Source organism: Capsicum annuum, chromosome 10, assembly GCF_002878395.1.
Source record: "Capsicum annuum cultivar UCD-10X-F1 chromosome 10, UCD10Xv1.1, whole genome shotgun sequence".
Lineage (NCBI taxonomy): Eukaryota > Viridiplantae > Streptophyta > Magnoliopsida > Solanales > Solanaceae > Capsicum > Capsicum annuum.
Genome location: NC_061120.1, coordinates 139,325,934 through 139,398,022, shown reverse-complemented (window position 1 = coordinate 139,398,022; position 72,089 = coordinate 139,325,934). Strand labels below are relative to the sequence as shown.

Below are 72,089 nucleotides of genomic sequence, written 5' to 3'. Positions count from 1 at the left end.
ATGGGTCGATCCCAGTTGATATGTACTGGAGGCAGCCTAATGGTCACAGTACAGTACAGTAATGATTACAAAGACGATAAGAACGAAGGTAAAGTGATTGAATAAATACAATGTACAGGTTGTCACAAGTTCTAGTAAGTGTGGTCCACTCCTATTATGACTTATTCACTTGTTTCTGATTTCTATTGAGCTCCTATATCATATGTGATTATTTACAGCTTTACATACTCAGTACATATTTCGTACTGACGTCCCTCACGGGGGACCTGCATTTCATGCTGCAGGCACAGGTACCTCAACTCATACACCGCACAAGTAGGAGCCAGGTCATACAGCTATTGTTGGTGAGCTCCAGTTTGCTTCGAAGCTTTCCGAGTCGGTTCCTTATGTTTTGTTATTGTACATGAGTCACGTGTGGGCGGGGGTTTGTCCCGACCCTAGTTATGTCATGTATATCCTAGAGGCTTTGTAGACATAAGGAAGGGTAAAGTCATGGAAGTTTATATAGTAACGTTATATTTGTATATGTGGTGGCCCCGACGGCCAAGTATTATATATATATATTTGTGTGTGTTGTGCTGATACAGGTAATTAGACCTTTCTATATGCAACGACGTGCTGTCCAATTTTTTTTTTGGTGACATGTAAGTGAAAGTACAGGTATTTGAACGGGTTCTCCCGGGCCTTCTCGGCTTCGGGTGCCAGTCCGGCCCGATGGGATTTTGGGGCGTGACAATCACCTACTATGGAAGAATCATCAGTGGCTTATTTTATGGCCTAATCAAACAAAATAGAGGGGTCATGTAGGTCCTTCATCCTAGCTCTATTGGTCTCTATAGCTGGGACTGCCTTCTCCTCCTCTACGAATAAATCAAATTATCTAGGGCCACATGGAGGTAACAGCTAAGAAGATGAAGGTATAATTGGAGGAATGGCTAGAATCTGGCTTTAAGTAAGAGAGCGTACCTTGGTTCATAATGTTGACACCTTCTGCAAAATCCTATCTAGGTCAGGAGCCTCTAAATCACTCAACAGACCTAATACCCATCTCACAAAAAAATAAATATGGGCATGCAACTTAGTAGGAAACTCTAACATATCATCCCACAGTATAGCTCGTAACTTAGTCTCAGCAGTCTCCAATGTTATTCAAGACTAAGACCGGATCTGCCCATACAGCGATGCAAGCTCAGACTCAACATTCTCAAGCTAGGTGGTAGTCATATCCTGGCGCTCCGCTAAGCATTGTAAAATCTCTCATGGCACTGCTATCAAACCTTTGGCAGGAGTTGTAGTAGAGAGGTAAGAGGGCATAGGAGATGCCCTAACTGGCTCAGAAGTGGAAGTCGGGCTAAAGTAGAAGTGTTTAGGGCCCCCTCTCCTTGAGTACTCATCTCGGGCATATCTCTATGATTGCCCATATTAAATTTGACATCAACTCCCGTATTATCAACATCCATATCAGGCATATCAACATGCTCTATCAGAATTGTTGACCCGTAAAACTTGGTTAGAATTACTGTCGAAGGTATATGAACTCTCTAGGCAAGGACCGAGTTTTTTGGATCCTTGATCATACTAGTTTGTGCAACGCTCATCACCTCTAATCTTCTATCAATATCCGAGATCTCAAGAGCTCCTGCCTTATCACACAACTGCTAGATAAGGCAGGGAAAGGTATGTATTTTAATGCTAAAGTAATTCCTTAGTGGAAGTGCAAAAATAAAAATGTTAAGATATGTATACATAACATGTAAAAGTCATTCAATTTTGATTTACATGTGTTAGTCAAGATAAACTGTCCCAATAGCTTTTGTGTTTACTATTTTTGTACACACATGTTGTGTAGTGTTATTTTCTACTACATCTACATTTTCAATTTAATTGAGCATTTACTTTGAGAATTTAGAAATGTAAGAAAAAATAGAGCATTATTGGGGTACACTGACTTAAAAATATTCAGTACATAATAAAATGTAATACCCCAAAAATCCAAACCAATGTTAGAGCCAGGTTCCAAACTCATGCATAATCCCTTATAGTTCTTTGGTAATTTTACGAGTGAGTTTGATGTATTAAGGCCTCAAATAACTCCCAGCTATTAGACGAATCAAAATAATCCTTACTGATTGAATTTTTTATAAGAATGTTGCTATAGTCAACTTTAAATGAGCATATCTTTTATTCTACTCAGAATTTTCCAGATCAATACCCACCAAATTGTAGTAAATTGAATTAGATTTCCAACGATACCAATTTTTCCTAAATCTAATACTCGGGTGAGAAGTTATGGCACTTTTAATAAAAAAATAGTAGCCCAATATGATAAGGTCACGTCGCGGTGCTGACCAAAATCATGTTAGTCCTTTTCTAGTGTGTCACCATGATAAGGACAGTATCATGCTAAGGGGAATTTTTACGCTCGTCACTTTCCAGTGGAGCACCGCGATTGGCACCGCATCGCGCCAAGGTGCCATTTTAAAATTGTTCGTTTACAGTGGCTCAGTGCAATTTCACCGCGTCACGCCACTGGGTAAATTCGGGATTGTCCCTTTTCCAGTGGCCCAACGTGATTACACCATATTGCATCGGAATCCAAAAAATCGGGATTTCCAGTCCAGTTTTGAGTTTTAATTTGCCAAGGGCATTAAAGTCTTTTTTCTTCACCTCATTCAGTCAAAACACGAGATTTAACTCCCAAGAGAGCATTATTTGCTAAATTTTTCATACTTCTCTCAAATTAAAGTAGCCCTCTTTCAAGAATAAAACCCTAGCCTTCAATATTCAAGATCAAATCTCAAGAATTCACCATCAATTCTCACAAATTCATAAATCAAGGTATATTTGGTGTTCATCCTTGGGTTCCTTCCATCCTTGGAGTTTAAGAATCCTTTTTGAGAATTTAAATTATGAATTATATTCTTGAATTGAATTATGTTCATGTATGTGTTGATTTTATGGGTTTTAAACTAAGAAGATTATGAATTTCAAGTAAATAAACTAGCATGTGTGTTGACTTATGTACTCCTCATGTCATAACCCATGAATTATGAGTTGAATGTTGTAGTCATGAAATCCCCATGTTATTCTTTCTTATGTACAAGAACCATGCTCCCCAAGTGTTTGACAAAATGTCTACGTTCACAAATTGTACATGATATCGTAATTGTAATGCTTTTAAACTTGTGATATGGTTCCATTAATTATACCATTGAGTCCTGGTGTATTGTATACCCTAAATTAGGTGCTTACTTAGTTTCCAGTAATAATAGAATAATTCTATAGTATCCCAAATAGTAGTATTCGGTCAGTTAACAGAATTAGCATGAGTTGTGTCAATCTTAGTACAGTCTAGTGATTAGTATCAGTTTAGTTGGAGTAGGATTAAGCACCGATCGAACTCAGGGATGGGGGCATTCCTGCCAGTATAGGGTTTGACCCTTAGTAGCAGTCCTTAAGTTACAGAACTATTATCCAGCATAGGGTAAATCATCTTCCTACCAGACTAGGGTTGACGTAACCATATATATCTCATGAGTCTTCCAGCCAGTTTAGGGTTGACACAACCAGTGTTAGTATCCTATGGAATGGTACTAACACCCTTCCAACTGGGTTATAGGTTGGACCCTAAATCAGTCCCTAGATGGGGTATGTCGGTTAGATGATAACTCCCACAGTTTTAATTCCAGTATTCAGTATTTAGTATAGAACTCAGTTCAGTTCTATATGATTATAAATATCAGTTATCAGAAACTCAGTACTTCTATTTTAGTCTAATTCAGACAGACGATATATTATTGATATTACATGTTCATTATCTTCAGTAGTCCCAGTTTTGCATATACTCTCATCTAGTCACTTCATGATATTTAGTTGTTATTATTACTCATACACATGAACCCATGCATATTATCCTAACCTCACCTAGCATACCAGTACATTTAAAGTACTGATGCATACTCTCTCTTGCACTATGATATTCATATCATAGGTTCGAATGCTTGGGTTCCTGACCATACTTAGCCAGATTAGTCGATCACCGCAGTCACAGTAGTGAGTCCTCATCCTTCATGGACACGATACTTATTTAGTCATTGTATTACTTTACTATTTCAGTTAATTTAGATAGTAGTTATGAGTTATTTGGGGCCTATCTCATCAACTATTTTATTTCAAATGTGTTAGAGGATTTCAGACATTATCAGTTAGCAGTTATTCTACAGATGTACTTAGTATTGATTCAATTTTATGAACCTTATGGCATTTTCAATTTTACTTTTACATATGTTTTCATTATTATTACTAAGTATTCACAGCAGGTACCAGTCATGGTTAGCTTGTGGTCCTTTGGGGTCGTAGGTATTATGTGACACCCAGGGTGTAATCTCGGGGCATTACAAACTTGATATCAGAGCCTAAGGTTCTAAAGTGTCCTACGAAGTCAGAAATTTACGTTAAGTAGAGTCTTGTTTATTGGTATGAAGTGCACCATACTTATGGGCAAGGGGCTATGAGGTATTTTAGGAAAAGTTCCCTTCTTTCAGTGTTTATATCATGCGAGTAATCATGAGCTCAAGTTAAAATCTCTGTCTAATCCAACTTCCCTTTTGTTTACAGAATATGCCTCCCAAAAAGACTAACAGAAGAAGAACTGGGAACTATCCAGCACCTCCGCCCGTTCAGAAAGATCCCCTAAATAAGCATGTTTCTCACACAGAATATAGAGTAGCATTCACCACCCTAGCCTCTTCTGTGGCAGCTTAAAATATTTGACCAGTTGTTGCTTAGGTCAACCCATTGGATAATACTACTGCAGCTAGAATTCGGGAATTTACCCAAATGAACCTTCCTTCATTTTCAAAGTCTAAATTTGAGGAGAACCCACAAGAATTTCTTGACATGGTGCAGAAGATAATAGACATTATGGGGGTAACTGCTAGTAAGAGTACTGAGGTAGCTGCCTATCAGTTTCAAAATGTATCTCATACATGGTTTAAGTAGTAGAAGGTAGATAGAGGTGTAGATTCAGGGCCTATAGAATGGGAAAAGTTTGCTACTGCTTTCTTAGATAGGTTCTTTTCATTGGAGTTGAAAGAGGCTAAGGTGTTAGAGTTCATAAACCTGAAGCAGGGCAAAATAAGTGTGAAAAATTACTCCCTCAAGTTTACTCAGTTGTACAAGTATGCTCCTCACGTGGTAGCTGATAGCAGGTTTAAGATGAGCAAGCTCATGTCTAGAGTATCTGACAGTATGGTCAAGGAGTGTAGGACCGCAATGATGATTAAGGAGATGGACTTGTCTAGGTTGATGGTCAATGATCAACAGATTAAGGAACAGAATACTAAGAATAAAGAGAGGGAGAGCAAGAGGGCTAGAACTGGTAGTTTTAGTTTTGCTCAACCAAAGTCAGAAGGTGGAAACCGTCCTCAGTTTTGCCTAAAATCTTCATTCCCAGATCCATCTTCAGCTAGTGCGCTGATGTCCAAATTCAGGAATGATAATAAGGATAGGGCATCAGGCTCTAAATCGCAGGGTAGTGTAAACAGTGCTCGAACAGATCCTCTTTGTTAGAACTATGGCAGAAACCATTAAGGTGTCTGTAGGGCTGGCAGTGGCGTGTGTTTTGGGTGTGGTAAACTAGGCCATAGGATTATAGAGTGTCCTCAGATGGGTTCACAAAGTTAGCATAATCATCCCCCAGTTCAGTCCGGTCTCACATCTCAACAGGTTGTCACTTCCAGTGCCACCAGTGGGCAGCCCCCAAATAGGCTCTATGCACTTCAGTCCTAATAGGATTAGAAGAGTTCTTCTGATGTGGTTACTGGTACATTACAAATCTTTTATTTACATATTTATGCTTTGTTAGATCTTGGAGCTTCTCAGTCTTTTGTAACTCTTTACATAGCCATCAACTTCAGAGTTAGCCTTGAAATCCTAACAATGCCTTTCTCAGTCTCTACCCAAGTGGGTAAGTCTATCATAGCCCAGTAGGTATACAGGAATTTTTTGATTATAGTTTCTCAAAAAGTTACTTCAGTAGACCTTGTAAAGTTAGATATGATGGATTTTGACGTTATTCTCGGCATGGATTAGCTCCACTCATGTTATGCCTCAGTCGATTGTAGAAAAAGAGTAGTTCATTTTTAGTTTCCAAATGAACCAGTCCTTGAATAGAGGGGTAGTACTGTGCTCTTAGGGGTCAACTTATTTTGTACCTTAGAGCTAGAAAGAAGATATCCAAGGGGTGTATTTACCATCTTGTCTATTCAAAGACTTTAATTCTGAGACCCCAAATCTTGAATCAGTTTCAATAGTGAGGGAATTTCCAGATGTGTTCCCTGAAAATCTTCCCAAAGTTCCTCCCAAAAGGGAAATTGACTTTGGAATAGACCTTCTTCCAAATACACAGCCTATCTCTATTCTACCATACAAAATGGCTCCAGCCAAACTCAATGAGTTAAAAGAATAGTTTAAAGAACTCTTAGATAAGGGATTCATTAGGCCTAGTGTCTCCTCATGCGGCGCACCAGTCCTATTAATGCGTAAGAAAGATGGTTCTCTCAGAATGTGTATTGATTATCATCAGTTGAAAAATGTCACAATCAAACACAAATACCCTTCCTAGAATCGATGACTTAGTCGACCGACTTCAGGGTAACATTTATTATTCTAAGATAGAACTCAGATTCGGCACTTCGAGTTTCTAGTCATATCCTTTGGTCTCACAAATACACCAGCAGCTTTTATGCACTTAATTAACTGAGTGTTCAAGTAGTACTTGGACATGTTCATCACAGTCTTCATAGATGACATCCTTGTCTACTCCCATAATGAAAATGATCATGCAAACCACCTTAAAATAGTATTGCAGACTGTCAGAGCCCATTAGTTATTCGCCAAATTCAATAAATGCAAATTTTGGCTAAGGTCGATAGCTTTCCTTGGTAACATAGTTTCCAATGATGGTATTAGAGTTGATCTTCAAAAGACCAAACTAGTGAGAAACTGGCCCAGACCCATCTCTCTATCAAATATTAGGAGTTTATTAGGTTTGGCTGGCTATTATCGGTGGTTTTTTGAAGGGTTACCATCTATTGTGTCCCTCATGTCCAGATTAACTCAGAAGAAAGTTAAGTTTTAATGGTCAGATTCTAGTGAGAAGATTTTTTAGGAGTTGGAGACTCGACTCACCACAGCCCCAATTTTGACGTTACCAGATGGTTTAGATGGGTTTGTTGTGTACTGTGATGCTTCCAGAGTTGGTTTGGGATGTGTTTTGATGCATAAGGGTAAGGTTGTGGCCTATGACTCTAGACAACTTAAGCCCCATGAAAGGAATTACCCTACCCATGTTCTTGAGTTAGCAGTTGTTGTGTTTGCCTTAAAGATTTGGAGAAACTATTTGTATGGGATGCATTTTGACGTGTTCATAGATCATAAAAGCTTGCAGTATGTGTTCTCATAGAAGGATTTGAATTTGCATCAGAAAAGATGGTTAGAATTGTTAAAAAACTATAACATAAGTGTTCTATATCACCCGAGTAAGGTCGATGTAGTTATAGACACCCTCAGTAGGTTGTCCATGGGTAGTGTTGCTCACGTTGAGGATGGTAAGAAGAAGTTAGTTAAGAAAGTTCACCAACTTGCTAGATTAGGTGTTCACTTGTGTAACCCCCCCAGTATGTACCCCGAACGCTACACAGTGCTCATAATCCCGAAAGACCACAAGCTAACCCATGACTGGTACCTACTGCAATAACTGGATAGTAATACTTTAAATATACAAAAATTAGGCAGAAAATATTCCATAAGTTTTAATACTGTAGTAAAATTGAATACAGTATAACAATAACAAAAATGAAACATCTGTTTGAAAATACTCTAGTTTGGAAAGCCTCTAAACTGTCTAAAATAGGAATTTGATGGGATAAGTCCCCAACTAACTATACTGAAATAACTGAAATGATGAAGTAATAATTATGTCCTAAAACTTGAGGACTCACCACTAACTCTGACTGCTAAAAATTTGTAAGTGCTAGGGATGATCGGGAGCCCGTGCGTCTGAACCTATGATATAAAATATCATAGCACAAAAGAAAGGTATGCTCCAGCTCTTTGAATGTACTGGCATACAAAGTGAGGTAGGCTAAAATATATGGGTTCATATACATGAACAATACTGACTGAATAACATGAAATGTAATAGAATGAGAGTACATACATGAATATGTACACTATAATTAAGATCGTAATAACACTGGATACTGAGTCTAAATACTGATTAACTGATATCTGAGTCTACTAATACTAAATTACTGATAACTGAGTGACTGTATCTGACAGTCCTAAATATGGAACTGTGCTAAGTTCCACACTGAGTTGAGTGACTGTACCTGATAGTATTGAATATGTAGAACTAAATTGAGTTCTATAATGATATTGGATTTGAGGCTGAGACTATGGGAGGTAATCATCTAACTGACATGCCCTTTTCTAAAATAATTGGGGTCCAACCTATAACCCCAGTTAGAAGGGTGTCCATACCGTGCCACAGGCAAAGATAAACTGAGTCTCCCTCATCTGGCAGGTGCTCTGAATGAGAACAGTGGTACCCTTAACTAGTAGGTAGATAACCTCATCAACCCTTAACTGGCAGGTTGATGTCTCAACCTACACTGGCTACGTAGTTCTAAAACACAAGGATTGCATCTAAAGACCACACCCTCTACTGACAGGTGAGTCCCCATCCTTGGGTTCACTCGGTGTTGTATCCTACTCCCAACTGAATAGACCTTGGACTGAATTGTTACTGACCATACTGTTTAACTAAACTAAACTGAGTTCATTGAGTTGCGTGAACTGATGAAATACTATTGAATTATGTTAACTGACTGAGTACTACTGAGTTTCCCTGAGTTCTATAACTGACTGAATTCTATTGATTGTGACATGGTTGAATACTATTTTGTAATTGATACTGGCTATAGGCATACAGCTAACTTGTTGGGTATTAAATACCCCTAGGACTCAGTAGCATGAAAAGCAAATCACTGCATGACTTTAGTGGCAGAATAGTACTAGCTTACTAATAATACATTCACTTAGGCATTTCTATCAAACACTTGATACACATTCGGCATGTCCAAGATTAAATTCACATAATAGCATGTTATGCTTGGGCTAGTCAATTCACGTAGGCATTTTGACAAACACTTGAGAAGCATGGGTATTTCACATATAAATACATATGTAGTACTATCATGAATTCTACATTCAACTTGCAACTTAAGAGTTTAACATGAAGTTCTCAAAGTTAACTCACAATTAACTATTTTGCATATAACTTGGGACAAATCATGGAGTTAGATCACCATTAACATCATAATCATGAATACATTCACTATCCAACAAGAAATCTATGAAATCAATTAACTTAAATTTTAAAAGAGCTTCTTAGACTCCAAGGGTGGAAGGATTCCTTTGGATGAACACTTCACATACCTTAGTGCCTGAATTCTGAAAGAATAGTGGTGGTTTCTTGAGTTCTTGATTTGAAATTGATCCCCCTAGGGTTTCTGTTGTTGAGAAATTTGAGAATAATGAATGAATTAAGCATCTAAAGGGGCTTAATCTCGTGTTTTGGGGGCTAATAAACATGAGGAAAAGACCCTATTACCCCTAAAGATGTGGCTTTTTAATGACTAAAAACTAAACTATTGGCACGCGGACCGATGCATCATGTCATTGGCATCAATGTGATAGCCAACGCGCCGCATCGAGTCCATGTTGATTCACTAGAAATTGCCACTGGGAGCCAAGGAAAATATTGATCATCGCGATGGCCGACGTGCAGCACTGAGATCGCGTCGATACACTATTTTAGATTTCCAAATATGGTTCAAATGAGTTCCAAAAAATACAAAACTCGTTTGAGAATACCTACTACATTCCTGATCATGAATTAACCTAAAGATTGACACTTTAAGGTCATAGAGGTCATGAACTAGAGTTTCCAACTTACGAAGGCCAAAAGGACACTAAGTTTGAATACTTACCTAAAAATTTTCTAAGTCTGGGACCTCTTAGCAAGCTTAAAAGACTGAGTTGGGTTTAGGATTTTGCAGGGTCTTACAATATCTACCCCTTGGGAATATTCATCATAGAATGAGACTGATTAAACTAAGAATACTATAGACTTGATTTAGACACTGGACATGCACAACTGAAGCATGATTCTATGACTGAAATTACTAATATACTGAATTATCATACTGAACATACATATCTGATGCATGAGTACATAGCTGAACATAATTCATGAATGCATAATTGGGATTACTGATAAGCTGAGTTTATATACTGAACATGCATGCCTGATGCATGAGTACATGACTGAACTAATTTGTGAATGAATGACTAGGTATGCAACATTAATTGATACCAAGTTGGTAGCCATATCTGAACATGAGACTAAGTAAATTCAAAGGAAAACTATTACCTTGGGCTGAGTCTGGGTTTGCGGAGAAAAGGTGAGGATATTTGGTCGGCATATCTACTTTTTCCTCCCAAGTATCTCCCTCAACGGACAGATTCCGCCAAAGAATTTTGACTAGAGGGACTTCTTTGTTCCTCAGTGTATGAATCTAATAATTAAGAATTTTAACTGGGGTCTCTTCATAAGAGAGGATATTCTAAATATCTATGCCCTCTATAGGGACTACGACTGTTGGGTCACCTATGCATTTCTTAAGCAAGGAGAGATGGAACAGATGCACTGAAGATAAGTCTGAAGGAAACTAAAGCTCATAAGCTACCTTTCCAAAATGGCTGAGAATTTGGTAAGGACCGATATATCAGGGACTAAGTTTCCCCTTCTTCCCAAACCTCTTCACTCCTTTCATAAGAGAGATTTTCAAATACACAAAATCACTAATCTCAAACTCAAAATCCTTTCTGCGCACATCTGCGTACAATTTTTATTCGCTCTGAGCTGTCTTAAGCCTTTCCCTGATCAACTAAACTTTTTCTAAGGTATAAAATACCAAGTTAGGCCCTACCACGGCAGCCTCACCCACTTCAAATCAACCAATAGGAGATTTACACCTCCTCCCATAAAGTACCTCAAACGGAGCCATCTGAATTTTGGAATAATAGTTGTTATTATATGCGAATTCAATAAAAGGCTAGTGTTCATCCCAACTAACTTTAAAGTCTATCGCACACGCTCGCAGCATATCTTCTAAAGTTTGAATAGTCCTTTCTGTTTGACCATCTATCTGAGGATGAAAAGTTGTACTAAGGTGAACTAGGGTACCAAGACCCTTTTGGAATGCCTTCTAAAAATAAGAGGTAAACTGAGAACCTCTATCTGATATAATGGATAATAGACCACCATGCAATCTGACCAACTCCCTGATATAGAGCTTGGCGTAATCCTCGACTGAATATGAAGTATAGACTGGTAGGAAATGAGCTAATTTGGTCATCCTATCTACAATGACCCAAACTGAATCATGTTGATGACGGGTACGAGGCAAACCCGTCATAAAGTCCATGTTCACTTCTTCCCATTTCCAGGTGGGAATGTTGAACTCCTGCATGGACACACTAGGCTTTTGATGCTCAATCTTAACATGCTGACATGTTGAGCACCTGGCCATAAACTATGCAATGTCTCTCTTCATCCCACTCCACCAATAAATCTCTCATAAATCATGGTACATTTTAGTGGCCCCTGGATGAATAGAGTAGCGCGCACCATTTACTTCTGCAAGAATTCGTTGCCTCAATTCATCTACACCTGGAACACATACCCGACCCTAGCAACACAAAACACCATCTCCCCCTTGGGAGAAAACCTCTACCTTCTAATATTTGACTGATTTCTTTAACTTACCTAGACTGGGATCCCTATCCTGCTTTTTCTTTACCTCAGAAACTAAGGATGATTCTTAACTACTCTGAACCTATACACTGCCTTTTACTGAATCAACTAAGTAAACACCTAGTCAGGCAAGCTGATGAACTTCCTGAACTAACTTCTTCTTACCATCCTCCACATAAGCAACACTACCCATGGACATCCTACTGAGAGCATCAACCACTATATTGGCTTTACCCGGATGATACAGGACACTCATGCCATAGTTTTTAAATAACTCCAACTACCTTCTCTGATGGAGGTTTAGGTCTTTCTAAGAAAACACATACTGCAGGCTCTTAGGGTCTATGAACACATCAACGTGCACACCATACAAATAGTGATTCCGAATATTTAAGGCAAATACTACTGCTGCTAACTGAAGATCATGAGTAGGATAGTTCTTTTCATAGGGCTTAAGTTATCTAGAGGCGTAGGTTATGACCTTATCTCTCTGCATCAAAACACACCCCAAACTGAATCTGAATGTATCACAATATACCTCAAACCCATCTCCATCTAGTAGGGTCAAAACTAGAGTTGTAGTAAGTCAAGTCTTCAACTTCTGAAAACTCTTTTCACAAGAATCTAACCACTGGAATTTAACTTTCTTCTAAGTCAATCTAGACATAGGGGATACAATAGATGAAAATCCCTCAACAAACCATCGGTAATAGCCAGCCAAGCCCAAGAAACTCCTGATGTCTGATGGAGAGATGGGTCTAGGATAGTTCTCACTGCTTCAGTCTTTTGGGGATCAACTCTAATGTCATCACCGAAAATGATATAGCCAAGGAAGGGTACTGACCTTAGCCAAAATTTGCACTTACTTAATTTGGTGAATAGCTGATAGTTTCTAAGAGTTTGTAGTACTATTCTGAGATGGTCTACATGATCATGCTCACTGCGGGAGTAGACAAGAATGTCATCTATGAAGACTATGACAAACATGTCCAGGTACTGCTTGAACACACGATTCATCAAGTTCATAAAAGCTGCTGGGGCATTGGTAAGACCAAAGAACATAACTAAGAATTTAAAGTGACCATACCAAGTTCTGAAGGCTATCTTCGGGATGTCACATTCTATGACTCTGAGCTGATGATAGCCTAATCTGAGATCTATCTTAGAAAAGTAACTGGCACCCTAAAGTTGGTTAAACAAGTCATCGATTTTAGGAAGTAGATACTTGTTCTTGGTTGTGACTTTATTTAGCTGATGGTGATTAATACATATTTTGAGAGAACCCTTTTTCTTACGCATAAATAAAACTGGTACACCCCATGGGGACACACTGGGTTTGATGAATCCCTTATCTAGGAGATCCTTTAACTATTTTTTTGATTCTTTGAGTTCTGTAGGTGCTATTCTGTATGGCAGAATAGATATGGGCTGAGTATCTGGAAGGAGGTCTATTCTGAAGTCGATTTCCCTTTTGAGAGGAACTTCGGGGAGATCTTTGGGAAACACATCTGGGAATTCACATGCTATAGACATTGATTTAAGAGTAGGGGTTTCTAAACTAGAGTCCTAGACTCAAATGAGATGATAGACACATCCCTTAGATATTATTTTTTTGCCCAAAGGTAAGAAACAAGCTGACCCCTAAGTGCTGAAGTACTACCCTTCCACTCTAGGATGGGTTCATTCGAAAATTAAAACTGGACAATTCTATTTCTACAGTCGACTGAGGCATATCAGGAATGAAGCCAATCCATGCCGAGAATGACATCAAAATTAGTCATCTCTAATTTGATTAAGTTTACTAAAGTTAATTTCTGAGATATTATAACCGGATAGTTCCTAAATACCCATCGGGATATGATAGATTTACCTACTAGGATAGATACTGAGAAAGGCTCTACTAGGATTTTGGGACTAACTCCGAAGTCAACAGCTATATAAGGAGTAACAAAGGGCAATAAAGCTCCTAGATCTAGCAAAGTATAAACATGTAAATGGTAAACTTGTAATTTACCAGTGACAATACCGAGAGAACTCTCCTGATCTTTTCGGGTCTGAAGAGTATAGAGTCTATTTGTGCACTGCCTACTGGTGGCACAGGATATGGCACCCTGCTGATTCGGGCGATCAGACTTAGTTGGGGGATGGTTCTACTGACCCTGAGAACCTGACTGGGGATAATTTCTAACTCTGTGTCCTAGATTTCCATACCTGAAACACAGATCACTGCTCACTCTATAGATACCCTAGTGGTTTTTGCTATATTTTTGACAAAAAGGATTGGTTCGGGCACTGCTGACACTACCCTGGGGTTTAGGGCCTGGTAGCCTATCCCTATTGCCATCTATGAATATTGTCATAGGATCACTGGCTACTGACGGAGTTGGTATATGCTATTTGTAGATAATGTAGTGCTGATTGATGAGACACGGAGGGGCGTGAATGACAAATTAGAGGTTTGGAGAAAAATCCTTGAGTCGAAGAGGTTCAGGTTGAGTAGATCCAAGACAGAGTATTTGGAATGTAAGTTTAGTGACTTGAGAAAGGAGAATGATGTTTGGTGAGGTTAGACTCCCAAGATATTTGTAAGAGGGATAGTTTTAAGTATCTTAGGTCTTTGATCCAGGGGAATGGTGAGATTAATGAGGATGTCACCAATCGTATTGGAGCAAGTTAGATGAAGTGGAGGCTCGCCTCAGGGGTGTTGTGTGATATGAAATTTCCCCTTAACCTTAAAGGCAAATTCTATAAAATGGAAGTTCGGCCGGCCATGTTGTATGGCATGGAGTGTTGGCCAGTCAAACACTCCCACATCCAAAAAGTGAGGGTGGCAGAAATAAGGATGTTGTATTGGATATGTAGGCTTACTAGAGGGGACAGAATTAGGAATGAGATTATCCGAGAAAAGATGAGAGTGGAATCGAAGGAGGACGAGATACGGGAAGAAAGGTTGAGATGGTTTAGACATGTGATTAGGAGAGATGTGGATGCCTCAGTGCGTAGGTGTGAGAGACTAGCATTTGATGGCTTCAGGAGGAGTAGAGGTAGGCTGAAAAAATACTGAAGGGAGGTGATCAGACATGACATAGAGCAGTTGTAGCTTACTAAGGACATGACCCTAGATAGGAAGGTGTGGAGATCATGGATAAGGTTAGAAGGCTAGCGGAAGGGTATGGCTTGTAGCAAGCCACCAGGAGAGATCTTATGTAGACGGGTTAGTAACCTTAGGTCTGTGTCTATAGGTGTCTATGGCGGTGAGTATGTGTTACTTATACGTGGGTGTCCCTTTCATACTTTCTCAGTTTCTATCTGCTTATTTTGTGTTGTCGTATCTCTCGTATTTTTATATTGCTCTGATTTACTTTTTATTATTCCTTACGTCTTTTCTGTTATGTAATCCATCTCATTGTCACCTATTCTTTATCTTGAGCCGAGGGTCTATCGAAAATAGTCTCTCTACTTCTTCGGAGGTAGCGGTATGGACTACGTACATCTTACCCTCCCTAGATCCCACTTTGTGGGAACACACTGGGTTTGTTGTTGTTGTTGTCTTTCTTTGTTCTTTTCTTCAATTTTCTTTTCTCGTGTTACTCTACTAAATAAATTAAAGTTTTTATTCTTTTGCTTCATTTTTATTTCCTCCTAGTTTTTATTTGTTGATATTTGTAAGCAAATTAATTTTTTTGTCACTCAATAATGGTGATAATTTATATTTTTTAATTATTTAATTTTCTTTTAGTGTAAGAAAATTTGGATAGGAGAATTTGAAATAAAATCTCATAAGTAATAAATTTATCTTTCTTAAGTCTATATGATATTATTTATTATGATTTACTAATATTAAAGGCAACTCTAATATTTAGAAATTAAAGAGTCATCATATATTTTTTATTATTAAGGACAAAGTTGGTAGGGTCAAGAAATGGAGTGGGTCCTAAATAAATGTAAATATTGATTTAATTTTCTTAATATTCTTTTCCAAAAATTTTAGAGTTGCCCTATCATTAAATAGGCATAAAAATTAAATTAAAATATCTTTTAGAGTCTGTTTGGATAAGATTAAAATCTAGTCAAATCTATTTTTAATCTTTTTGTAGCTTTTTCTTATATGTGTAGTACAATAAAAAGTGAGACGTCGAGTACCCCCAACTTTTTACATTTTAGATTAAAATTCTTTTTAGTTTGATCAAGACATTTACATTTTTATTCCTTTTATTGTTGTCTAATTCCAACAATACCCCAAATTTGTAGCCCTTAAATATATAAAGAAAAAAAAAATTAATCCCAAAATAAAAGAGCAAAAGAATGAGTTTATTTAGACATTGTAGTTAGCCGTTTTTATTTAAACAACTCATTTTTTTGCTCTTTTATTTTGGGGTTAACTATTTTAAAAAAAAATATTTTATTTTTCTTTATATATTTAAGGGCTACAAATTTGGGGTATTGTTGGAATTAGAGGAAAATATAAGAGATAAAAATATAAATTTTTTGATCAAACTAAACAGAATTTTATTTTAAAATGTAAAAAGTTGGGGATATCCGATGTCTCACTTTTTGCTTTTTTAAAATAAATTTTAACTTTTTAAGTACTTTTTTATTTTACTACACATCTAAAAAAGCTATAAAAGAGATTAAAAATTGATTTGACCAAATTTTAGTCTTATCCAAATGGGCTCTAAAGATATTTTAATTTAATTTTTATGTCTATTTATTATTTAATGATAGGGAAACTCTAAAATTTTAGGAAAAGAATATTAAGAAAATTAAATCAATATTTACATTTATTTAGGTACCACTCCATTTCTTAACCCTACTAACTTTAAATTTTATTATAAAAGAGATGCCCTTAATAATAAAAATATATGATGATTCTTTAATTTCTAAATATTAGAGATGCCTTTAATAATAGTAAACCATAATATATAATATCATATAGACTTAATAAAGATAAATTTAATACTTATGAGATTTAATTTCAAATTTTCAAAATCCAAATTTTCTTACACTAAAAGAAAATTAAATGATTAAATAATATAAATTATCACCATGATTGAGTGACAAAAAGATTAATTTGTTTTAAAATATCAACAAATAAAAACTAGGAGGAAATAAAAACGAAGCAAAAGAATAAACACTTCAATTTATTTAGTATAGTAACACGAGAAAAAAAGTTGAAGAAAAGAACAAAGAAAGAAAAATAAAAAAATAATAAATAAAAATTAACCCCATAAAGAAAAAGAAAAAAGTAATTTGTTGAAAAAATAAAAAGTTAGATAATTGAGAACACAAATAAATAAAAATAAGAATTATTTTAAGTGGTGGGACTCAAAAGGTTCATGTGTCAAAATACTAGGTGTCTTATGTAACTATGACTTGGTGCATGAGGTCCATAGTAAAAATTTTTGTTCAATGTGCATACTTTTTATATTTAAAACCAATTTCACAATATGGGGTTGGCCATAACCACTTCAAAAGCCATAAGTTTGGGAAAATCGTAATCCCTTAATTTATTCACCATTCCATGCATGAATTTGATTATAAGACCACCATTAAAACATAAGTCATGTAGGGACAAACATGAAACATCACATAAACAACAGTTATTCAAAAACCCTCAATCCATGTTTACAAAACTATCATCAATATCATATGAACAATACTTTAAAATATATGATTTTAACAAATTAGCAATTAGGAAAGAGTAACATGCCTGAAATTTCAAGTTTCATGAAGGGAATTCAACCTTGAGTCCTTAGATGACCTGCTTCTTGAAAACCCTAAGTATGGCTTCTTGAAAGAGCTTTGGAAGTGTTTGAGTACGTTATGAATAAGAAATAACCCCTCTTAAGTGCCCTATGAACCTGGGGTTTTAATTGGGTGAGAAGGGAATTGTCCAAAATGCCCTCAATTTAAACTGAAATTTAGTCATCGGTGACTACAGGTCACTCTATGACTCGTAGGGACTCATTACGACTCGTCACCATGGGTCGTAGCCAAGATAATCTCCAAGGCACTAACAATCTTTTGATCTTACGACTCAACTAATATGACTCGTAATGGGACCTTACGACTTGTAGGGTCCATTCGCAGTCAAAACAGAACCCATTTAGGGAAAATACTGGACATCCTGCGATTTGCACGCTATGACTCGTAATGAGTCCTTACGGCACTTAGTGAGCCACTCATACTCAGAGCAGAATTTAGTCACACACTTACTGATTTGGTTAGGACTGGGTCTCTAGGACCTATCAAGACTCTTTACGACTCGTAGGGGAAGTCGTAGTTAGGACAATGAGGATAAAATTTCAGAAATTTTCAAGGACCAAAAACTCAGGCATTACATACCCCCCTCCCCTAGGATCATTCGTCCTCGAATAATAGTACAAGGCATTTATTAGCATGATTTGACTCTAAACACAATCACACTTACCTTGAACAAAGATAGAACATAAAGATATTTAAGGAATACACGTACGCCAAGCATAATATTTTAGAATAGGGAACAAGAACGGATACTTGGACTTCAAGTCCTCCTTGACTTTTCACGTAGCTTCTTCAACCTTTTAGTTCCTCCAAAGAACCTTTATCGAAGCCACATCCTTGGTCCACAACCAACGGACTTGCCAATTCAAAATTTTATTAGGGACTTCCTTATAGGACAAGGAATTCAAAACACCACCTCCTTTAAGGGAATAACTATCGAAGGATCACCCATGCACTTTCTCAATATTAAAACATGAAACACCGAATGAATGGATCTCAAACTAGAAGGCAACTCTAATTCATATGTAATATTACCAACCCTCTTCAAAACCAAGTACGAACCAAAATAATGGGGATGGTACGAACAAAAATAATAGGGATGAAGCTTTCTCTTCTTACCAAACCACATCTCTCTTCATGGGAGACACCTTCTTAAGCTTTTCCTTCTTACCAAACTGCATCACTCTCTTTATGGGAGACACCTTCAAGAACAACTAATCACCAACACTAAACTCCAACTCCCTTCGCCTCACATCCGCATAGGACTTTTGGCGATTTTGGGCGGCCTTAAGTATATCCCAAATCGCCTTCACCTTCTTCATGGATTAGTAAACCAAATCAGGGCCAAAATTCTTTCTCACAACCCATCAACATCGGGAACACATAATATGCCTTGGAATATCAAGAGACCATCACCACCAATCTCAAAAATCATCACCCTTTGTCTACCCACATCATTCTTGATTTGCATCAAGATAGAGTCCAACACTTACTTCTCCTTTACTTTCACTCCAAGAAATGACTTTGCCACCTCTTGAACAATTACACCACCATCCTCAGAATCTAAGAGGTGAACTCAAAGATTAGCCAAACAATAAATATCCTTCAACAAATCCCGCTTCTCCTCTTCCACATGAAATAAGCTCCCCATAGATAACCTACTAAGAGCATCAACAACCACGTTAGCTTTTCCTGGGTGATAGTAAAGACTCATGTTATAGTCCTTGAGAAACTCAAGCTATATCTTTTGCCTGAGATTTATCTCCTTTGAGTGACACGTATTGCTGGCTCTTATTATTAGAATAAATATCAATGTGGCCCCACATAAATAATGCCACTAAATCTTTAATACAAACACCATAGCTAATAATTCCAAATCGTGAGTCGGGTAATTCTTCTTATGGACTTTCAATTGTCTAGAGGCATAAGCAACCACCTTTCTATGTTGCATCAACACACAACCTAGTCCCACCCAGGATGTATCACAATAGATAATAAAACCATCAGCTTCTTCAGACAGAGTCAAAATCGAAGTCGAAGTTAACTTGTCCTTCAACTACTTAAAACTACCCTCACAAGCATCAGACCAAAAGAATTTCACCTTCTTCTAAGTTAACTTAGTCAATGAGGCATTAATAGAAGAAAAAATTTCCACAAACCTTCTATAATAACCGGCTAAACCCAAGAAGCTCTGAAAGTCGATTGGAATCATGGGTCTAGGCCACTTCTTAACCACAACAACCTTTTGTTGATCTACCATGATCCCTTCACTAGAAACAACATATCCTAACTAAGTCACAACATTTAATCAGAACTCACACTTTGAAAACTTTGCATATAACCGTTGATCTTTCAAAGTTTACAACACAAGGTGGAGGTGATCAGCATGGTCTATCTCACTCTTGGAATACACCAAAATATCATCAATAAAGACAATCACAAACAAATTCAAGAACTGACGGAAAAGTCAATTTATAAAATCCATAAATATCGTTGGGGGATTAGTCAATCCAAAGGACATCACCAAAAACTCAAAATGACCGTGCCGGGTTCGAAAAGCAGTTTTAGGAATATCTACCTCCTTATTCTTCAAATAATTATAACCTGACTGAAGGTCAATCTTAGAAAAGAACTTAGCACCCTAAAGATGATCGAACATATTATCAATCCTCAAAATAGGGTACTTATTCTTCACGGCCACCTTATTCGGTTGTGGTAATCAATAGACATCCAAAGGGACCCATCCTTCTTATGCATAAAAAGAATATGAATGCCCTATAGAGACCCGCCAGGGTAGATAAAACCCTTATCCAGAAGGTCTTTCAACTACTCCTTGAGTTTTTTCAACTCAACCGGAACTATTCTGTAAAAAGGAATAGAAACAGGACGAGTATCCGATAGAAGATCAATCCCAAAATCAATTTCCCTATCGAGAGGAATAGTAGGAGGATTATCAGGAAACACCTCAGGAAATTCACAAACTACTGGACAGTCTGCACGAAATACCTTCGGATCTAGAATCCTTAACATGCACTAAATAATAGAGGCACCTTTTAGAAACCAATTTTCGAGCTCTAAGATACGAAATAAACCTTTCATGGGTACTACGGAGCTACCTTCCCATTCAATCATTGGCTCATTAGGGAAGTGGAAACTGACCCTTCGAGTCCGACAATCAAAAGACGCATAGCATGAATACAACCAATCCATCCCAAAAATCACATCAAAGTCTAACATGTTCAACTCTATCAGGTCTACCAAGGACTCCATACCATAGAACGACATCACACAAACCCTATAAACCCCTCTAGCCATAATGGAATCGTTCACAAGGGTGGCACAAAAAAGGGGTTCGAAATATATTCAAGATCAAAACCAAAATAGATAGCCATAAAAGGGGACACATAAGAAAGGGTAAACCCAGGATCAAGTAGACAATATACATCACGAGAGAAGAGTTTGAGCATACCAACAACAACATCAAGGGATGCTTTAGAATCCTAATGGGTGGAAAGAGCATATAGACATTCCGACTAGTATTGGAGCCAAAAACAAAAGTAAAACCCTCTGGCTCAGGAGCTGATAAAGTAGCAACAGGAATTTTATTTGCCCTAGAAGCAGCCTTAGAAGGACAACCCCTCTGCCTATGACCAACTTGACCATATTTAAAATATTTGTTCCTTCTTTCTTCACAAACATCACGATGCACCTGACCACGAAATCTACAAGGGGGTTATGATAGAGCTGACTAAGCCCCACTAGCCTGAGGCTGAGTTCCTAGTGCTCTAAACCCACTATCATACTAAGAACGACGATCACCTAATGGCTTTGGATAAGGAGCACTAGTCGTAAGTAAGAACCGAAATTGCCCCACTTTTTCTTAAACCTCGTTCCACCATCTCTACCACTCTACTGCTAACCTCCACCCTAATTCGAGTATCAAAACCTCTTACTCAGTCTTTCACTCATCTCTGCTTGCTTCTTTTTTTCCTCTTCCACTTTTAGACCACAAGTCTAGAGATGTCCAAAACTTTATTCAACAAGGCAACCTTGCTCTCCAAGATCAACTCACAGGACAACCTAGAGGCAAACGTTCTCAATCTAGCCCTCACGCTAGACACTAACTCATGAGCATAACGCGATAGCTGATAAAACTTTAAGGCATACTCATTTACTGTCATCCTACCTTGCTTCAAATTCATGAATTACTCAGCCCTCACCTTCCTCAACTCCTGAGCAAAGAAGCGATCTAGAAAAATACTAGAGAACTCATCCCATAAAGTGAACTCGGCATTATCATCCCTAAGCTACTTCTACTCTTCATAACATTAGTATACCATATCCTTTAACTGATAAGCTACGAACTTTACACATCTACATCAGTAGCATACATCACATAAAAGATTTTTTCCATCTAATCAATAAAATTTTGAGGATTTTCCTCTACTTTAGAGCCAATGAAAATAGGAGGAGTCAACCTCATAAATTGGCCAATTCTAGTAGCCTCAGAGTATAAAGCAATAGAAGCAACACGTTCAGTCTGGGAGGCCACCAACTGGGTAATACAATAAATCAACTAGCAAAACTCAACATTAGTCACGCTAGCTTGAGATATCTAATGAGGGATAGGAGAACCTGTGGAGCTCCATTAGGACAATCAGAAGTAGCGACCCTAGACCAGGTTTAAACTTTTAGAGTAGCACGAGTTTCATCCACGTTGTCCTCGGATGGGATAGAAGAGTTTCCACGAACATTAGATCTTTTGGGAGGCATGATCTGAAAAGCAAAAATATAGGAATTAGAGGATATTCAAGACACTAGACTCCATAGCTCGAAATAGAATAACAAGAAAGAAAAATATTTCTAAATGCCTCATAGTTTCTCTCTCTTATAAGTGTGGTGAGCTACATACCCATAAAAGAGACCCTACTTGACATGATTTTGTTGGACATACAATGACACCAATCCTAGCTTTAATACCATCTTTGTCACGACCCAAACTAGGGCCTGACCGTGACAGGCATCTCAAGTCCCACATAGATAGAAGACCACTCCCCACACCTAACCAAGTGAACATAACATCCCCAATATTGGAGGAATTCCAAACATATAACAAAATAGCACAAGGTAAGATTAAAGAAAAAAAGATAAGTCTATGACCGATAACCAGTAACCAGCCTAAATGACAAACATCGCCCAAGTCCATAGTAATCTACCAAAGCCTTCTAACAAAAGAATCAAAACCCAGTCTTGGTCGAGACATGTCCCCGAGTCTAACAAATGACAATGAAAATGATAAAGTTAATGATAATGAAAACACTTAATTTTAATCTAGGATAATGATAGATGAAATGTCCAAGTCTTTCAGAGAATAGAAGTTGACCACTTCACCACAACGAACTGAGTCAATCCACTTAACTTTGTGCAGGAAAAGTAGAGTTATCTTCGATACCTGCATTGCGTGGGTATACAACATCAGTGAGGTGAACACTGGGATCTAACTCAAACATAAGGATAACATAATATCGTTATCAATAATTCAAAACCAAAATATATGATCAAATGCATATATATATATATCACATGTAGAGATAGGGAAACAAGGCTTAACATGCACTTTAAAACTTTAACGGTTATTATGTAGCTCAACCGTCATCATATAAGAAGGTACCCATAAGCTATATGGCCCCAACTCTCCCCCAAATAGTAGGGCCCTAATGCATGTGATTGCACGAACCAAAGGGTTATATATGCACTATGGAGGACTCAAAGCTCCCGGCATATCAAGGTGACACATACCAAATCATGTAATATAATATGGAAAACTCGAACCATCCAATTATATGATAACAATAAGGAGGACTCTAACCACCCGGTCACATAGACCCCTGCATCGGCAACTACGATTTCTAGTATTGGTCTCTCGGGACCTCAACTTTCCTTATTAAATCCTAATTAAATTATTTATCATACATTGCCATTCATTAACCACATTACACATTGAGGAATATAATATTGGTATCGTCACACCAACCACACTTGCAAGGTAACATCAATATGCCACACAAATTACCATCACTTGAGGGAAATCATAATCCCCTTTGGTTCAATTATACATTAGCTTGGGGAATTACTTAACCCCATAAGGTTCAATTTAAAATTATTATGCTTCATTAACCTTTCACATTATGCAATATTTCAAGAGTAGTTCAATGTGCATACTTTTCATATTCAAAACTAATTTCACAATATGGGGTTGAGGTCAGGTCATAACCACTTTAAAAGTCACAAGTTTGGGGAAATCACAATCCTTTAATTTATTCACCATTCTCATGCATCAATTAGATTTTATGACCACCATTAAAACATAAGACATGTAGGGGCAAACATAAAACATCACATAAACTATATTTATTCAAAAACCCTTGACCCATGTTTTCTAAACCATTATTAATACCATATGATCAAATCTATAAAATAAATGATTTTAATAAATTAGAAATTAGGGAAGAGTCGTATACCTGAAATACCAAGTTTCATGAAGAGATTTTAACCTTTGAGTCCTTGGATAACCTACTTCTCTGAAACCGTAAGTATGGCTGTTTGAGAGACTTAAAAGAGCTTTGGAAGTGTTTGAGTATGTTATAAAAGAGAAATAACCCCTCTTAAGCGCCTTATAACGTAGGGTTTTGATTGGGTGAGAAGAGAATTATCCAAAGTAACCTTAATTTAAAACTAAAATTTAGCGTTAGTGACTATGGGTCACTCTACGACTCGTCAGCACAAGTCGTAACCAAGACAGTCTTCAGAGCACTCACAATCTATTGACCCTATGAATCAACTAATACGACTTATAATGGGACCTTACGACTTGTAGGGTCCATTCGTAGTCAGCACAGAACCCATTTGGCGTAAACACTGGCCATCCTATAATTTGCATCCAATGACTCATAACGAGTCCTTATGGCTCTTAGTGCGCTACTCGTACTCAGAGTAGAACTTAGCCACACACTTACTAATTTGGTTATGATTGGTTCCCTAGGATCTGTCAAGACTCCCTGCGAATCGTAGGGGAAGTCGTAGACAAGACAATGAGGATAAAAATTCAAAAATTTTCAAGGACCAAAAACCCACATTATAGTTAAAAAGCTCACTTTTAAATCCCCGAAATACATTCTAAGTCAAATTCTACCCATACGAGGCTAAGGTATCTAAATCCACTCCTAGATGTATAACAAGCCACAATTATCCCTAAGGTAGAGATTCTAAGAACTTTAACTAAGTCCAATAGAAACTAGGCAACCTTCAATAGTGTAAGCAACTAAGGCCAAACTTTACCTAAGCATGAGTGTCTAAAGTATTTTTACCTAACTCGATTAATCTAAGGCATCCTCATGCTAAACATGAGTAATGAACTCCAATTTCACCTAAGGTATAAGAAAACAAGTCAAGTGTTTAACTCTACGATTTCAAATTAGTGTAAACAATCCAATTAACCTAGGTCTCGCATTTCATCAATCCAACACCTAAAACCCATCCCCAATCTAACATAATATCATAAATATACTATGAATTAGCTCAATCTAACAAGTGATAAACCTAGCCTATCTTAATGCCGAAGAAAGCTCAATGATCCACTAAACCATCATTTTTTCCTTCCGAGAAGCCTTCTCAAGATGTCAAGCTATCATAAACACATTATACTCATTAATATAAGAATAACGATACCCATATGCACCATTATGCTTCGGGTCAAAAAATCACACAAAACCCCCATGTGGGTCTTACTTACGAAAATTACATTTTTGAAACCAATCCAACATTCTTACATGTTCAAGGAATCATTAACCTCAAAAATGGGTGGAGAAGGATAAATTGGAGCTAAAATCAAGTCCCTAAGATTTTGGAGTTTTGGGCAAGAAATCAATAAAATCCACTAAGAAAAAAGTAAATTCTTACCTCAAATCGGAAGATCATCGTGAAAATAAATGTTAATCAAGCTCTCAAGTCACCCACAAGTCTTAATTTAATGATATCTCACTCTTTAGGGTTTTTTATCTCAAGAAAATGGGTGTGAAGTGGATAAATTCGCGACATAAAGGTCTATTAATCCTAGTCCAGGCATTCGGGTGTCGGTATCACGATCGCACCATATTGGGCCTGCATATATGAACCGCAATCGTGAACAGAGCCTTGCAATCGCAATAGGTTGGGCTTATATGACTTGTCGTGATCGCGACATAGATACCGCGATCGTGGTGGCACCAAATTTTCTAATGCAGATTTTCCAAGTTCAAAATGGGCTCGATCGGGTGCTCGAAATTCATTCAAAATCCCATATACATAAATAAACTATGTAGCGATATCAAATTTGATATTTTAAAATCAATAGTGTAATTGGATTTTCCATCCGAGGTTGTTTCAGTCAAATGTGGGTCCTATATGTGTCCCGCACCCATATTTTATTTTCTTAACTTTTTAACCAATAGGTCAAAATAGGCTAGAGTATCTTGGAACCCGAACCAAAGGTCCACCTAGGCTAAATAGATTTTACAAAGATGTTGGTCCAGTCAAAATTTACATACGAGGTCATTTTACTGAAGATTTTGCCCGGTGGCCATTTGGAACCAGCAAAGACTTTAAAATAGAGAATTAGCTCTAAAAAACAAATAAATTGCCCGATAACCGAACTGTCAATTCCAGCAAGTCATAAATGACTTGGAAAAGCTACAGAAAAGATTTAGCTATGAAAATAAGCAGAAATATAGAAAATGACCTAAAGGGTCATTACAGTTCGATAACCATTGAAGGTGACCTCTTTATTATTCAGACTGAACTTAAGCTCCCCCTTCTCCATATCCACTAACGCTCTTTCAATGGCCAAAAATGGTCTCCCCAAGATTATGGACATCTCAAAGTCAAATCTATAGAAAAGATTTAGCTATGAAAATAAGCAGAAATATAGAAAATGACCTAAAGGGTCATTACATTTCTATGAACAATGAAGGTAACCTCTTCATCATTCAGCCTGAACTTAAGGTCCCCCTTCTCTATATCCACTAATGCTCTTCCCATGGCCAAAAATGGTCTCCCCAAGATTATGGACATCTCAAAGTCAAATTCATAATTCAAGACAATAAAGTTAACCGAAAATATGAAGTTGTCCACTTTTTCCATTACATCGAATAATATGCCCACAAGTTTCTTCACTGTACGGACTGCCATCAACAACTGCATCATCGTCGATTTGGGAGGTCTTAAGCCCAACTATTTAAACACTACCAGCGGCATCAAGTTAATATTGGCACCCAAGTCACACAGAGCTCTGGCAAACCTAGATGACCCAATGGTTCATGGGACTGTAAATGCTCCAAGATCACTCTTTTTTGTGCTAAAGATCGCAAAGTGATCATAACATAATGATTCCACCCACCAGCATCCTCATAACTAACAACTCTCTTCTTTGTTACTAAATCTTTCATAAATTTTGCTTACCCAAGAATCTTCTCGAGAGCTTTAAGAAAAAGAATATTCAGACTCAATTCTTTCAGCATAACAATGAACTTTTTAAAACTTTTATTCTTTTTTCTTATACTTCAACCTTTGAGAAAAAGATTGGGGGAGGGGGGGAGGGGGTCGTGGGATCATCTCGACTACCTGTTTATCGATCTTTTCCTTACCTTTATCCTTCTCAGCACTATGATCAACACCTGTCGACTTTTTTTACTCCACTTCAGGTGTATCATTACCCTCAACACTATCATTCCTTGACTCATTAACCACAAGCATGGAGGGATCAACAGTTTCCTTACTACTATGAGTGGTGATAGTTAGGTAGTGACTGTCATTCTTAGGATTATACATTATACTACTTGGAAGGGTGCCCGACTGCTGTTGATTCAAAATTGCAAATATTTGTCCAAACTGTTGCTCTAGTTGCTTTATCGCAGTAATATGTGATTCTACCTTCTGGGTTAACCTTAAAATGTCTGTCTTAATCTTTCTTAATGGAATTTTCCTGACTTTTCTGACCCTTTACTAGCTTGGACAATATAGCCTCCATCTTTAATTCACTATCATGGTTACCTGGTGGAATATATAATCCACTCTTCTCTTTGTAATCATCCTTGTGTCTCTAGTCACCATATTTTCTTGGCTCTGATCTTTGTACCTATCCCCATAGTAGTTCCGATCTTGGTTCCCTTTTCCCTTGGCTTGGAAACCCACCAACTCTATATTTAAATATTTTTCCTTTTCTTTTAAATCAGAATTATATAAACTAGAGGCCTTACGTTGGGAACCCACTGTATTTACCTTCTTAAAATTCATTATTACGAACTGATTTGTCAATAACTCAACCTCCATCCTTAGCTAAGCAACATCTTGCCCCACTATATCATCAACAACTCTGTTCTTGCTAGAAGCCCCAATAGCATAAGTATCAATGCCTCTCTCTACCTCATGAGTATGCCACTCTCGATTGGTGAGTGAGATCTAATCTAATATCTCTGATACTGCCTCACAACGTAGGCGCATGAATGCTCCACCAGTAATAATATCTGCCAAAGCTTTCAAACTGGTGTTTAGGGATCGATAGAAGATTTCAACCAAGTTATTTTCTGGAATTCTATGATTCGGCACCATCGTCAATTTTTTTTTAAATCAAAACCATACCTCATACATTGATTCTGAATGTAGCTGCCTGAAATTATATATCTCGTCCTTCAACTGTAGTATCTGGATGGGGGAAACAAACGATCTAAAAATTGCCTCTATAACTCATTCCAAGTAGTAATTGATCCTTGGGGAAGTTTTCCTACCCATAGTATAGCTTCACCAGTTAGAGAGAAAGAAAACAACCTGAGTTTGAGAGCTTTCTAATCTACCCCCGGTATAGTGTATGATGTAAAATCCCAAAATAATTAATAAGGTATATGTTTGCATCATCAGTGGGAAAGCCCGCAAACAGACTCTTCAGGTTCAACAGTTGGATCATAACACTGGTGATATCAAACTTCATATTCGGAGGCAATGTAGGAGGAATGATAGCTTATTTCGGCAGGATTAACATATCCCAAATCCTCTTTTGGATCATCGTATGCTGGCCAGTACTGATAGGTTGGGAGTACTTGAGCTCTAACCCTACTACCTCTGTTGAGTTCTGCTCGACGATCAACTGTCGGTCTTTGCCTGGCTAGCTCTACCTCTTGAGTTGTATGACGGGCAGCCTCATTATTCTTTGTCGTATTTGATTCAGCCAATAATCTCTCAGTAGTTTGATCTATAGTCTCTGAATCACACTGGGCAAAGGGGGAGGCAAATTATTTGGGTTATTCCAAACCCTTTGAAGCTCACCTTCTCGTCTATGTTCTGATATCTTACGATTCATCTGTAGGATTCTCTCTGGTTCAGGATGAAGTAGGAGTAAGGGATTGCCTTGACTCCTAGTGCTAGGCATACACCAGTGTATTCCTCAAGAAGAATAGAAAAATAAACTCGAAAACTTCAACAACTCCGTAACTATATTCTTTGGCAACGAAGCCAAAATTTTGATGTTGCCCAAAACTACACCTCCAAATATATAAAGCGGTCGATGTCAAAATATAGTAACCCTACTAGGTTGGAGTCAAAGCCACAGGGAATAGGGCAAAACTATCTCTCAAACTTTTTGAAACGGTCAAAAAATGCTGAAAAGTAAATGGGGGGATTTGTTTTGAACAATGGATAGTAACAATACTCGAATGCTTTTGGTTGTAAACAATCTGAAACAAACACTAGGCTTGTGTTCCCCCTGGTTTCTAACTCTGTAGGATTATCATGCTCAGTCCAACTATCCCACTGCTATACTTGTAAAATCTAACAAGTTATGTCTCACCAATAACCTCTCGACACTCTTTAGTAAATCTCACTCATCTCTTCTTGGTCTTAGAGTGTCACGTTAATTACCCTTGTCTTAGATCCCATGATAACTATCTCCTTTTGGCCTCAGGTTATTAGATGAGGGTTGATATCCCAGAATCACTATTGTAATCTTTTTTTCTCAATCTCTACCCTCTCTCGAGTTTATAGTGAATAGAGGCGGGTTCCTAATTTTTGCAACTCTTAAGAAATCAATTAAAACAAAGAAAACCATAATACATGCATCAATAAATATTTAAAAGGATTGCACACTTCTCCTACTTCGTTAAGGAAATTAGTCACTCATAGTTGTGAAACAATTCATGGAATTCATAAGTGAAAGCATAGAAACAACTTCACGATAATATACGAAAAAAAACCCAAAGTTTCAGATCAATAAATCAACCAAAAACTAAGAACACAATAATCCCAAGATCAAAATTCAATCTTGGGATAAAAATATATGTTTTTGAATATTATGAGTGCATAAACTAACTCAAAAAGGTCAAAAAAGTATTTATAGATTACATAAAAATCCTAAGAAACTTTTTCAAAATAAAAGAGGAAAACTAGAGTCGGTGGCCACCTACAGTGCCACTTATGGGTTGTAGGTGGCCCTACGTAGGTGACAGGGACTTCAAAACTTCTGTAGAATCTCTAAGCTCTGAACTCCTAGCACTTATTTGAAAACTACGAGCCACATCGTAGGTAGCAGGCCAAAAATTCAGCTTCTGAATCTCTGGAACTCAACTCTCTGATACTTGTTATGGCACCTACTAGGTAGTACTTACCAGCCATAGGTGCTCACGTAGGTGGTCCAAATCTTCTGTTTTCACTTCTTTTCTCTTGTTTAGCTCCCAAAATCTATTTTCCTGCAAAACACAACCCAAAACACCATATCTAACAAAACGACCTAAGTAAATGCATATTTTCGTATTTTTAAGCGTCAAAAGTGCTATGAAATCATAGCACATCATTAAGACCGTTCAACAACTTTTGGTGACTTAATCTTTTCAATGTCATGTTTATGACTTTGTTTGTTATTTTGTTTCTTTTATTATATGTATGTTAATGTTTCATTTTGTCGTCTTAATTAAAGTAAAATTCAATATGTACTTATGTCCCTTTTATTGGGCGTGTTACATCTTTAAATGATGTAGACTCAGGTACTAAAGCATATAATCGAGCAACACACTAAAATCTTCATATCTTACTTTAGTGAGCTTCCACTTTATTCTCCGGAGCTTAGTTTTTATTTTTAGTCATTAGCATGTTCAACTTAAGGTATGTGGGGTGGCTTGTCTCGGTAGATGGTATTCAATATGTAGAGGCTTCATAGACAGTCGGTATAATGTCATGTCGTGTTTTCTAACTTTAACCTTCGGATTATTTTATGAGATTAAACATTTGACTCATGCAAGTATTTTATTTTACAAGACTCACTTCTTAAATATTTTATATTACGTTTTCACTCATGTCAAGATGTATGCTCCAAGTCATGCGTACGCTCGGCCCAAAAATGACATCAAGTGTCGGTTCTACTCAAGGTGTAGGCTTGGAGTGTGATACTAACAAATACACTTGAAAAGGAAATATTTTTCGCTCTTTTAACATTTTTTCTTTTTATTTCTCACTTGGCGTCCAATATCGTCATTGCAGCCCCATTAATCCAAATTCACGTAAGTAGGACACATTTGAAAGTAGCTCTCCATATTCAAAACTCGAATCAAAACCTCTAATTAAAATAAAAGTAGTTTCATCCACTGCCTCATATGATATGATTCCTTAATACATTGTGCTAACTTCAAAATTCGAATCAAAACCTCTAATTAAAATATGATATGATTCCTTAATACATTGTACATAATTCTTGCTATATTATATTTGTTTTATAACATCAAGTAAAAGTAGTTGCAAAAAATGAAATGGGATTAGTTATAAATCTGTTCTCATCACATTATATAAAGTTGGGGACTATATTGATAAATCCAAAAGCTAACCAAAATAGTTTGTGACCATCAGATCTTTACGTTTTGTTTATTCGTCTTTACTTATTTTTTTGGTATCAGATCGATCTCTACATCTCGGCTGCACCCACCGGGCCTCTGCCGGACAAACAGCCTGCCGGACACATACATTGTCCTCGTATCGTGTAGATTTGGGACAAACGCGAGAAAAATTGCAAAGGTGGAGAAGGCAAAGAAGAGGAGGAAAGGATGAAGGGTGGGATACTACCGGCTAAGAGACGATGGAAAGGATTGGTAATTGCAGTTTTGGGTCTCGTTTTGCTTTCATTGCTCGTGCCTTTGGTCTTTCTCCTTGGCCAACATAACAGTTTCCACTCTCCCGGTAATTGCAATTGAAATGCCAATAACTTTTGTTCATTTGTAAATTGGATCCATTATTGTTGTTTTTAACCTTTTCTATTCTAATGCAAATTGGCCAAATTTCAAGTTTACATCCTTTTTCCCTTTATTCAAGTTTATCAAATGTCAACCTAGATAATAGCATTTTGTTGTAACTTTAATTGGCTTCCCAGATCGAAGAATGGTACCTGACCTCTCTCGGCCATACTGAAAAGAGAATGCGAATATAGATATATTGATATAAAGATAAAAGAATAATAAGAGATATAATAAGAGAGCAACAGACGTGCTTTTGTCATGACATTCTGGATAAAAACTTTGCCCTTCTTAACATAAAGATGAGAGTAAAAAAAAAAAAAACACCTAAAGTTTTCCACTTTCTTGAGTTTCATACCTGAACTATCAACGGTTTGAGTTTCCTACCTGAACAATCACGAACTATTTATCAAAATACACCTCAGCTATTAATTGTTTGAGTTTTGTAGGAAAAGTAAACAATTAATAGCTTAGGTGTGTTTTAATAAATAGTTGGTGATTGTTCAGGTAGGAAACTCGGAAACTCAAACACCTAATAGTTCAAGTATGAAACTCAAAGATATGGTATACTTAATGTGTGTTTTTGACCATTAACTCTAAAGATGAAGAAAGATTCATGCAGTTTTTTTTTTTAGTTCTAGCCATTGTTAGAAGGATTTGCTCTAACATGATCTGGCATTTACTTTTTGTAGGATATGCAACATCAGAACAAAATTCAGCCTCAGTAAGTAACTTACCTGCAGCATTTTAATGCTATTGCTTTTTAATAACTACTCATTGATCTTCTAAAATGGGAAACTCCTGATGGAATCAGGGTGGACTTAAAATCTACGGTCGGCATAGCACTGCTAAGATTGGGAATCAGTCGGAGGTAATTTTTCTTCTCTATAAGCAACCTCACTAGTTGCCTTTATCGTTGGTTTTTTTGAAATTTTTAGTCAGTTGAAGAAGTGGACTATCTTAATTCCCAATGATAGGTCTCAACTAGGCGCAACATATTTTTGTTCAGTGTTGCGTTTTGTGTGCACGCACAGAGAAAAAGGCGATCATGATATATCTAACAGGTTTCCTTTATCTTGTTGCAGGATGATGAATCAACACATGTGGATAACCTAATACAAAGACTAGAATCAACTTTTCCCAAGGTTTTTCATAAATCTTTTTTTGATGATGTTTGTTAAGAATTTAAGTTTTGCAATTTGAATGGACTGTTACTGACTAGGTTAATTTTGCTATAATGGATGCTTTACCTTGAAAATGGACATACATAAAGCTTACTACTCGTGCTTTGCTGGAAAGTTTTCCTTAAAATTGGTTTTGGCTGTGAATAGATTAGCATAATTTATGATTTGTGTTTTTACAACCTTTTTCATTGTTGATGGTTTACCCTTGCCTTCCTTTTCAAATTAAATTAATCCTCATATTTGTTAGCATTGTTGGCTGCTATTATTTTTATGAACAAAATTTGGTGTTGCAAGATAGAGTATTTCGGCTTGGAAAACTCTCGGTCATGAATAGCTGAAGATCAAACTGAGAAAGATAGGATATGATAGCCTATAGACTATCAAACACACGAAAATGACATTAAGATGCAAAAATCAGCAAGTAAACAAAGGGAAAATCAACACACTAGGAGGAGATGAAGAAGAAGAATTGCATAAACATAAAGATAGTATAGAGACCCTTACTTCCACTATGTGATTAACAAAAGAAGATGTATCAAATCTTCAATCACACCTCACTAATGGAAGCTCAAACCACTCTCTTAGGTGACCCAAAGGACTCACACTTCCTCAAGCACACCTTTCTTGCCAAATAACCCAATACAAGTGAAAAACCAACTCCAAATGTATTAAGGTCCAAATTTCGGATTCAAGCTACCAACTAGAGACTAAAAAACTACAAGTTAAGTGTAGAGGCTAAAATGTCTATTTATACTATTACATAATAAAAGACTGTAATGCCCTTAATGAAGCCTCAAAAGAGGCGCCTCTTGAGTGTAACTTAAGAGTGCCAATAGTCCACAATACCCCTCCTTTTAGGCACCCATGAGATGTAAGAAAGTAGTTCTTTCAAAGTTCTTCTTCACAAACCATCAAGTACCCTCCCTTAGTCGGATGCATCACACTCTCACACGCCTTCAAGTGCATAAACAATGATTGAAATTGTTGAAGTTCCTTAGCTTGACTTCGGGTGAAAGGCCTTGACTTGGCACTTGTATCATCCTCTCCATCTTGAAGAGAGTTTGTCCTCAAACTTGCGGCTTCATCAACATCAAGAATGTCCACAGGTGAAAGATCACAAATATTGAAAGTGGAATGTACTTGATAATCCGAGGGTAGATCAATTTGGTAGGCATTGTCGTTGATCCTTTTAAGCACTTGGAAGGGTCCGTCTCCCCGAGGCATAAGCTTGGCCTTCCTTTGATTCGGAAACGCCTCCTTCCTCAAGTGTACCCATACCCAATCTCCGGGTTCAAGCACAATCCTTCTTCTACCCTTGTTCACCTTTCTTGCAACCTCTTGGTTCTTCTTTTCAAGCTTTAGCCGCACCTTCTCATGCATTTTCTTCATTGCCTTGGCTCTTTTGTTGCCATCTAAGCTATTCACAGGTTCACTAGGCAAAGGAGTTAAATCTAAAGGGGTAAGGGGGTTCATGCCATAGACACACTCAAAAGGAGTCATTCCAGTACTTGAGTGAACCACCCTATTGTATGCAAATTCCACCAAAGGTAGGTGGTCCTCCCATGAAGTCATTTTACCTTGAACCATAGTCCGTAGCATAGAACCCAAGGTCCTATTTACTACTTCGGTTTGGCCATCGGTTTGTGGGTGGCAAGAGGTTGAGAAAGGCAATTTCGTACCAAGCCTACCCAACATGGACTCCAAAAAAGACTTAGGAACTTTGAGTCCCTATCACTCACTATAGTTTTTGGGATCCCATGAAGCTTTACAACATGCTCAACAAATAAAGAAGCTACACTAGGGGCATCCTCGGTTTTGGCACAAGGAATGAAGTGAGCCATTTTGGAGAATCTATCAACGACAACAAAAATGCTATCTCGACCCTTTCTAGGCCTTGGCAGCCCCAAAACAAAGTCCATGGAGATATCTAACCAAACGCTAAGGGGAGTGGGAAGTGGGGTGTACAATCCTTGAGGTAGGAGGCGAGATTTCGCACTCCAGCAATCCATACATTGGCCACAAATCTTAGTAACATCTTTGCGCATTTTTGGCCAATAGAATTGCTCCTCTAAGATACCGAAGGTTTTATCAACCCCAAAATGGCCCTTGAGGCCTCCATCATGTGCCTCTCTCACAAACAATTCCCTCCATGAACTAGAAGGATCGCACAATCTCCTCCCTTTAAACAAATAACCATCACATCGAGAGTAGGAGGAATACCATTCTCTTTGAGCCATTGATCCCTTCCCCACTCTTCACATTCTCTATAAATAGGAGCAAAGATAGGATCCTCGGGATACAACGTCCTCAAGCTCTCAAACCCCCTCAAATTCGAAGACAAAGTAGCAACAAGCACATGCTTTCTAGACAACGCATCAGCTACCACATTTTCCTTCCCCCTTTTGTAATAAATTACATAAGAGAAAGTCTCGATGAATTCAATCCGCTTAGCATGACGCCTATTCAACTTGTCTTGGCTTTTAAGGTGTTTCAACATTTCATGATCCGTTCGTATCACAAACTCCTTAGGCCATAAATAATGTTGCCAATTGGCCAAAGCTCTAACAAGGGCATACAACTCCAAATCATAAGTCGAATAATTAAGAGTTGCCCCTTTGAGCTTTTCACTAAACTAAGCAACGGGCTTGCCTTCTTGCATCAAAACAGCCCCAATACCAACCTTACTTGCATCATATTCCACCTCAAATGTTTTATCAAAATTGGGCAATTGCAACAAGAAAGCCGAAATGAACAAAGCTTTCAAGGCCTCAAAAGCCTTAGCTTGCTCTTCACCCCACTTGAAGGATTGGTCCTTTCTAATAACTTCGGTTAAAGGGGCTGCTATGGAGCTAAAACCCTTGACAAACTTCCTATAAAAGCTTGTCAACCCATGAAACTTCGGATTTCTCCAATAGTCTTAGGGGTCGGCCAACTTCGTAAAGAGTCTATTTTAGATTCGTCCACTTCAACACCCCTTGAACTCACAACAAAGCCCAAGAAGACCACTTTATCAACTCCAAAAGAACACTTCTCCATGTTGGCATACAACTTCTCCCTTTGGAGCACATCAAACACACATCTCAAATGATTCACATGTTCATCAATAGACTTACTATATACCAACACATCATCAAAGTAGACAACCACAAACTTTCCTATATAACGCTTCATCACATGATTCATTAGCCTCATAAAGGTGCTAAGAGCATTGGTAAGGCCAAAGGGCATGACCAACCACTCATATAGACCAAATTTGGTCTTGAATGCGTTTTTTCACTCATCACTGGGTTGCATATGAATCTAGTGGTAGCCACTCCTAAGATCGACTTTAGAAAAAGACACAAGCACCATGGAGCTCATCTAACATATCATCTAGCCTAGGGATAAGATGACGATACCTTATAGTGATTTTGTTGATGGCTCTACAATCAACGCACATGCACCAAGTTTCGTCCTTCTTTGGTACCAAAAGCACCGGGACAGCATGCGGACTTAAGCTTTCTTTGATGTAGCCTTTGTTGAAAAGCTCCTCAACCTGTCTTTTAAGCTCCTTAGTGTCCGTGGGATTGCTCCTATATGTTGGTTTGTTTCGAAGTTGTGAACCCGACACCAAATCAATTTGGTGCTCAATTCCCCGTATTGGGGGCAACCGTTGCGGCAATTCTTAAGGAAATACATCATCAAACTCCGGCAAAACAAGTGAAATAGAATGGGGAAAAGAAGAAGAAAAAGAAGAAGAAGAAAAGTTAGTATTAAGAGCATGTGCTAGGAGGATCATAGGAGTGTCCATGTCTTGATCTTTGAACAAATCCTTCCTCCTAGCCAACATAACCATGGGTCCTTGACCTTTTTGTCCCTTAGAATCAGCAAGTTCTCCTTTAGAAGAAGTAGAACCCAAGACCTCCCCCTTTTGCCTCTTTTCGGGTTCTAGCCTTTTGCTTCCCTTTTCTTTCAACTCTCTTAACCTTTGATGCAATTCATCCACTTGAGAGGGTGAAAGTGGGTGTAATGTGAACTTCTTCCCACCATGCACAAGTGAATAAGTGTTCAACCTTCCATCTTGCTTGGTAGATTTGTCATATTGCCATGGTCTACCAAGTAACAAATGGCATGCTTGCATTGGAATGACATCACAACAAATCTCATCTTGATAGTTTCCTACCTTGAACTTGATCATGCATTGTCGTGTCACTTTTAACTCACCACATTCATTGAGCCATTGTAGTTTGTAGGGATTAGCATGAGGGGTGGTTGGGAGTTTCAAGAAATCCACCATTGTAGAACTAGCAACATTTGTGCAACTTCCACCATCAATCACCATAATACACACTCCCCCCTTAATCAAGCACTTAGTGTGGAACAAATTCTCTCTTTGGCTTGGATCTTCAAGTGCTTTACTCACCATAGCCCTCCTCACTACATAATTAGGAACTTGGCGCTCTCCATCTTGTGGACAAGTGTCTTCTTCCTCACAATCATCACAAGTGGCCTCGGGTTCACCATCACAAGGCTCTCCATCTTGCAAACCAACCTTATTAACCTCGGGTTCAAGCCCAATTTCCTCACCTAGGTAATATAACCTACCTTCCCTTAGGGTCACATTTCTACGAGTAGCACACTCACTTGCACGATGACCCCATCCTTGACACTTGAAACATTGAAGACCTTTCGAATTAGGAGTAGGAAGTTTGTTACCTTCGGTTCTTGTGGGGTATCTTGGCACTTGTTTGACCTCGGATTGCTTGACAAAAGTTGAGGGTTCCTTTCCTTTACCTAAATTCGAAGCTTGTTGATTTGTACCTTTGGAATGGACCCAACCCGAATTAGGTGTTTGAGGTCTTGGCTTGTACCTTTCTTTGTTCTCCTTTTCAATTTCCAAGGCCGCTTGAAAGACCTTAACCACAGTTTCAAACTTAATAAGAGTCATTCGAGAAGCGATATCTTTGTTCAACCCCACTTTGAAACGAATGATGTCATGCATGACTTCTTCACCTCTATGATCAAGCTTCAAAATGAGTTGCTGAAATTCGTCATAGTACGCCATGACACTTTTGCTTCCTTGCCTCAAGTTGTAGAGCTTGGCAAGGAGCTCATGTCTATATTGTTCCGGTACATACCTCTCTCTCATTACTCTTTTCAATTCTTCCCAAGGAGGTGGTTGGCCACCAATCAAGACATTCCCGAACCTCTTAGTGTAATCCCACCAAGTGTTGGCATATCCTTCAAAGTGTGCAATGGCATAACAACTTTTCTTCTCCTCGGTTAAGTCATTCACTTGGAACAACTTTTCACAAGAAGATTCCCAAGCTAAGTACACCTCGGGATCACTTTCTCCCTTGAAGATCGGAATGCCAACCTTGATTGAATTAATGCCAATGTCTCGGATTCTTGGTTGATCACCATGCCCATGCCTTGCATCTTGCCCTCGGAATTTACCATAAGCTCCCCTTTGTTCATATCTTCCATTCTCTCTCTCATCAAACCAATAATCATCGTGAGGAACTTCATAGCCTTCTTGCTCCCCTCTACCATAATCCTCAATTTGGATGGGTGGGTTTCGGATTTGAGGCCTTTGGGGGAAGTGGGTTTGGTCTTTGATTATGTCGTACTTGAACTTGTGGTATTGGAGGTGGTGGATGGTAAGGTCTTTGGTCCATGGGATTTGGCATTTGGTAAGTGGTATTTTGTGGAGGTATTTGGTTCGGATTTGGTGGTGGAGTTTGAGTTCCAAGTCCCTCTTGTTGGACTTGGTTCATTTGGTGATGTAGTGGCCTTTGTAGGGTCCGGTTAGGAGAGGTTTGGGATTAGTTTAGTGGCTGGTTTTGTGGAACTCTTGAAAGGTTAAGCATTTGGTGGAGGGTTTCCGGTGTTATAGTCATGGAAGAGTTATGCTTGGACATTAGAGGATGCATGGTAGGGATTAGGAGTAGAAGGTCGTGAGTTCCTCCTACTTTCAACACAATCAAGTCTTCCACTAAAAGTGGAAATTTCACCCTTCATAGTCACCATTTCACTCCTCAAGGCATCATTATCACTCTTCAATTCTCTTCTCATAGTATCCATTTCACCCTTCATATCCTGGGCAAAGGCCTCAAAGTGAGCCTTCAAGGCCCCCATAATATCATTTCCCAAGGGTTGGGGTGAACAACCCTTGGCTTCTATGGTCAAATGTACCTAAAAAGAGCAAAAAAAAACAACCTACAAAACGAGCAAACAAGTTAGTTCAAAAGCCTCACTTCACTCACACTCAACCTCACCTCACACTTGGCCTCACAAGTGTTGGAGAATCGGCAATACTTGGCAAGTTACTTGAGAGGTGAGAAACTTTGGTCCGGACTCGATCTTTGTTTGAAACGACTCAAATAAAGTGATGCACGGACTTGAACCAACAAAATACTACGACTTAAAAACGAGAAAAGCACATAAAAACCTAAGACACGAAACAAACGAACTCTAGACTAATTACCAACCTAGTAGGTACTTACCAATTTGCTAATTAGTGGTAGAATTAACTTAAAAGAAACTAGAATCAAAATTAGAAACTAGGAAATCTAATTTTAGAGATGAATTTTGGTTGATCACAAGTGATGATGTGGCACTATGTGGTTGGTTGGCACTTTTCGAATTTTTCAATTTTTTTAAAACCTTGTTTCGGCCGAATAACACCTTGGGGAAGAAGAGTTTTCGGATTTGGAGGGGTAAGTAAGCAAATTAGGGTCCTTTCACGTCTCAAATGGAAATGGAAATGCAATGGTCCCCCCGTACTTGCAAGTGTACTTTGTTGTCTCCTCGTCCCCTCCTTCTTTTGGAAGAATGGAATATTCTTTGAATATGCTTTTGGACTAACAACTTTTTCACTCTCTTTCTTCCCTCTTTTGGATCAAACAACACATTTGAATATTCTTCTTCACTAAGATATGAAGATGATGGATGAACAAGATGAATATTCAAGTGTTGACCAAGTTTGACCAACAAGCAAATGAACTCCAAATCTGATTTTTTGTAGATCTAGGTTCCTTAGGCTAAAACAAACTCAACCAACCAAAAATCAGCCACAAAACACGCCTAAATCTCTATGCCAAATTCGGATCTAGCTAAAAAAGCTTCAAAACTCCATGGCCATGTTGGATCTTAGCTCAAACACAACCAAACTTCACTCTAAAAGTAGATCTAGACTCACAAGGCACTAGAGAGCAAGGATCTAGTGCAAGAAACTTCAAAAACTAAGTAAAAATGTGTAGATCTAGGATGCTAAGCTCGAATCTATAACAACACAAGACTAGACACCATTTTTTTTTGTATTTTCGGATTTTTGACTCTTTTTGTGGAGATTTTCTTAATAGAACACTAAAACCAAGATTTAGGGATGTTGGAACAACCCTAAACAAGGCTTTGATACCAAATGATAGCCTATAGACTATCAAACACATGAAAATGACACTAAGATGCAAAAATCAGCAAGTAAACAAAGGGAAAATCAACACACTAGAAGGAGATGAAGAAGAATTGCATGAACATAAAGATAGTAGAGAGACCCTTACTTCCACTATGTGATTAACAAAAGAAGATGTATCAAATCTTTAATCACACCTCACTAATGGAAGCTCAAACCATTCTCTTAGGTGACCCAAAGGACTCACACTTACTCAGGCACACCTTTCTTGCCAAATAACCCAATACAAGTGAAAAACCAACTCCAAATGTATTAAGGTCCAAATTTCGGATTCAAGCTACCAACTAGAGACTAAAAAACTACAAGTTAAGAATAAGGTTCAATATCATCAAAAGTCTAATAAAAATAGAGGCTAAAATGTCTATTTATACTATTACATAATAAAAGACTGGAATGCCCTTAATGAAGACTCAAAAGAGGCGCCTCTTAAGTGTAACTGAAGAGTGCCAAAAGTCCACAATACCGCTCCTTTTAGGCTCCCATGAGATGTAAGAAAGTAGTTCTTTCAAAGTTCTTCACAAACCATAAGTACCCTTCCTTAGTCGGATGCATCACACTCTCACATGTCTTCAAGTGCATAAACAGTGATTGAAATTGTTGGAGTTCCTTAGCTTGACTTCGGGTGAAAGGCCTTGACTTGGCACTTGTATCAGGATATTGGATGTAATATTTTTTTTTGATAAATGTGGTGTCCGGGCCAACTTGCGCGTACCTCGACTAATTCCACGGTATACCAGCCACCTCTTACCAGCATCCACTAAAGCTAAGATACATGGGAAGAAATCACCTAGTATTTTAGGATACTGGATGTATTGAAACAAAAGAAGCAATAAACAAATCTCAAACCATGATTTTCCAAATATCCATTGTTACCTCAATTGATAAAGTAATTTAATGGTCATGAGAACAAAATGTTGTTATCATTAACTTAATGAAGAAGAAGGATGGTTCTAGATGACGATCAAGAAGGTTAGGATCTATAGATATAGGATTGTTGACTGCTTGTATTGAGCTAATCCTTGTATGTTAAACTACATGATATATGCTATTAAACTTTTTAACGGATGCATGCCATTTTTATTCTTATATCTCCAATTTTCTCAATATTATAACTTTAATTTCAGGCCTTCTATGATAACTAGTAACAAAGCTTCATAGTTTGTCATTTAGTTCTACTTAACATGACAATTGTACACTATCATACCAATTCAACTGCAACTTCCGTGATTTGAGAAAGTGGTCTTCAGGGTGGAGTTAGGGTATATGATGGGGGTTCCTGGGAACCAGCAACTTTTGCATGGATTCTGTATTTGTATTGAAAAATCCAGTAAATATATAAGAAATACTACTTGGGAACCCATGAAGTGGCAGGAAATGAAGCTTTTAAGCCTTGCGGCTCTCTTGGCCTAGGGTTTGAATCTCTTTTATTTTTTAATATGAGACGGGTAGGACCCCCAAGCTTCACCTCTGGTTGTCCTGCCAATTTTTTTTTCCTTTTCCATTCCATATATTTGCTGTTTGCGCGTAGTTATTGATCTAGAGCTTACATTGAATTAAGTAGCACCACATTCCATTTGTCATTCCACGGGAAGAACCGATGATTAAAACTTGTGTGGTTTTGTCAAGTTTATACTCGTTCCAGCACATGTTAAATATTATTCTTAATTATACATTTACGTGTGAAGAATGCATTGAGTAAAAAGTTCATGTTTGGGAAGATGTGCCCAAGTCCTGCTTGAAATAGAGTTAAAAATTATGCTGAAATCTCCATGATACTTCATAGGGAACTGAAATTATTCCCTACTAGTGTGGTATCTTTCAGTTTTAGGTGTAACTGGATAGATTTGTCAGAATATGAGAAAAAAATGAAAAAAAAGGTGGGAGGTGACAGGCTATGTTTCGCGGACTCTTCAAAAATTTCTATGGGTGTGTATCGGATTCTCCAAAAATAGTGTATTTTTGAAGGATTCGACATGGGTGCGGCAACGTTTTTGGAGAGTCTGAGCAACTTAGGTGGCGGTATCCCATGAATTTAGTCAAGCACAAAAGCTGGCCCTGACACCAAGGTTATCCAAAAAAATTTAGGGAAAAGAAGAAGACAAGGATAAGTTGAAGGAAAGATCAGGAGAAAGGAAGATACGTCATGTCACATCCTGGTTGGAGAAAAAAGGTTTTGGAAGGACTGAAAATACATTAATATGTCTCCTTTGGAGAACAAGTGTTCTACCATTTACATGACCAATCAACCTGTCGATGACCTAATGGGTCGTTTGGTAAGGTGTATAGGAGGACTAGTGCAAAATATTGTGTATTAGCAATACTTGCGTTAATTATGCTTACATAAGTTATGCTTTCTTTTTTCTTATGTAGTCTTTGATTTGATGTATTAAAAATAACATGAATTGCATAATTTCTAAAAAAATAAATAATATTTTTTACAAAAATATCCTCCACATATATGGTTGAAAGGATGTGGAAAAGATTTTGAGGGACAATTATGACTTTAACCATACTAATGCATGCATTAGAATTCATTGCATTACTAATACCATGGATATCTATGCATTAGTAATACACTCCGTAATACCAAATAGAGTGTATAACTAACGCAAGCATTGGTAATTCATAGGATGAAAAAGTGTACCAAACAAAGTATTAGTAATACACAAAGCTAATGCAAGCATTAATATTTTCAGCGCACTCTACCAAACCCCTAAGAGCATTAATATTGTAACCTAACCAGTCAACCAGTCACGATTCTTTTTATTGGAATATCATTTTACTAAATGAAATTTGTTTGATTGAAGATACCCCCTTTTTCTTTTCCTTTTTTTCTCTGTGAAGAGATTTGAAGATGCCCTTTTCATTCCCTTTGATGTGGGGCATATATAGGAGGTGTCCAACCTTATAGCTCTACTTGGAGCTTATTTTAAAAGCAAAGCTTCTCAATATCACATTTTTTAGTACTACTTGACTCCTTGTTATGGTCTGAAGATATTTAATCTTCTAATTACCGCTGGTTATTGTTAGTGACTGAAATCTTGGGTTCTAGATGTTGGCAGTTTAGATGAAACATCATGAGCATCTATGTAAAGACGAGAGATGCACATATTTGCTTCATAATGATGTGATTTTGAACAATGTTGGGGTTGAGAAGCGTTAGAGAGAGGCACCCTTCTATTTCAAAGTTCCCCTTTAGTTTGTTTTTTCTCCCTAGCAAATACTGAAATTTTCAAGTAGTACCTGAGAATTTGAGATTTTGTCTTGCAAGTTCTTCCTATATGTACATTCCCTTAGTCAATGAAGTGGGTTAAGAATGATGATGTCTCAATTCCAGCAGAGACAAACAAAACACTAGGTAATTCTTCCTATCTGTCCTAGCTTTCGTAGATAGAGTTGCTTGATGCTAGTGGGAGGTGACAGATATTCTGTGGAATTAGTTGAAGTGCGTGCAAGCTATCCTGGACACCATGCTTATTTAAAAAAAAACTAGTTTGACCATGCTATCAGATGGGGAAGGAAAAAAAAGAAGAGAAGCTTTATGCTTTATCAAAAAAGAAAAAAATGGGGAAAGAAAGAAAGAAGGAGAAGCTTTATGTTGAAAATATCTATTATTGAGAAGCTTGAGAGTTGAGAGATGTGGACTACCTTAGTTGTTCAATGTTCAAACGACCATTGCTTGTCTCAATAATTTCAGCCTTCTTTTTGAAACTGGAAAAGAGAACTTCAAAAAGATAGCTGAAATTATTGAGACAAGCTATCAATGTTTGAACATTGAACAACTAAGACAGTCCATATGTCAGAAGCTTCTCAATAATTTCAGCAGTCTTTGTCATTTGTGCTTGATGTAGGAAGAAATTATATTTTATAGTTAAAACGGGTATATGATACTTGCTCCAAAGTTTCAGTCTTCACTTTGCATGTAAGTTATTTGATTGATTTTTCTTCACCATTTTCTCAGGATTTTGGGGGAAATATTGTTCTTGGGGAAGCGGAGAACAAGACTGTTGGTAGGATATTCCAACTTAATTCTTTGAAGAGGAACATGTCTCTCACTTTATAATGTGTAACTATGTCTATGCATGCTACATATACAAACAAGTTTTTTTTTTTTTATAGATATGGACAAATTTTCTATGAATATGTACATTCATGCAAAAATTAGTGTGTTTGTTATGGCGAAAAATGCTTTCCAATTTTCCCATGTTTGGTTAGTAAAATTTTTTGGAACACATTTCATTTAGGAAACAAGTTCCTTAAAAATGAGGAAATGACTTCCCTAGTGGAAGTAGAGAAAATCAAATTCCATAAGAGGCATTCCATATTAATTGTCTCCTTCCTCACACTCCAACAACCCCACCTCCATCCCCATAATCCTACCGTTCATCACCACCCCTATAGTATTTGCCTAGATTATACAAAATGCATTTGAGACAATATTCTCTTCTTACTTGACAAACACCAAAAAATTAGTGAGAAATTCACTTGTTTTCCATGGAAAACATTTTCAGTCACACCAAACACACCCTTGAGTGTTTAGCCTATTCATTAAATGTATCCCGTCTCCTTCCTTTTTAGTATATAGAGCTAATGTAACCTTTAGATATATTTAGATTTCTAAGCTATTCCTCTTTGCAATATTACTTTTCCAGGCTCTAATTTGTTGGATGGATTGCCCAAAGAGCGCTTAGGAGCAAATGTAAGTGGTTCTGCAACCTTATAGCTTACATGTTCTCATCACAAAAATGAATCTCTACATGTTGGTTAATTCATTATGTCTCCTTTTGATACAATAATAAGATTAACCTTTGATATATGTAGCAGAGGATAGGTGTTGGTGACTTGACGAAAGAAGATCAGGGAACCGGTGTTGGTGACTTGACTAAAAAAGAGCAGGGAACAGTTGTTGGTGACTTGACAAAAAAAGAGCAGGGAACAGGTGTTGGTGACTTGACAAAAAAAGAACAAGGAACAGGTGTTGGTGACTTGACGAAAAAAGAGCAGGGAACAGGTGTTGGTGACTTGACGAAAAAAGAGCAGGGAACAGGTGTTGGTGACTTGATGAAAAAAGAGCAGAGCACAAATGGTGGCGACTTTGTAAATAGAAAACAGAGTGCCGATGTTGGTGCTAAACCTGCTGCCACTAAGAATATCAAAGGCGTTGATGAGGGTGAGAAATTATGTGAGCTAAAATTTGGGAGCTACTGTCTATGGCGTCGCAATCATAAGGAAAAAGTGAATGATTTGACTGTGAGAAAGATGAAAGACTTGTTGTATGTGGCTCGGGCATACTATCCTAGCATCGCGAAGCTTCCGGCTCTTGACAAGCTGTCACATGAAATGAAGACAAACATTCAAGACTTCGAGCGTGTGCTTAGTGTAACTACGGTGGACAAAGATCTTCCTCTTCTGTATGTGCAAATAGTTTCCTTGAAACTCCGCAACAAAAAAAATGTTTGGACTTCATCTTATTTTTTAAATGCTGTCCAAGATCTTCCTCCTCTGTATGTGCAAATAGTTTCCTTGCAACTACGCAACAAAAATAATGTTTGGACTTCATCTTATTTTTTAAATGGTCATGTCAAAATGTTTAATCTTATCGTTTTGTGATTAAGATTGAGAAATGGGTGTAGTTTGCTTTATATGTTTTGGGAAGGATCTTGACTTTTGTGGTTGGTTATTGGTGTCTAGCTATTATGCCTTCATGCATTTTAGACTTAACCTCAGCTCAGCTCAAATAGATCAGGAGCAAACTGTTCGATACTAGATGCAGAGTTCAACATTCCTCAGTATCCACTGCTCAGGCTTGATTGTTCCTTTCCTTCTTCTCTCATCTCTCTCCCTCTCTCTTACTGTCTTGTTGAACAAGTTCTAGCAAATCAAAACTTTTCAAATAACATCTACTCGTTGACTGAATTTGATAGTGGTAACTGACGAAGATCCCAAACATTGACCTCTTTGAATCAAATTACTTTTAACCTAGCCTAGCTCTTATTCCAGTAGTTGATCTTTGCTTCTAATCTGCATTCTAGTCTAATTTTAATTTTGTTGCATTTGTTCACTTGCTTTAATCAAGCATAGAAGTATCTCAACTACTTGTTTCTTGTCTTGCACTTATTCCTTTGCCTGTAGGTGGAACAAATCTGTGAAGACTTCTTTTCATTATATTCCGTTAATAAATTTCCTGAAAACCTTTTACAGAAAATTCATGCTTTTGCTTGTTCACCAGGACTGATCAGAAGCTACCTAAGATGGAAGCTGTAATTGCTCAAGCAAAGGCATGCCGTGTAGATTGTAGTAATGTAGACAAGAAATTCAGACAACTAGTTGATCTAACTGAAGATGAGGCTACTTTCCATATGAGACAGAGTGCCTTCCTCTACCAACTAGCCGTTCAAACCATGCCCAAGAGTCATCATTGCCTGTCAATGCGATTAACTGTAGAGTATTTTAGATACCCTCCACCTGATATTGATCAGTCATTGGCAGAGAGACATTTGAATCCAGATCTTCACCACTTCGTTATATTCTCCAGCAATGTGCTGGCATCATCTGCCGTTATTAACTCCACTGTAACACATTCAAAAGTATGGTTTGTATATTCTTTCTTTAGCTGCAAAATTTTTCTGTTGTTAACACTTTTATCGGTTTTTCTGATTGGGTTTTCTTCTATATGCAGGAAAGTGAGAGTCAAGTATTTCATGTGGTAACAGATAGACAGAATTACTACGCCATGAAGTTATGGTTCTCGAGGAACAAGTATATGGAGGCCACAGTTGAGGTTTTGAATATTGAAGATCATAAACTGGAAAACAGTAAAGCATCAGCATCAGTTCATCTTTCCCTGCCCAAAGAATATCGTGTCTCCTTCCACAAGGTTGATGGACCACCTACAACAGAGTACCTATCTGTTTTTTCGCATTCCCATTATCTTCTTCCTGAGATATTCGCTAGTTTGAAGAAAGTCGTTGTCTTAGATGATGACATTATTGTGCAAAGAGACTTGTCAGTCTTATGGAGCATCAATATGGACGGGAAAGTGAATGGTGCAGTTCAGTGCTGCTCTGTTAGGCTGATTCAGCTGCAGAATCTTTTTCCTGACAAGAGATTGGATGAAACATCTTGTGCTTGGATGTCTGGATTAAATGTTATTGATCTAGTGAGGTGGAGGGAACAAGATATTTCCGGAAGATACGTGAAGCTGGTAACAGAGGTCAGTGGCACTTTATCTTTGAACTTGCATTTGTTGTTTTCGACGACTTTTGCCTGCAAAATGTGTTGTTTTCGACGACTTTTGCCTGCAAAATGTAAGACAAAGGCAAGTAAAATATTTCCTTCTTTCTTTATTTTCATTTGTTGAGGTTAATACGGTTTGAGAATTAGCATGTTATTGTTTTATTGCACTATTTCTACTGTGAAATAATACCACAACATGACAAATCAAATTTTGGTTAGTAAAAGTGATTTCTAATTTTCTATTATACTTGCCCCAAAATATACATCACATTGGTGCGGCTTGGATGAAGTGGAGGCTTGCCTCCGGACTCTTGTGTGATAAAATGGTACCATTGATCATTTCCCACTACCTATTGTGGATAGTGGTAGATGAACCTTCAAAAGTTCTAGTGGAGCACCACTTCGATTCCTGCATCTTCCACACTTCCAGCTTAACATCACCCTTTTTATAGTGCTTGGTATCAGCCAATATATTCCAACCCATCTCAGCTTTTCCCCTCATGACGTCGAAGCTACTCGACAATGTAGAAGGAGATGGTCAACATCTACACCTGAGCTCTTACCCATAAAAATCCAAAGTGATCTTCTCGTTTCTCAAATTCTTTGCTATGAAAAAACACAACTTTTTCGGTGCCTTGGTGATCCAAATCAAGTTCTATGGAAAACCTACCTCGTTCCTGGTTGATAGTTTCTCATAATGTGATTTAACAATAAAAAAGAATTTTCTCATAATGTGACTTAATATTTGTTGAAGTTACTATAGATTTAATTAGTTGAAACTTTTGAAGGCATATCCCCCTTTACATTTATGGGAAGCTTTTATTAAGGCGTAAACAAAGTTAAGATGAATCTGTAGGAACAAATGACACCTTGGTTGGAGGTTGGGGCAGAGAGAAACACTCCTTATGACAGTTGGGCTAGAACATGTCATCTAAAGATCATTTGGGGTTTGCTTTTCAAAGCATAATATTAGGGGGCCAGTGGTGATACTTTTATAGGTTCTCCACTCTCCACATGCATTTGTTGGGAAGTGCACCTTGTGCACTACCTTGAGGGGCATCCTTAAGGGCCTACCAGGGCTACTCAAAGAAACGTCTAAGGTATCCAAAGAAGTTAGGAAACTTTATGGGCTACACTTATCCTCAGCATTAATATGGACACCCAACATGTTCTGAACGCTTGTCATATGGAACGTCTATGCGTTGCAGGCTATCTATGCAAAGATAAAGACCTCTGTACTGATTAACTATGCGAGGCACCACTCGTAAGAGCTTCTTGTGTTGACTTATGAGCATGACTTAGGGTTCAGTCTTACTAGCAAGGGTTCAATGGCCTAGATGTGCAATCTTGGGTAACACTGCACTATGGATTGAAGTTTGTTGTGAGGGCTATGTTTGCATATGTCGTAGGAACAATTGAGGGCATCATATGAATGACATACATATGAGATCCTCCAAGTGATATGCATGTGATTTCTCAAGATGGATTTTCTCCCTCACAACATACTTCAATCCCACAATTTCTGGCTATGTCTTAAATTGAGGGAATCATACGAATGACATACAAGATTTAGTTTCATTCAAGTAACAGATTCTAGCCAACTTAAAAGATCCTCTGATGAATCCAAAGATCATTTCTTGGGCCAAATGTAGACATTTCCTTTTTCAACAACAATAAAAAGTTTTCTTCTCAAGACATTCACAACACATACTTCATGGCTAAAAACCAAGGTGGCCTTCCCTTCATGGTCAATCTTTATTTGCCTGTGCAACAATCAACTTCCTTCACTTACCCTTGCACAAAGTCGACGTTTGTTGGGACATAATTTTATTTGATATACAAGATAAGGCTACAGTAAGTGCACACTTGGCTTATGAGACAACATTCCCAACTTTATATTTATCTCAAATATAAGACACAGTATGAGTTGGCAATACACTCAAGGGTCATTTGGTAAGATGCATTAGAAAAAATAATGCATGCACTATCTTTGTGTATTACTAATATCTTATTTGGTACACTTTCTCAGCCTGAACATTAGTTATCCTGAACATTAGTTATACACTCTCATTGGTATTATGCTATAACTAATACATGACAAATCATGGTATTAGCGATGCAAGCGTCTTTAATGCATGTATTAGCATGGTTAAAGATACAATTGCCCCTGAAAACTTTTTCCACAACTTATCCACCGTATTTGTGGAGGTTAGTTTTGTAAACAAATATCTTTTTTAGAAATTATTCGATGCATGTTATTTTTAGTACATCAAACCAAACAGTGCATAATAAATAATCTCAGCATAATTAATGTCGGCATTACTAATACACCCTATTAAACACTATTCTTATATCGAAAGTGACCAAAATAGTCCTTGATGGTATGGGGGTTGAAGTATTGTGGTCCTTTATATATACCACCCTATCAAAATAGTCCTTGATATATATGAAAAGATGATCATTTTGATCCTTAGCCCTAAAAATAACAGTAAAAGTAAAAAATTGTTAACTTTATTTGTGGATCCCATGAATTTGAAACCTGGCAAATGCTTTGTTAACTTTATTTGTGGGTCCCATGAATTTGAAACCTGTCAAATGCTTTCTTCCTCAATCTTCTTCTCCTCCATTCTTCTGCAAATCCCAATGGGTGGTACTCTTATTTTTCTTTTCATTAACAAAATCCTCTTTAAATTGTTACCTTCTCAAAAAATAAAAATAAAATCCTCTTTAACACAAAAATCTCTTCCGATTTCAATAGAATTTGTTTAGGATTTCTATTTTGCACCTTTGTCCATTCAGTTTTCACCCTTTTATTTGAACAATGAAATTACAAAATAAATACATGAAAAAACTATTAATTTTAAAAAGGGCAAAACGAAAAGAAAGCTATATCCTTCCCATATAGAGCTTCAACAAGAGAAAATACTTGGTTACAGTTTGAAAAGAGTTGGTTTATGACGATCTCCTGGGAGGAACGCAGTGGCTTATCTGATTTACTTAGTTCACTTTTGTTTTAATGGTCTCTGATTTTTTTCCTTTTGTATGTATGAAAATTGGAGCTGCTGGGAGTTAATATTTAGAGGAAGATAAGGTACGAGTGTAGTGTGCTATTTTTCTTGTAAGAATATGGCCGGTAGGGGACCAAACATGGAGGATTGACCTCTAGTGGTGAAAGAAAGAAGATTGAGGGAGAAGGGTCCGCCAGGTTTCAAATTCGTGGGGCCCATAATAAAGTAAACAGATTGTTTTACTTTTACTGTTACTTTTGTCATTCTTATACACCCTACCAAACGACCACTCAATGCCATGCCATGCCAGCAGGCTTGCCTAGCCATTTTATAACCAGTGGCAAATGTAGTACAACATAGGGCGTGTGGAAGGGCGTATTCCATGAGTTTGAGTCCTGCTGGTGACCTACACCTAATATTTAATTGGAGAAGGGTAGAGTGGCAAGCCCATTATTCAATAGTTACTAATTTGGGATTTTTTTTTAATTTTAAAGAAAAAGAAATGAGCTAAACTTGAACAAGTTTTAGAAGACTTGCTTTGAATTTGAATGAAGCTTGAAAATGGAAATATATGTGGGTAAAGGGTAGAGTTATTTTATGGGTAAAGTTATTTTCACGAGTCAAACTGTGACTGATGTACCAAAGTAGCACAATAATTATTTCCTTGAGCTTCACAAAAGTATTGCGTATACTCATTGTGGGTAATTATGTTGACTTTTAATATGAATGTTATATTACCCAATACAAAAGGGGACAAAGAAAAAGGTTGTTTGCATGCGCTAAGAGACCAAAATAGAAAAAAAAAAAAAAAAAAAGGAAAAATACTACTTGCGTTCATTATTGCTCTCCCAATACAGATATTCAAGATTGTTTCATGCACCATGTATGTGAGCTGCTACCTGCCTAAATAATGAAGTAATGTCCTTTGAGCCTACATTTATTTTGTTTTGGAGTAGATTTTTGGTGGTTGGGGCTTAACCCATTCCAGCACCACGAAGTATGAGAAGCATAAAAAGGTGAGAAAATACTAGTACATTCATTATTGTTCTCTCTACGTAATTGACATGATTGTTTTTTGTGGGCATGTGGGCTCTGCCACCCACCTAAATAAAGACGTCCCATCTTTTGGGACTCCAATTCTTTTCATTTTGGCGTGGACTTTTTAGAGTCCATGGTTTAACCGTTGAAGCCCCAACTATGGGTTATTAAATTCTACTGCAAGTTTTTGACAAAAAAAATGTCTACTGCAAGTTAATGTGACCAATTGGTTGTGTAAAACAGGGGGCGGTTCGTGGGTAGTGGGGCTATGCTAGGTATTTTCTTTCATCAACCAAACAACAGAGATGAGTAATGGACAAGATTCTTGGTGTGGAATCTCACGTTAGATTGTGTATAGGATGTCCATTTTTTTTTTGTCTCTGTTTATGTATGTGCTATTTTTATATTGACTTACATCGTCACATTTTTATTCAAATTGCAGATGAATTCAGAAGAGTCTGTTGCATTGCGTGCAAGCTTGCTTACTTTTCAGGGTGAAATTTACTCTCTTGATGATAAGTGGGTATTATCAGGACTGGGTCATAAATATGGAGTGGATGTTGAAGCTGTGAAGAATGCGAGAGTACTGCATTATAATGGTAACATGAAACCTTGGCTTGAGTTGGGCATCCGCGATTATTCAGTTTCCTGGCGGAAGTTCCTAAACCAGGAGAATCAGTTTTTAAGTGATTGCAATATTAACTAGTACAGTATGGGATAATACCTGCAATTGCTGCTGAAGTTTCATGAAGACATGGGTGACGAAGTTTGCACAAGTTTCCTTTTGGTGATCTTGTGTTGAACCCTATCTGAGGTAGGGGGACTGAGTATAATTTGGTGTGGCTATCTCTATTGTTTGGTTGATGAAAGAAATTTGTTTAACCTCAAGGCAATGCTAGAGTGATGCATAATTCTTGTCAATGACGAATTGCTACTAAGGCGTGGAGAACTTTTAATGGGTTAGGCATACATACACCTTCATCGGCTAATTTTTGTTGGAGCTGTTAAGGGTATAGTGTATGAGGAGACTGCCCGAAATTATCTTTGAAGAGCTGGATATCAACTTTTGCCTCCTATGAATCTTGTAAACATGCATTCCTTGGGTTAAATATAGTTCTACGGAAATTGTGTGACAACTACTTGGACCCTTGCTTCACATGTGATGAGTATCTTGGATCTGCTGTGATGTGTGATGTTGCCATTGACACGTTCAGTGAATTCTTCCTTGTAGAATTGAGTGTTTGAATTCATTTTTTCTTAGCATTGATCAGGCATCTCATTGTTTTTTAGCTTTGCACTAGCTGCTGGAGAATTGCCGTTGCTGCTAAAATATATTTAGTGTTTAACATAATGCAACATTGTTACTTTCTAATTTGCCTTTTGACAAGCAGCTGGACATTTGTGCCTTGCAGTTAATAGTTAAAGTTATATGACCAATGACTAATCATCTTACTTCTAAGGTAGTTATGGATAAATCTCATTGTTAACAATTCTAACAGATTCAATTACAAGTCAAAAGTACATTGATTACGTTTTGTCGAGATGAAATATTTCCAAAAGAAAAACACTTGCGATGACTAAAATAAAAAATGTTTTGCAAGTTCTTTTTTCTTTCTATCCTTGATTTACTTCTTCATTGTAGTTTTTGGCCAGGGCGAGGCAATGAATCTTAAGATGTGCCCGAACAACTGCAGGCACAACTTGACATCAGTACAAGATTTCTTTCAAGTTTACATTTATAAATTATTTGAGGGGTTCCAAAAGCATGATGTAAAAGAAGTTCTGATTTCGGTTTATCTTCTTCTCTTTCATCCATAAATAGAAGAGCCTTATCCCTGAGTTTGCGAAGGAAATCCTTGAAATACCTATTCAACTTACTTAACCAAGACATGGTTATTCAGTGAACCCAGAGCCCCCCTCCCACTTCTTTTTATTTTTTTTCTGAGAAAATTATGCAAAATTTTCATTGAGTTAAATTTTTACATAAAATATAATTCATTTTTTTAAATCAAAAAATATCTCTCGGTTTGTTTCTTATCAAAAGTAGTCACTCGGCTAAATAATTTACATAAAAAATGACAGGTTGCATTCCTTTCCTTCACTGATAAACTATATAAATAATTCTTATAAGGGTGACATTGTTTTTTTGTCTTTATAAGAATGGTCTTATAAAATTAGCTTTTTTATTTTTTTTATTTTTTTATATAACATAATTATTTATTTGTCCTGCAATATCTCAAATATTTCTAAACAACTATATACTTATTTATCTTTTAACTTTTATGTTTTACTTTTTTTTCTTTTACTTTAATTTTTGTATTTTCTTTTCTCTGTCTCTTTTTTTTTTTTTTTTTTTTTTTTTAGTTTTTCTCAATCCTTATTTTTTTTTTTCCTTTTCTCCTCTCAACTTCAATTTAAATAAAAAAAATTCCTTCTTTTATTTTACTTAATTTTTTTTGCTTTTTAGTTTCTCTCTAACCCTGTTTTTTTTTTTCTTTTTCTCCTCTCAACTCTTTTTTTTTTCTCCATTTTTTTTTTCTTTGATTTTTTTTTTTTCTCTTTTTTTTTCTTTTTTTAATTTTTTTCAATCTTTATTTTCTTTCTCTCTCTTTTTGTAATCTTCTCTCAACCTTTATTTTTTTGTTTTCTCCCCCCAGCTTCTATATTTTCTTTATTTTTCTTTTTTATTTTCTTTGATTTTTTAAATACTTTTCTTTACTTCTTTTTTTTTTTTTTCAATTTTTATTATTTGTTTTTCTTTTCTTCAATTTCTTCTAATCAAGTTACACCCCATGAGCAAAAGTTGATACTACCACGTTGTAGAGGCAAGACTTATGACTTTCAAATAAGAAGTTACGTTTCATGGGCAAGAGTTACATTGTGTTTTGATTTATGAGATATTCAATAACTCTTACCTTAGAGGCACCCAAGGACTTTCAAACAACAAATTATGTCCCATGGGCAAGAGTTGACTATACCACGTTATGTTTTCATTTATGAGATATTCTATAACTCTTGTTTAGAGGCGAAACTTAGCTCAAGAACTTTCAAATAATAAATTATGGCCCACGGGCAAGAATTGACACTACCACGTTATATCGCCATTTATGAGATGTTCTGCAACTCGTCTTAGAGGCAAGACTTAGCTCAAAGACTTTTAAACAACAAATTATGCCCCACAAGCAAGAGTTGACACTACTACGTTATGTCTTCATTTATGAGATGTTCTACAACTCTTGCCTTAGGGGCACAACTTTTTTCAAGAATTTTCAGACAAGTTACGTACACTGGGCAAGAGTCAACACTAACACATTGTGTTCTTTACTTATGAAATTTTTTATAACTCTTGTCTTAGAGGTACGACTCAGCCCAAGGACTATCAAACAACAAGTTATGTCCCATGGGTAAGAGTTGACACCACCACACTGTGTATTGATTTATGAGATACTTTATAATTCTTCCCTTAGAGGCAAGACTTAGACCAAGGGCTTTCAAGCAACAAGTTGTGCTTTTGACATTACCACATTGTGTTTTGATTTATGAGATACTCTATAACTCTTGCCTTAGAGGCAAGACTTAACCCAAAGACTTTCAAACAACATGTTACACCCCATGGGTAAAAGTTGACACTATCACATTATGTTTTGATTTATGAGATGCTCTATAACTCTTTCCTTAGAGGAAAGACTTTGCCCAAGGACTTTTAAACAAGAAGTTACGCTCTATGGGAAAGATTTGGCACCATCACATTGTGTCTTGATTTATGAAATGTTTATAAATAAGGACTTTCAAAAAACTTATGCCCCATGGATAAAAGTTGACACTACCACACTATGTCTTGATTTATGAGATGCTCTATTACTCTTGTCTTAGAGGCACAAATTTGCCCAAGGACTTTCAAAAAGCAAGATATGCCCCATGGGAAAAATTTGACACTACCACATCGTGTCTTGAATTATGAGATATTCTATAACTTTTGCCTTAGAGGCAAGACTTAGTCGACAAGTTACGCTCCATGAATAAGAGTTGAGACTACCATATTGTGTTTTGATTTATGTGATTCTGTTAAGACCCCAAAACAAGGGTCATTATGGCACTTGTCGCGGGGCACCTTGACAAGTAAGCATATCACCCAAACAGATACAAAAAGGAAAAAGAAAAGACAAAATACCCAAGGTAAGACTTCTAGAATGAAGCCAAACCATACAAGTAATCATAACAATGTGGAAAGAACTTATCCAAAATATCAATCATGTCCAAAATCAGGTGTCAAATAGTATAAGAACTACAAATACAATCCAAAAGTCAAATACATCAAAAAAATAACCATAAAGGAATAATGTTTATCTCCGAATAATAATAAATACATAATTACTATAGAAAGGAAGAGGTGAACTTCAAACGCATGAATGTCCAACCGCTACCTTGGAAGCTTTAACAATCGCCTGAGTTAAGCAAACTGAGGCGCACTCGAGCTAGGACCTGTACCAAAAAGGCTTAGTAAGCATAAGCATGGTCCACTTGTACTCAGTAGGTATCATATGCAGACTAAGCAAAGTAATAAATAAAACATACAAAATATAAAATAAGGGCACGTCACCTGTAATCAGAAAATATCTCACAACGGTAGCCCACACCGTTTGTACTAATAGTTCTAATACATCTCATTTATTGTAACATTAGAACAAGATAGAACACAAGTATGCATTATACCATATATAAGTAGAACAAGAGGGAATATGCATATACAAGATCATCAAGTACAAGTAAAAGAAGATAAGACAATCACATAAATGGCAAGTCAATATGGCAATACAACACAATATAAATACAATAAAGTAAGTGCAATGTATATGATGATGATGATGCACGAGATCATCGCACAACCTCCGGGATCGTCGCACAGCCCCCGTATACACCTATGGAGGCAATCCTCTCAATGCAGGACCCATGGGGGTTCGTCAACCCGTATACAATCCATATTATCATATCTTCTTTCTGGCACATCCCTCGAAAGGTGTTATCAGGTGTTGCCAGTGTTTCTTATATGTTGCCATGGCGGTACCAATGTTTCATGAATGAGTACGATATGAAGATGTAATTCTCACAATAAATCACAATGAGTATTTCCACAATCAACCACATGATATATTTCCACAACCAACCACAATGATACATTTCCACAACCACGTGAGCCAATATTCACTCATTATTTTTGTTTCATCCATGAATTTCCACATATCTCATATGCCGATAAAGTACGAATATAATCACAATACATCAATGGTACCGCATTAAGCATTTTAACAACACAATATAATTATTCACATGTATTTAAGGCTATCAATATCACATAGGACCCCACACGGTCACACATATCACATAATATCTTAATTTTGATAATTACATCACATATAGGCCCCTACACGGGCACAATACATAGATAGATATTTTTCATGATTAGTTTCCACCCTTCACATGCATTTTGTAGCATCATTTTCTACCTATCCCAGTCTGAAAGAGTTAAGCTATAAACTACCTTGAAAGCTGAAATTGGTTCGCTACACTTTGAACTTGCGACCTTACTTTTTATTAGTGATCCCAAACTCCACTAAAAACATAAAATACGAAATCTACTCATCAAAACAAAACCAACGACACTCATATTGACTACTTTTGATTTGGGGTAAAAACAGATCCCTAAAATAGATTTTCAAAAGAGAAGGGCAAAATTGTAACTTTATTTCAAAACGTGATTCCCATATTTTAGGAATTTACAGTTGAAAATCCAATTCAAATCGAGTTTAAAATGAGGTTCAAATCAAATAAAAGTTATTTTTAAGCTTTACCGAATAAAATATTTGTAATCCGGGTTAAAATCAAGAACTAGAGTTGTTTTGAAGGTTAAATTGATGAAAAACTAATAATTATAAGATAAAAATATTATTTAAGTAAAAAGGAGTGAAATTTGGGTTTAAAATCAAGCCCTAAGATTTTTAGGCTTTTGAGAAATTAATCAAGAAATTACAAAGAAAAAGGTGAATTTTACCTTAAATCCGTAATAAAATCAAGAAATAGATGTTAATCTAGCTATCTAAGCTCCCACAAGCTTCATTTTAAAATCCCCACACTATTTTAGGGTTTAAATTTCAAGAGGCAAGATGAAAAATGAGCAAAATAGGCCAAAAATGGCTATTTATTATTGCAGATTTTTCTGCACAGCTTTTGCTAAAAAGTTGGGTTTTTTTAAAGTCAATACGGACTTTGATGGGGTGCCTGAGATTCGTTTGGAGTCCGAAATATACATACGAACTATGAAACCACACTAAATTCGATGTTTCGAACGCATTGGAGAAGTCAGATTTTCAAAAAAATATCATTTTTACAAAGTTGACCCCCGAAACCCGAAATCACAAATTTCCAAATTGAGGGTTGAAATGAGATTTAAAATCCGTAAAATCACATCAAACAGTTACCACCCTAAACTCGATATTTTTTTATCTACTGGCAAAGTCAAAGTTTCTATCCGAGGTTGTTTTGACCAAATGTGGGTCCCACACTCATATTTTCAATTTTTCAACTTTTCGACCAATAGGTCGAGATAAGCTCGGGTGCACCGGGACAAATACCAAAGATATACCTAACCTAAAATTGATATTTCAAAGCTACTGGTGCAGTCCGTTCGGCCATCCATCGCACAGATCAAAAAATATCTATATAAGTCCAAAATAAGGTTTTCAAAGACATCAAAAACCACAATATCGCATAAATGGTACCAAAATGCATCAGAAACCATGCCAATCACCCCCACACCCCAACGATACCATAACACAACTATGAAAAGGGGTAAAATAGTCAAATCACACAAAATCACAAATTTCATATATTTTTAGGTCATTACATTATCCACCACTAAAAATCTAGTTCCCTCAAACTAAGATAAAGAATACCTGAATCAATGAAGAGCTGAGGATAAGAACTACGCATATCAAACTCGACCTCTCAAGTAGCCTCGTCTACAGGTCGATGTCGTCGCTGAACCTTAACCACATGGATAACACTTGAGCGCAACCACCTAACATCCCTAGCCAAAATGGAGACTGGCTCCTTAATAAAGGACAATCGCTTATCTAAATAAACCGACTACCAACGAATGGTATGAGACTCATCAGGAATATAGCGAGAAGCATAGAAACAAGAAAAACTGGATAAACATATGATAGATCAAAGGGCAAAGTCAACTCATAAGCCACATCACCAACAGTCCGAAGAATCTCAAATGGACCAATATAACTAGGGCTAAGCTTACCCCTCTTTCTAAATCTCATCATACCCTTCATGGGTGAAACTCGAAGGAAGACACGATCACCAACACCAAATCTCAAGGAACAAAGTCTACAATCATTATAACACTTCTGGCTACTCTGAGTCGCTCTAAGTCTATCCTGAATGACTCAGACTCTATCTAAAAACTCACGAAGCAAGTCCATACCTTGAGGTCTCACCTTTGAAATATCAAGCTAACTAACTGGGGAGCGACAACGTTTACTATATAATACCTCAAAAAGAGCCATATCAATACTGGAATATTAGCTATTATTATATGCAAACTCTTCTAAAGCCAAATGTTACTCCCAGAGGCCACCAAAATCCACCACGCATGCGCGGATCATATCCTTCAAAACCTAGATAGTCCGCTTTAACTGGCCATCAGTCTGCGGGTGAAACACTATGCTAAGATCAACCCAAGTAACCAACTCATCCTGAAAAGTCTTCCAAAAGTGAGATGTGAGAATAGGACCTCGATCTGAAATAATGAACACCGGCACACCATGAAGATGCACAATCTCATAAATGTAGATACGAGCCAACCTCTCGACATTGAATGAGACTTGAACCAGAATAAAATATGCTGACTTGGTCAATCGATCCACGATGACCCAAACACTGTCGAAACCATGAGATGTATGAGGAAAACTCATCACAAAGTCCATGGTGATCCGTTCCTATTTTTACTCAGGCATGGGTAACCTTTGAAGCAATCCACCAGGTCTCATATGCTCGGCCTTCACCTGCTGACAACATAGGCAACGAGTTACAAAATATGCTATATCTCCCCTCATACCACCCTACCAGTAGTACTGCCTCAAATCACGATACATCTTAATCATACCTGGATAGATAGAATATCTGGAACAATGGGCCTCCTCCAAGATTAACCTAATCCAATCACCACTCTTGGCACACAAACTCAGCCCCCAATCTTTAAAACTCCATCTGAATCAAGTGATGCTTCCTTAGACTCCCCACTCAACACTTTATCTCGAATCAACCTTAATACAACATCGTCAAACTGATGAGCTCGAATCTACTTCATCAAAGAAGATCTAGCCACCACAGATGACAATACACGCCCAGGTGTCGAAATATCAAGTCTAACCATCTGGTTAGCTAGAGACTGGGTATCTAAGGACAAATGCCTCTCCTGGGTCAAAAGATTCTCCAAGCTACCCATGCTAGTCGACTTCTGGCAAAAGTCATCCGCAACCACATTAGCATTGCTTGGATGGTAGAGAATAGTCAAATTATAATCCTTAAGTAACTTAAGCCAACGACACTGCCTCATATTAAGATCTCACCGGGTGATGAATTACTGAAGGCTACGTGATCTGAGAAGATCTCACAATGGACTCCATACAAGTAGAGCCTCCATAACTTTAAGGAAAACACGACTGCACATAACTCTAAGTCATAGGTAGAATAATTCCTCTTATGAGACTTCAACTGATGAGACACATAAGTAATCACCTCGCCTTTTTGCATCAACACAACACCTAACCCAACACCTGAAGCATCACAAAAGACGATAAAACCTATGTCCACCCTAGGTAAAGTCAAGATAGGAACTGGAGTGAATAAATTCTTGAGCTTTTGGAAGCTCACTTCACAAGCATCAGACCACTGGAAGGAAATCTTCTTCTGAGTGAACTTGGTCAACGGAGCTGCAATAGAAGAGAAACCCTCAACAAAACACCGCTAATAGCCTACTAAGCCAGCAAAACTCTAAATCTCGATAGGCAAAGTAGGTCTAACCCAATCATGAACCGCGACAATCTTGGCTGGATTAACCATAACACCCTACTTAGTCACCACATGACCCAATCAAGAAACAGACTCCAACCAAAAATCAAACTTAGAAAACTTGGCATACAACTTCTCATCCCCCAATCTCTAAAGCATAACGCAAATGCTCCTCATGCTCAACCTCACTATTGGAATAAACCAAGATATCATCTATAAACATAATAATAAAGGAGTCGAGATATTGTTGAAACACCCGATTCATCAACTCCATGAATGCAACAAGGGCATTGATCAACCTAAAAGACATGGCCAAGAACTCGTAAGGACCATATCGAGTTCGAAAAGATGTCTTCGAAATATCTAAATCTCTAATCCTCAACTGGTGATAACCGAACCTCAAATCAATCTTCAAAACACTGCAATACCCTAAAGCTGATCAAATAAATCATCAATGCGAGAAAGAGGATACTTATTCTTAACTGTCACCTTATTCAACTACGATAATCAATACATATCCACATAGACCCATCTTTTTTCTTCATAAACAAGACAGGTGCACCCCAAGGTAAAATACTAGGTCGGATAAATCCCTTATCTAACAACTCCTACAACTGATCCTTCAGTTCCTTCAACTCTGTTGGGGCCATCCTATAAGGAGGAATATAATTGGGCCTAGTGCCGAGCTCAACATTAATAGCAAAATTAATATCTCGATCGGGAGGCATACCAAGCAATTCTGTAGGTAACACATTCATAAACTCACGGACAACACGAACAGAATCCAAAGAAGGAGGCAAAACAATACTAGTGTCATGATTATAAGCCAAGTAAGATAAACATTCCCTCTCAATGAATTTACTAGCCTAAACATAAGATATAATCTTTTAGGACCCGAATAAATTGCACCTTTTCAAGCTATCCTTGGCACACCCGGCGAAGCTAAAGTCACAGTCTTAGCAAAATAATCAAAGACAACATGATAAGGAGCCAACCAATTCATACAAAAAATAACATCAAAATCGACCATATCTAACATAAGCAAGTCAACCAAAGTTTCACGCCCGTCAAAAGTCACAACACAAGATTGGTGCACCCGATCCATCACTAAAGAATTACCTATCAGGGTAGATAAACGAATAGGCATGGCAAGAGGCTTACTATTAGAATAAAAACCCAAAGCAAAATACATAGACACATAAAGTCGATCTGAGATCAAATAATGTAGATGACGGTTTGAAATAAATGGGAACGATACCTGTAATCACACCATCAGAAACCTCTGCCTCAGGTCTAGTTGGTATAGCATAACACTGACCACAATCACCAGCTGCCTGGGTAGCCCCACGACCACCAACTACCTGAGTGACCCTATGGCTGCCCCCACGAGCTCCACTACCTCTGCCCCTCGTACCTCTGGTAGCACTTCTACCCCTCATAGATGAAATAGGAGTAGACCAAATCACCCAGCGGAGATAACCCTTGGCCATATGGCTAATCTCATCACACGCACTTAGCAATCTCTACGACCAGTCCCAACTGAAGAAGGTCCAACTGGGCTCGAACGACCACCAGAACTGCCGAACTAGAAGATCCACCACCTGAAATCTGTAAATCCATTTGTATTGGCCTACCATGGTATCCACGAGAACCTCTAAAATCTCTGCCTCGAGATGTATGACTCCTGAACTTACCAAAATATCGAGCCTTCTTGGCGGCTCCCTGAGATGCACTAATAATACCCTCTGTTATGTTAGCACGATCCACAATACTTTGAAAAGAATCCTCAAACACAACTATCTGAGACGTAGCCAATTGAAGGGAGACATCAAAACCCTTCACAAACTTTTGAATCTTCTTAGACTCGATAAAAATGCTATCATAGAAATATCTGGACAAGGCATGGAAGTGTGCCTCATACTCAGCAACTGTCATGAAGCCCTGCTCCAAATGATCAAACTTGTCCTGCATACGGTCTCTCAAACTGAAAGGCACAAATCTCTCTAGGAAAGCCTCAACGAACTGATCCCAAGTCATCTCGGGAGAATCATGGGGTCTACAAATGACAAGAAACCTCCACAAATCTCACGCTGCATCTCTCAACTGATAAGACATAGTATAAGCCACACCATCCATGCAGAAACAGTGAAACACAACTCAGAACACAAGGTATGGAAAAAATTCGCACGATAAATAATAAAATAATAGAAGTTTCCTAAAGACGTCCTATAGCCTCTCGAAGATAGATATAGACGTCTACGTACAGATCTGGGAAACTCTATTAGACATCCCGTTCTTACACCGTTAAGACCAATGAGACCCGACTGCTCTGATACCAACTTGTCATGACCCTAAAATAGGGGTCATGATGGAACTTGCCACGGTGTACCTTGACAAGTAAGCCTATCACCCCAAATAATACAAAAAGGAAAAAGAAAAGATAGAAATACCCAAGGTAAGGCTTTAAGAACGAAGTCAAACATACAAGTAATCATAACAATGCGGAAAGAACTTATCCAAAATACCAATTATGCCCAAAACTAAGTGTCAAATAGTATAAGAAGTACTAATACAATTCAAGAGTCAAATGCATCAGAAAAATAACCACAAAGGAATAATATCTATCTTTGAAAACTAATAATGACATAACTACTATATAAAGAAAGAGGTAAACTTCAGACGCATAAATGTCTAACCGCTACCTTGGAAACTCCAACAATCGCTCGAATCAAGCAAGCTGAGTCACACTCAAGCTAGGACCTGCACCGAAAGGGCGCAATAGCCATGCATACGATCCACTTGTACTCAGTATGTATCATAGGCCGACCAAGCAAAGTAGCAAATAAAGCATACAAAATATACACTAAGGGCACGTCACTACAATCAAAAAATGTCCCACAGTGGTAGCCCATACCATTTGCACTAATAGTTCTAATATATCACATATATTGCAACATCACAACAAGATAGAACACAAGTATGTATCATATATAAGTAGAAAAAGAGGGAACATGCATATACAAGATCACCAAATACAAGTAAAAAAAAATAAGACAACTATATAAATGGCAAGTTAATATAGCAATAAAACACAATATAAACACAATAAAGTAAGTGCAATGTATATGATGTTGATGATGATGCACGAGGTCATCGTACAATCCCTGTATACACATACGGAGACAAGCGTCTCAATGCAGGATCCACGGGGAGTTCGTCAACCCATATAAAATTCACATAAATCATATCTTCTTTTCGGAACATCCCTAAAAAAGTTGTTATTAGATGTTGCCAGTATTTCTCAGATGTTGTCATTGTGGTACCAATGTTTCATGAATGAGTACGACATGAAGATGTAATTGTCACAACCAATCACAATGAGTATTTCCATAACCAACCACATGATATATTTCAACGGCCAACCATAATTATACATTTCCAAAAGCAACCATAATGATATATTTCTACAACCATGTGAGTCAATATCAACTCATTATTTTTGTTTCATCCATGAATTTCCACATGTCTCATGTGTCAATAAAGTATGAATTTAATCACAATACACCAATGGTACCACATTAAGTATTTTAACAACGCAATACAATTATTCACATATATTCAAGGCTATGAATATCGCATAGGACCCCACACGGTCACACTTATCATATATATCTTAATTTTGATAATTACATCACATATAGGCCCCCACACGAGCACAACACATAAATAGAAATTTTTCATGATTAGTTCCCACTCTTAACATGCATTTTGTACCATCATTTACTATCCAGCCCAATCTGAAAGAGTTAAGTCATAACCTACCTCGAAAGTCGAAATCGATCCGTTACACTTTGAACCCGCGATCTTACTTTTTACAAATGATCCCAAACTCCACTATAAAACATTAAATATGGAATCTACTCGTCAAAATAAAACTAACGATATTCATATTGACTACTTTTTGTTTGGGGTCAAAACAAACCCCCTAAATGAGTTTTTAAAAAAGAAGGGCAAAATCATAATTTTACTTTAAAAATGTGTTCCCCATATTTTTAGGAATCTATAGCTGAAAACCCAAGTCAAATCGAGTAAAAAACGAGGTTTAAATCAAAGAAGAACTATTTTTAAGCTTTGTCAAGTAAAATCTTTGAAATTCGGGTTAAACTCAAGAATCGGAGTTATTTTGAAGGTTAAATTGATTAAAAACTAGTAATTATAAGATAAAAATATTATTCAAGTGAAAAGGAGTGAAATTTGGATTTAAAATCAAGCCCTAAAATTTTTGAGATTTTGAGAAATTAATCAAGAAATTACTAAGAAAATAGTGAATTTCCTTAAATCCGTAATAGAATAAAAAAAATAGATGTTAATCTAGCTATCCAAGTTCCCACAAGCTTCACTTTTAAGCTCTCACATTATTTTAGGGTTTGGGTCAAAAATTGTTATGTATTATTGTAGATTTTTCTGCACAACTTTTGTTAAGAAACTGTTTTTTTTTTTTAAATCAATCCGGACTTCGACGGGGTGTCTGAAATCTGTTTGGAGTCCGATATACACAAACCGATGAGTTAAAAATGAAAAAAAAAATAAGAAATGATTTAAAAAATAAAAAAATAAAGATTGAGACCGATGAATTAAAAAAGAGAGAGAATTGAAGGAATAAATAATGTTTGAGAAAAAAGTAGAAGAAAAATAAAAGTTGAGACAAATGAGTTAAAATAAAAAAATAAAATAAAAGTTGACGTAAAAAAATTGAAAAAATTAAAATAGAAGTTGAGAGATAAATGAAAATGAAAAGTTCAAAAATATTTGAGATGTAGGAGATAAAAATGTACTTATAATATACATAAAAAAAAAACAAAAAACACTAGTCTTTAAAGACTTTTTTTATAGAGGTCAAAAATCTAAAGTCATCCACTATTAGAGGCATTCCATGTAATTTCTATTCACTGTTACATCATTGTTAGGCCATTTGGCCCATTTTTTTCCCAATATTTTAATTTTTTTTATTTTGTTGTGCTATTTTCTTAAAAAAAAAAGAACTAAATTTTTTTACTTACTCCTCTTTTGAAACTTTTTTCTTTTCTAGCTGTTTCACTTTATTTTAATGGAAAAAATGAATATTTATGTTATTTTATTATTTTTTATTTATACTTTAATTTATAAAAAAATATATTATTTTACTCCTGAACTTGTCAACATAACTTATTTTAAACTCTAAGCTACAAGGTAATTATTTATCCCTTAAATTACTTGCAACTAATTTTTATACAATCCTAATAGGTTGATATGACAAAATTATAAATATAGCGCATTAAAGGCAAGAAAAATTGAGAAAAAGAAAGTGAAACCCACTTCTTATTTCCTTCATCGTCTTCACACCCCACCACCATCTCTTCTCCTTCCTCTCTTTAATTTTCACCATCTCAAATCAAATATATACCAAAATATTTTTTCATTTCCAATCAAATACATATCAAAATATTATTTTCATGTGAATTTTCTCTTAGTTCTAACAAAACCATCAACCAGACATGTAAATCCCTTAATATCTGCTACATAATCTTCATTTTCAAAAGACTTCAGAAGTGTATATGCTTCATCAACCCTACCTAGTATACAAAATTCATTAAGCAAGGCATTGTAAGCAACACAATCCGGCTTACATCCTCTACTCTTCATCACAGTAAGCAGCCTATGTGCATCATCAGTTCTTTTAGCCTGACATAGCCTTGATAAAATAATCGTATAAGTAATCTTATTAGGCAATACACCCCTTTCGCTCATTTCATCAAACAGTTTGAGAGCATCCTGAGTCCTCCCACTCTTACATAATCCATCAATGAAAGTGCTAAAAGTCGAATAATTAGGCTTAGAATTCAACTTCAACATCACATTATACACGGCTAAATCTAACAAAATCGCATCTTTTTGAACCGTAATATGAAGAATCATGTTGTAAGTAAATAAATTAGGCTTACAATCAAAATCATTCATTCTTCCAAAAGCCTCAACCGCCTTTTCCGCCTTACTTAACTACCAATAACCCCAAATCAAAGCTCCAAAAGCGCGAAAAGTAATATCTATACCCGACAAATTAAGTTTATCCAAAAAACTCCAGTACAAATCGGAATCACCATTTTTTAAAAGCATATACTCGATCATATTCTCGAAACCCAGCTGGTAAATCGATTCCTTTTAGCAACCCAGATGAAAAATCTAAAACTCAGCTCACAATTCTCGCGTTATTGTTCAAGAATAAAAGATACAACATTAGGACACATGAAATCAACTAGCTCATTGAGTGCTGGTTCAATTCCCATAAATTGAGATTTAGAGAGGGTAAAATATACGCAGTTTATACCGGTATCTTCGAAAAAGTATAGAGACTATTTCTGATAGACCCCAATTCAAGATAAAAAATAGTACACAAGATCGTAATGAAATATAAAATAGGATAGATGATATAATAGAAATAAGGAATAAAAAATAATAAAAATAAATATCAGAGAAATATGAACTAAGAGAAATACGAGCAATTCGAAATAAGAAATAAGAATTAGGACACCCACCTAATAGTAATATATATATATATATATATATATATATATATATATATATATATATATATATATATATATATATATATATATATGTATATATATATATATATATGTATATATTATATGAAATGGTTAGTATTAAATTATATATGAAATTATTTTTTAAAAATGCTTTTCTTTGCATGGCTTTGATGTGGTGCTGATGTGTGAGCGTGTATAATGCACTTTCCGTTGTGAGGATGATATTATGTATTTGGGGTGCTATTTAATTTACTTGAAAGTTGTTAAGGGGTATATAATTGTCTGTATAGTTTAGGGTCTCAAGTAAGTTATGCGGATAAGTTCAAGGGGAAAGTAATATATTTTCTCTTAATTTATTAAAGGTGAGAATGCATCATAGTCAAATAAATATTGATATCGATAGATTACATAATTTTTATATAATATCGATACATGATTATATACCATTCATACAGTGTCAATACATTACATACCTATTTATATTTTATACAATATCGATACACGTCTATATACTATTTAGATAATATTGATATACTCTTGTACATCATTTATACAATGACAATACATTACGCAACTATTTATAATATCGATACATGTTTAAACATATTTATACAATATTTATGTATGTGGATACACGTTTATACTTTATTTATAAAATATCGATTCATTACATATACATAACATAATTATTTATGTAATGTTGATACATTATATATACACTACATAACTATTTGTACAACATATAATATATATTTATACATCATTTATACAATATTGAATCATGAAAAAAAGTTGTACGGAAAAAGTTTGAAAAGAAAAACAAAAAAGTTCTTTTAATAATTAAAAAATCTAGCAAAAAAATATTAAAAAAAAATACTTTTAGAAAAAAACAACTGCTGCAAAAAGAAAAGCAAAAAAATGGTCTAATTGCTATTTTTGTTGTAAAAAAAAACTTGGCTATTTTTAGTGTAAACTAATTTTTTTTTTTTTTTTCATAACATTGAAAATTTCTCCTTTTTTTTTAGTAAAGGACATGGGCTTGCCATTGGGTCAAGAAAATGCCATTTAAAATAAAAAATTTATTGTAAAAATTATCTTGTATATACTTATTAGATGGTTTATTGCAAGTTATAACAACACTTATTCATAATTATTGGATTAAAAAAATAATTACAAGTTATAGTAACTTTTAAAAAAATATATTTTTTCAAATAATAAAAAAATTATTGTTTTATAATTAATATTCAATTATTTCCTCATTTTTAGTATTTATTGTCTATCTCTCTTCATTAAATCTTTTGATAATTATGGTAAATATTATTGTTGGTTTCAATAATTATCTTTATTTTTTAGAACTTTATTAGTTAAGTCCAAAAATTTGTTATTAAATTAAGGAGAAAATCTGATAAAGATTTTTGTTACAGTGATACACAATTTTTTACTTTTCATTTTTTTTTTTTATATTTCAATGCTTACACGGTATTCATAGTTACTTTTTTGATAAATAGATCTTCTCAATCATTACTATGTCCGCTTTTTAATAAATTAATTTTTTCTCTTCTTTGTTATTGAGCTTTATAATTGAAATACAAAATTGTTTCAACTTAGTGTTGACTTCTTCATTGTTTTCTTTTGAGTCATGTCCGCAAAGTGCAAATTTGATTCTACTCCAAATAGGAAGAATCCTAGACTATTATTTAATTTTGGTTGTTTTACACTATCTACATTATCCAAAAAAAAAAAAAAAAGAATCTACTTCAGGTGAGTCAATTTTGCACAATCAAAATGTGATTTTTTTTGAATGAAAAATTCTTGTCCTTTGAAGCAGCCGCACAAGAACACGTAAAGGGAGGTAGTGTTCACAAAGATTATTATTCCACAAGGTAAGAGTAGTTATAAGAGAAAAAGCTTGTCATTGAACAAGTATCATATTCTGATTTTGAAGAAGAAATTTATTCTCACAAAACAAAAAAAATTAAAAATTAAAAATCATGAAAATATTCGAGTTATCCTAGTCGAATAGGATAGTTGACAAAGTTGTTGATAAGAAGGTTGACAAGAACAAAACAAGAAAAGTTTGTAAGGTTAGTATAATGTGATTTTTCACTGATTTTTTCCCATATTATAATGATATAACTTTGGTATGTTAATTTAATTTCTTAATATACATGTTCCCTCATCAAAGATTTTTTTTAAAATTTTTATTTTTTAGTGATTGTGGCATGTTTGTATGTGTTTGTGCTGAGTTTGTCAGTCATAGAGTATTTGATATTTTCAGTAGAATATTTGGTGCTTCCATCCATCGGCTCAGATACAGGGCACTACTATGAAACTATGCAAGAAGAAAGCAAAATGATGGACCAATCAACAAAAGTGAGGTAGCTGAAAATGTAATTAGCAAGTATGGTAGATTGAAAAGATCCAGAAAAGTTATTTCAAAATTCAAAATTCATAATCGTAGAAGTCACAAAACAAGATTTACAATAGATGTTTGTGTCGAGTTGTGGTGCATTTGTCCAGTTCATGTTTCTTTGAATGTAGTAGGTTCAAACATTTTTTATTCAGAAAATATTTTATTAAACTTTATAAATAATGTTTTGTTATTAAAGTTCGTATCATTGATTAGAATATTTTGTGAATGTCTTTTCGTTTAATCATGTTCCCTATAACTGATTTTATTATTGAATAATTTATTTTATATAGAGAACGACTTACTAAATTAACATACACAATATATTGTTTAACATACATAATATGTTGTTTATCCTATATTATGCAAAAGTCGTAATATTATTTAACATACATAATATATTGTTTATCATGCATTTTTTATACTTATGATAATGCAATGCTCTTTCGGTATATATGTATCCATTCTACATACAATTATATATTTTTTTACCATATTCAATTAAACTGATATTATTGTACCCCAGCATATATGTCATTAACTATCAGTTTTTATACATTAGTTAGATCATTGAACATCTTAAATTTTTTGTTAATAACATATTATAGCTACAAACTTATAATATAATTTTAAACTATTCTAGGGAATACTTTATGTTAAACTGTATATTATAGATAGAATTAGTATACCATTCAAATGAAAGAGTGTAAAACATGCAATAGGAGATAATTATAAATTAATAAATTTATTTTTTCGTTATTATCATTCATTTTGTTTATTCATTTTGAATTCAGAACACTTTGATTACAATACAACAATATCATAAAATAAAAAACAATTCCATCATCATGTAGAATTGTAAGTTGTGAACAATATTAGCAGCAATTCTTCAGAAATTGACAATTATAAAAATCAAATATCCATTAGCATAAAGGAGTAAAAACAAGAAACGTTTCAATTTATAAATCCTTCTTTGTTACGTACAATGAATATTTTGCAAATAAATCAACAACTATCTTTTTTATGTTCCAGATAGACCTTCACTCCAGTATCATTGTGTATGATAATTATTGGTGAGCATTGATCACTTATTATGTATTTTATTTCAAATTGATTTGAAGTTGTGTCTATCCTTAATTAAACTCGCATTTACTAGCCTTTTATAATTTGTAGTAGCATCATACATAATTCTATCTACACCAAAATCTTTTGGTCTTCCTGTTGAAATAACAAAATAATATCATTCAACTTTACGTAATGTTATATGAAGGAGTGAACACTATTAACAATCAATAATCATACACTATTAATTCTGCAACAACTATTACTGTGACTTTCCATCTCATAGTATAAAAAATTCAGTATGTTAGCATCACGTAATTGAGGAATAAATATTACAAAAATCAATTATAATTTTCTCCTCAATGTTTTTCCATAATAAATAATGAAATAGTATATATTTCAAAAAAAAGTTCGAATGCAAAAGATCAAATTGCTAAACATACAAACATACCTGAGGTATCCCATCTTCCTCCATGATGTATCATAATTGAATGCAAATTATCACAATTCATATTTGTGTGACTCATTTTTAACTTTTGCATATTAGAGAACGTGATTTTCAATAAAAATACTCAAATAGCAATGGCCTAAAACCTCGCATACAACAAGAAAACCTTATGGGAGTTTTTTATTACAAAATTATATTCTTATAGAAAAAAATTATTGTTTATTGAAGAAAATAAATGAGAAATGAGTTTGTTTTAAAAAAGAAAAAAAATGGTTAAAAAGAGATTTGGGGAGTGATTGGTATCTCTTATGAATTGTAATCTATTTTTAAGAAAAGAATAATTAATTTTTGTTATATTAAATTCATTTTTCCTTTTTGGTTTGATTTTGATTTGATTTATTAAAATTTTGAATTCCATGAAATGATCAGTCAACCCATTTTAATTTCATGTGATGGCCGTTGTTATTTTTGGGCCATTTCGACTCATTTCTTAAAGGAGATAGTTCAAACTCTTCCTCTTTTTTTTTTGAGGTGGGAGTGGGGTGAGGGGGAGGGCTAAGAATTATTATTAATGAAAAAAAGTAATAATTATAACATTATAAATATGTATTTGATTGTTAAAAAAATCTACAAAAATA

General features: G+C 36.2%; 1 protein-coding gene across 4 annotated transcripts; it reads left to right on the top strand.

Moving 5' to 3' along the window:
- Positions 1-31,273: 31,273 nt before the first annotated feature.
- On the top strand, positions 31,274-53,325 carry LOC107845826 (probable galacturonosyltransferase 7). 4 transcript variants are annotated; one of them, XM_016690317.2, is made up of 11 exons: positions 31,274-31,894; positions 32,640-32,671; positions 32,762-32,818; positions 33,033-33,092; positions 44,546-44,594; positions 45,237-45,283; positions 45,409-45,995; positions 46,814-47,171; positions 47,264-47,797; positions 51,785-51,844; positions 52,309-53,325. In XM_016690317.2, the coding sequence occupies exons 1-11, from the start codon at positions 31,762-31,764 to the stop codon at positions 52,570-52,572; spliced, it is 2,181 nt and encodes a 726-aa protein (XP_016545803.2). In that variant the 5' UTR covers positions 31,274-31,761; the 3' UTR covers positions 52,573-53,325. The 4 variants fall into 4 exon arrangements, with proteins under 4 accessions (XP_016545803.2, XP_047254129.1, XP_016545802.2 ...); XM_016690316.2 differs by having other exon boundaries at positions 31,511-31,894; positions 45,406-45,995; XM_047398173.1 differs by lacking the exon at positions 51,785-51,844 and having other exon boundaries at positions 31,426-31,894.
- The last annotated feature ends 18,764 nt before the right edge of the window (positions 53,326-72,089 follow it).

What these genes read in the sequence shown, in the direction of transcription:
- LOC107845826 (XM_016690316.2), top strand. Translation starts at nt 31,762, where the DNA reads ATGAAGGGTGGGATACTACCGGCTAAGAGACGATGGAAAGGATTGGTA. An exon ending in AAGAGCGCTTAGGAGCAAAT is followed by an intron (nt 45,284 to 45,405) that starts GTAAGTGGTTCT and finishes TGATATATGTAG; the next exon opens with CAGAGGATAGGTGTTGGTGA. An exon ending in ACGTGAAGCTGGTAACAGAG is followed by an intron (nt 47,798 to 51,784) that starts GTCAGTGGCACT and finishes GTTTTGGAGTAG; the next exon opens with ATTTTTGGTGGTTGGGGCTT.